The sequence below is a fragment of the Xenopus tropicalis genome, chromosome 8 (genome assembly GCF_000004195.4).
Source record: "Xenopus tropicalis strain Nigerian chromosome 8, UCB_Xtro_10.0, whole genome shotgun sequence".
NCBI lineage: Eukaryota > Metazoa > Chordata > Amphibia > Anura > Pipidae > Xenopus > Xenopus tropicalis.
Window position 1 is genome coordinate 144645401 of NC_030684.2, and position 55000 is coordinate 144700400.

The 55000-nt window shown below is 51.2% G+C and overlaps 2 protein-coding genes across 7 annotated transcripts in view; one reads left to right on the top strand and one right to left on the bottom strand.

Annotated features, from left to right (window-relative positions):
• The first annotated feature begins 7437 nt into the window (after positions 1 to 7437).
• celf3 (CUGBP, Elav-like family member 3) lies at positions 7438 to 47258 on the top strand. Of its 6 annotated transcripts, XR_004219470.1 has the most exons (15): positions 7438 to 7978; positions 13435 to 13517; positions 31422 to 31470; positions 31624 to 31752; positions 33043 to 33122; positions 33877 to 34032; positions 36020 to 36179; positions 36377 to 36526; positions 36774 to 36839; positions 36959 to 37057; positions 37160 to 37303; positions 39949 to 40085; positions 40309 to 40335; positions 41706 to 41791; positions 45610 to 47258. XR_004219470.1 is itself a non-coding variant. In XM_031890454.1 (13 exons), the coding sequence occupies exons 1-12, from the start codon at positions 7834 to 7836 to the stop codon at positions 40074 to 40076; spliced, it is 1389 nt and encodes a 462-aa protein (XP_031746314.1). In that variant the 5' UTR covers positions 7438 to 7833; the 3' UTR covers positions 40077 to 40085; positions 45610 to 47258.
• A 2643-nt stretch (positions 47259 to 49901) lies between these two features.
• The window catches only part of snx27 (sorting nexin family member 27), a 20361-nt gene continuing 15262 nt past the window's right edge, over positions 49902 to 55000 (bottom strand). Inside the window, exons 8-13 of the mRNA XM_031890899.1 lie at positions 54769 to 54858; positions 54388 to 54537; positions 54193 to 54321; positions 54049 to 54108; positions 53770 to 53832; positions 49902 to 52901 (exon numbers count right to left, since the gene is read on the bottom strand). Of these exons, the coding sequence (XP_031746759.1) occupies positions 52854 to 52901; positions 53770 to 53832; positions 54049 to 54108; positions 54193 to 54321; positions 54388 to 54537; positions 54769 to 54858 (540 nt within the window). The 3' untranslated portion in view covers positions 49902 to 52853. The remainder of the gene's footprint in view (positions 52902 to 53769; positions 53833 to 54048; positions 54109 to 54192; positions 54322 to 54387; positions 54538 to 54768; positions 54859 to 55000) is intronic.

The window sequence follows — 55000 nt, forward strand, 5'->3', positions numbered from 1 at the left end:
TTGCCCCTATGTTTATCTTGGTGTTCCATCTTGCCCTCCCATAATCCATCTTGCCCTACTGTCTCTATCTTGCCCTCCATGTCCATCTTTGCCCTACTGTTCTCTATCTTGCCCTAGTGTCCTCCATCTTGCCCTCCATATCCATTTGCCCTGTCTCTATTTGCCCTCCCATGTCCATCTGCCCTGCTGTCTCTTATCTTGCCTATTGTGTCCATCTTGCCCTCCCATATCCATCTTGCCTACTGTCTCTATCTTGCCCTCTCCATCTCCCATCTCTGCCTACTGTCTCTATCTTGCCCTCCCATATTCCATCTTGCCCTATGTCTCTATCTTGCCCTCCATGTCCATCTTGCCCTACTGTCTCTATCTTGCCCTCCCATGTCCATCTTGCCCTACTGTCTCTATCTTGCCCTCCCATGTCCATCTTGCCCTACTGTCTCTATCTTGCCCTCCCATGTCCATCTTGCCCTACTGTCTCTATCTTGCCCTCCCATGTCCATGCTTGCCCTACTGTCTCTATCTGCCCTCCCATATCCATCTTGCCCTACTGTCTCTATCTTGCCCTCCCATATCCATCTTGCCCTACTGTCTCTATCTTGCCCTCCATGTCCATCTTGCCCTACTGTCTCTATCTTGCCCTCCCATGTCCATCTTGCCTACGTCTCTATCTTGCCTCTGTCTATCTTGCCCTCCCATGTCCATCTTGCCCTACTGCTCTATCTTGCCTCCCATATCCATCTTGCCCTACTGTCTCTATCTTGCCCTCCCATATCCATCTTGCCCTACTGTCTCTATCTTGCCCCTCCCATGTCCATCTTGCCCTACTGTCTCTATCTTGCCCTCCCATGTCCATTCCTTTGCCCTACTGTCTCTATCTTGCCCTCTTGTCATCTTGCGCCTCGTCTCTACTTGCCCTAATCTTCCTCTTGCCTATGTGTCCCATCTTGCCTCCATGCCCTACTCTATGCCTCCATATCATCTTGCCCTACTGTCTCTATCTTGCCCTCCTATCTTGCACTCCCATATCCCATCTTGCCCTACTGTCTCTATCTTGCCTCCCGCATTCCAGGTGCTTGCCCTACTGTCTTATCTTGCCTCCCATCCATCTTGCTCTACTGTCTCTATCTTGCCCTCCATGTCCATCTTGCCTCTGTCTATATCTGCCGCTCCCATATCCATCTTGCCTACTGTCTCTATCTTGCCCTCCCATGTCCATCTTGCCCTACTGTCTCTAATCTTGCCCTCCCATGTCCATCTTGCCTACTGTCTCTATCTTGCCTCCCATGTCCATCTTGCCCTAATGTCTCTATCTTGCCCTAGTGTCTCCCATCTGCCTCCCATATCCATCTGCCCTACTGTCTGCCTATCTTGCCCTCCCATGTCCATCTTGCCCTTACTGTCTTATCTATTCCTCTTGCCTACTGGTCCTCTATCTTGCCTCACCATGTCCATCTTGCCCTACTGTCTCTATCTTAGCCCTCTTGCCTCCATGCCCTCTGTCTCTATCTTGCCCTCTCCATGTCATCTTGCCCTACTGTCTCTATCTTGCCTCCCATGTCATCTGCTACTGTCTCTATCTTGCCCTCCATCTTGCCCTCCCATATCCATCTTGCCCTACTGTCTCTATCTTGCCCTCCCATGTGCCTACTCCTCTATCTTGCCCTCCCATCTTGCCTCCCATATCCATCTTGCCTACTGTCTCTATCTTGCCCTCATATCCATCTTGCCCTACTGTCTTTATCTTGCCTCCCATGTCCATCTTTCCCTACTCGTCTCTCTGATCTTTGCCCTCCTCATGTCCATCTTGCCCTACTGTCCTCTATCTTGCCCTAGTGTCTCCATCTTGCCCTCCCATATCCATCTTGCCCTACTGTCTCTATCTTGCCCTCCCATGTCCATCTTGCCCTACTGTCTCTATCTTGCCCTAGTGTCTCCATCTTGCCCTCCCATATCCATCTTGCCCTACTGTCTCTATCTTGCCCTCCCATGTCCATCTTGCCCTACTGTCTCTATCTTGCCCTAGTGTCTCCATCTTGCCCTCCCATATCCATCTTGCCCTACTGTCTCTATCTTGCCCTCCCATATCCATCTTGCCCTACTGTCTTTATCTTGCCCTGCCATGTCCATCTTGCCCTAGTGTCTCTATCTTGCCCTCCCATGTCCATCTTGCCCTAGTGTCTCTATCTTGCCCTCCCATGTCCATCTTGCCCCACTGTCCCTATGGAATAATCTAATGATCCTAATGAGGGTGCTGAACGTCTGGAGGGTCCAATAGGATGGAGATCAATGGAAACCCAATAGGGAAATGATCATGTGATTAAGGATTCTAGGCACCTATTGGATCTGGCAGTATTCCCATAGGCAGAATGTCGAACCAGCCGAAGAACTACAACTCCCAGCTGGGCTGGTTTGGGCATGCCTAGTGTATAGACTCCTGGACGTTGCCCTAATACCCCAGCAATGGGCAGTTGTGGGAAGTGCAGGACTCTCTGTAAGTCCATTGCAGGCTGCAGCCCGGGGATTCATTGATGTGAATGGAGTGCCAGCCTCTGAGCCTCCCCTCGCACAATGCACCCAGCAGATGGTGACCCCGGGGGGGGGGGGGGAAAGTGGCCCCTCACCATGTGTGTAATTAATGTCAGACCTTTACGATCTCAAGTGTTCTTAATATGCAAATGCCCTCCAATTAGTGAAATGGGGGGGGGGGAGGGGGTGTCAGAGCTCAGGATCCTGGGGGTGTAGGTTTAGTTGGAGAAAGTGTAGGGCAATAACTCTCGGTATTTGTGGTGGAGCCCCCCCCCCCCCGCACCCTTGTCTCTTCCAACCTTGGGTCTATTGCCCCCTGTTATTGCCCCTCAGTTACTGTCAGGGCAGGATAAAGCCACCCCTCTGCCCCAGAGCAGCGCCCCATTGCCCTCAGCTAATTGTGCCAATAGTATTAGCAAACGTAAGCTGAAAGGTATAGTTGCACCTCCTATATATGTATAGCTGGCCGGGGTAGTGCCCCCCTGACTATATACCCACCCCCTTCTGCCCCATAGCTATTCGGGGTGTCACAAAGCTCAGTATTAATTAAAGAGATAATAATTATGAATGGGACTCTGGCACCCAGCACCCCCACCCCTCGTCTCTGCACCCCAAATAGTGATGATGATGATGATGATCCTTTATGGACAGTTCTTTAGACTCCCCTTGGGATCACTGACCTGGGTACAACTCCCATATTCCCCTATTAACTCCCATTAACCCTACAGATGCCCCTCCTCTTCCTCAGCCCAGTCCGACCCAAGCTTGGGCTTTGTTGGCTCCCTGCCTATCCTGGCCCACGAGGAAGGGGTAACTAGTCTGGCATATATAGCAACAAGAATGGGGCCTCCATATCTATCTATTTATCTATCTATCTATCTGTCTATCTGTCATTCTATCTACCCATCTTCTATCTGTCTGTTTATCCCCTTTATCTTCTATCATCTATCTATCTATCTATCTATCTATCTATCTATCTATTATCTATCCATTTATCTTCTATCTGTCTGTTTATCTCTTTATCTATCTAACATCTTCTATCATCTATCTATCTATCTATCTATCTATTATCTATCTATCTATCTATTTATCTATCTATCTATCTATTTATCTATCTATCTATCTATCTATCTATCTGTCTGTCTGTCTGTCTGTCTACCATCTATCTATCTATCTATCTGTCTGTCTGTCTGTCTATCATCTATCTATCTATCTATCTATCTATTATCTATCTATCATCTATCTATTATCTATCTATCTATCTATCTATCTATCTATCTATCTATCTATCTGTCTGTCTATCTGTCTATTTATATTCTACCTATCTATCTGTCCATCTGTCATTCTATCTACCCATCTTCTATCTGTCTGTCTATCTTTTTATCTTCTCTATCTATCTATCTATCTATCTATCTATCTATCTATCTTCTACCTGTCTATCTATTTTCTATATATCTATCTATCACCCATATTTGTCTATCTATTATCTATCTATCTATCTATCTATCTATCTATCTATCTATCTATCTATCTATCTATCTATCTATCTCTCTGTCTGTCTGTCTATTTATCTATCTGGCTATATATCTGCCTATATATCTATTTATCTTTGCAAGCAGAGAACCCAAGGCCTGGGGTATAATGACTCCCAGAGGGCAAATAAAAATAACACAAAGCCCCCCCCCCCCCCCCCGTATGGGGGAATCATTTTAAGTGATTTATTGTATTTAATCTGCGCACAAGGGAGACCCCCGCACTGGCTCTGCTCATTGTGTGTCTGTGGGGGCCCCTATTCCCATCTCTGTATAATGACTGGGGGGCCCCTATCCCCATCTCTGTATAATGACTGGGGGGCCCCTATTCCCATCTCTGTATAATGACTGGGGGGCCCATATCCCCATCTCTGTATAATGACTGGGGGGCCCATATCCCCATCTCTGTATAATGACTGGGGGGCCCATATCCCCATCTCTGTATAATGACTGGGGGGCCCATATCCCCATCTCTGTATAATGACTGGGGGGCCCTTATCCCCATCTCTGTATAATGACTGGGGGGCCCAAATCCCCATCTCTGTATAATGACTGGGGGCCCATATCCCCATCTCTGTATAATGACTGGGGGGCCCATATCCCCATCTCTGTATAATGACTGGGGGGCCCAAATCCCCATCTCTGTATAATGACTGGGGGGCCCATATCCCCATCTCTGTATAATGACTGGGGGGGCCCTTATCCCCATCTCTGTATAATGACTGGGGGGCCCATATCCCCATCTCTGTATAATGACTGGGGGCCCTTATCCCCATCTCTGTATAATGACTGGGGGGCCCATATCCCCATCTCTGTATAATGACTGGGGGCCCATATCCCCATCTCTGTATAATGACTGGGGGGCCCATATCCCCATCTCTGTATAATGACTGGGGGGCCCATATCCCCATCTCTGTATAATGACTGGGGGGCCCATATCCCCATCTCTGTATAATGACTGGGGGGCCCATATCCCCATCTCTGTATAATGACTGGGGGGCCCATATCCCCATCTCTGTATAATGACTGGGGGGGCCATACATATAGGTGAGTATAATTATTATAGTGAGAGTGACTGGGGGGCATAGATACCAGGGTGTGGGGGTTCGGGGGCCCCTCGGGACCAGCCCTATATAACGTGACCTTTCATTGGGCGCAGGTACCGCAAAGGCAACATCATTATCTCCCTATTATCCGGCAATTTCACACCTGGAAATGTCACTTCCCTCCCCCCCCCAGTCCCGGCAGGCAGGCCCCCTAATCACTTGTCTTTGCCTTCTGAAAGGCCAGAGGTCACAGTGACAAGGGGGGGGGCAGGGGGGCCAAAAAAGGAGACAACGTGTCAATTTATAGATTTGCTTTGACTTTAAAGAAACCGCCTGTGGCCCATCTCTTCCCACCGACTGTCTATATAATGGGGATTCCGACACTGACCCATGGAGCTTACACTCTAGTGGTATAATGGGAGGCCCTGTCCCAAGGAGCTTACACTCTAGTGGTATAATGGGAGACCCTGTCCCAAGGAGCTTACACTCTAGTGGTATAATGGGAGACCCTGCCTCAAGGAGCTTACACTCTAGTGGTATAATGGGAGACCCTGCCTCAAGGAGCTTACACTCTAGTGGTATAATGGGAGACCCTGCCCCAAGGAGCTTACACTCTAGTGGTATAATGGGAGACCCTGCCCCAAGGAGCTTACACTCTAGTGGTATAATGGGAGGCCCTGCCCCAAGGAGCTTACACTCTAGTGGTATAATGGGAGACCCTGCCTCAAGGAGCTTACACTCTAGTGGTATAATGGGAGGCCCTGCCCCAAGGAGCTTACACTCTAGTGATATAATGGGAGACCCTGCCCCAAGGAGCTCACACTCTAGTGGTATAATGGGAGGCCCTGCCCCAAGGAGCTTACACTCTAGTGGTATAATGGGAGGCCCTGCCCCAAGGAGCTTACACTCTAGTAGTATAATGGGAGACCCTGTCCCAAGGAGCTTACACTCTAGTGGTATAATGGGAGGCCCTGTCCCAAGGAGCTTACACTCTAGTGGTATAATGGGAGGCCCTGCCCCAAGGAGCTTACACTCTAGTGGTATAATGGGAGACCCTGCCCCAAGGAGCTTACACTCTAGTGATATAATGGGAGGCCCTGCCCCAAGGAGCTTACACTCTAGTGGTATAATGGGAGGCCCTGCCCCAAGGAGCTTACACTCTAGCGGTATAATGGGAGGCCCTGTCCCAAGGAGCTTACACTCTAGTGGTATAATGGGAGGCCCTGCCCCAAGGAACTTACACTCTAGTGGTATAATGGGAGGCCCTGCCCCAAGGAGCTTACACTCTAGTGGTATAATGGGAGGCCCTGCCCCAAGGAGCTTACACTCTAGTGGTATAATGGGAGGCCCTGCCCCTTACACAGTATAGCAGCTCACCCTACCCGGACAGAGGGAAGCAATGCAATATCACAATGGCTGCTGGGAGTTACTGGTGCCAGGGAATGTGGGCAGAGCGGGCAGAGGGCTCAGCACCAGGGACAGCTCCCATCGCTCAGTAGGAATCCCCTGCTCCAGCTGCACCCCCCCCCCCCCGCCTCCAGCAGTGAAAGGGTTATTAACCCCCCTCCATGCCAAGGCCAGCTGGCTCCAACCACCCCAGTCCAGGGAGCCAATGTAACCTGCCCCCTCCCTGCCATCCTTTGTACTGTAAAGCGCCCCCTCCCTCCTCACACACCTTGTTCCTCCTCCTCCTCCTCCCCCTCCCCCACCCCCAGCTTCAGCACCAAGGAGAGCGGCAGAACAATGGGCCGAGCAGGGACCGTCTGCAAATTCCCAACCCGAGAGGCAGCTGCACAGGCTCCCCCCTCCCTCTGGATCTGCCCCTGCTGGGGGGGGGGGACTGGGGGGGGCAGCAGGTGGGCTGTGTATAGCCTACAGGGCAAACCATAAATACCCAGCCCCCCTTCTGCCCTCTACCCTTACTAAATACCCCCTTGGGGGAAGGGGGGCAAAACCTTGGAACACAAAGCCACCCCCCAAAGTGATCCCCAATTTTCAGCACCTGCTTTACAGATCTTTACTGAATACCAATGGCCAATGAAATGTTGGGGTTCAGTGATACATTGTAACTGTTGGGCACCCCCTGGCATCTCACTATTTGCCCCCAGACCCTTGGCACGCCAGATGGCCCAATGCCCTCTCTAAAGCTTGGCATCACCATGTAAACTGACAGAAACATTCCCAAATCAATCCACTTGCCCTTTTTTTTTTTTACGTTTGTGGGCGTGTCTGGCAGTTTATCCCCGGCCCCTCACTCTGACATCATCCCTTGTCAGGCTGGGGCGGGCACTTGGCAGGGGAGGGGGGGGCAGTTGTTAGGAAAGAAAAGATTTTGAATCAGACCTCAAGATCCACTAAAGGCAGAAGCTGCTGAAGCCGGAGGAGGGGGCAGAACTTGGGATCAATAGCCCCAGAAATAAAAAGAGACAGAGAAGAATTTAAGTCCCCATCTCCAGCCTGGCTGATCGATACCCTAATTAACCACTTTGCGAGCAGTCTCTTTCCTAGAGGGACCTAGCGCCGGGCACCTCTCTCTCTCATGACTGCCTGGCACTAAGCTGATGCCGGCTGGAGACTGACCGGGGGCTACCGGAAGACCCCAAGAGCCACACAGGGCCGGCCAAGCTTGGGCGACATCTCTAGGGACTGAGCACCAAGGAAGACCTACTGTTGGGTGGTGGGAGTCTGTGCCTTCTCTGCTCCCCTTCCCCTGTGCCCACTTCGCCCCAATGAAGGAACCAGATGCTATCAAACTTTTCATTGGACAGATTCCCAGGAACCTCGATGAGAAGGACCTCAAGCCAATCTTTGAGCAGTTTGGGAAAATTTATGAACTTACAGTCATTAAAGACAAATTTACGGGGATGCACAAAGGTAAGGCCAACGGCGAGCAGTAGGGCGCGGAGTAATGGGGTTCTGTGAGATGTTGGGTAGAAACGTTGTCTCCCATTGATGGGCCCGAAAAGGGAGGTGAGAAGGGAGGGAAGGTGGGGAATCCGGCAGGGGAAATGGTCAAGGTGAATGGGATGGAAGGAGGGAATTGTGGGGGGGAGAGGAAGGAAAGAGCGAGACAAAGAGAAGTGTAGGATGGAGAGAAGAACCTTCCCCACCGCAGGAGAAGCCAAGAGAGGTCCCCGGGAGTGAGAAGGGCACAACCAGGGATGGGGAGATGGATGGGGAGGCAGACAAAGAGAATGTAGAAAGTCATTGGATCAGGGAGGGTTTGCACTGCCCAGAGGCACCAGCCTACCGGGGGGCAGGATCTGTGGGGGCTTCTCATCTCAGGGGGTTCTGAGGGCACATACTGGGCATTTTTGTGGCTCAGTACAAGTGAGGTGCTGGGAGATGCACTGGGGGGGTTTGGGGGAGGGTGGTTTGTAAAGATGATGCTGTGACAGATGGCAGGGGAGGGGTGGGGGGGACAAAAAGATCAAGGAACACTTAATGAAGCAACATTGGTTAAGCTCCACTGGGGGAGGGAGGTGCTGGGGGGTAGAATTGGGAGCAGAGAGTGACAGATTGGGCTCAGCCATGTCAGGCGTCACTGGAGAATGTCACAGGCCTAAATTCAGCTCAACCCAAACACTGACCCAATAGAACCCCCCCCATCTCCCAGATCCATGGGGAACCCTTTAGGGTAACCGGCTCAGTAAACTGTAAGCTTTGTGGGTCAGTCCGGCATCGCAAGGTTATATAACCGGAAAGGTCAGGGATTTCTGTCGCTGACCCACGGGGCCTACTAATCCCCAACCCAATTCCTCATCTGTAGGGTCTCTACACATTGTCTAACCCCCCCCCCACAAATAGATTGCAAGCTTCAGGGGACAATAGGCACTTTGGCTAGTGATTCCTCTGGGGGCAACCTGACAGTTATCCCTCTAAGCCAATGTTATTATGGGCTGTGATTCCCTTAATTACACTTCTCTCCACTGTCAGCTCCTGTCAATGTGAAGTCCAGTTATTGCCCCCACATTCTACCCTCTTCTACATGACTTGCCTCTAGTGGCATGGACAGCTAAGCCATTGAATTGTAAGCTTCTTGGGTCAGGAATTGGCATTTCACCACTACGCCAATGGTTCCTATGCCTCTAGGGGCCCTCCAGCGGGGTCCTGTAGGAGTGGCTAGGGAAGGGGGGGGTTACTAGATTCATAGGGGCAAATTCGAGTGAGATTTGGGGTGAGTGCTTATTTGTGCCCTGGGTACCCCTGGAACTATAGCGGGGTGACTGTTACCCCAATGTTTCTATATATCTGTAACCTTGTTATGGGCTAAGGGGGCCCAGCCTGAAGGCCAGTTAGGGGGGGATTTGGGGTGAGTGCTTATTTGTGCCCTGGGTACCCCTGGAACTATAGCGGGGTGACTGTTACCCCAATGTTTCTATATATCTGTAACCTTGTTATGGGCTAAGGGGGCCCAGCCTGAAGGCCAGTTAGGGGGGGATTTGGGGTGAGTGCTTATTTGTGCCCTGGGTACCCCTGGAACTATAGCAGGGTGACTGTTACCCCAATGTTTCTATATATCTGTAACCTTGTTATGGGCTAAGGGGGCCCAGCCTGAAGGCCAGTTAGGGGGGGATTTGGGGTGAGTGCTTATTTGTGCCCTGGGTACCCCTGGAACTATAGCGGGGTGACTGTTACCCCAATGTTTCTATATATCTGTAACCTTGTTATGGGCTAAGGGGGCCCAGCCTGAAGGCCAGTTAGGGGGGGATTTGGGGTGAGTGCTTATTTGTGCCCTGGGTACCCCTGGAACTATAGCGGGGTGACTGTTACCCCAATGTTTCTATATATCTGTAACCTTGTTATGGGCTAAGGGGGCCCAGCCTGAAGGCCAGTTAGGGGGGGATTTGGGGTGAGTGCTTATTTGTGCCCTGGGTACCCCTGGAACTATAGCGGGGTGACTGTTACCCCAATGTTTCTATATATCTGTAACCTTGTTATGGGCTAAGGGGGCCCAGCCTGAAGGCCAGTTAGGGGGGGATTTGGGGTGAGTGCTTATTTGTGCCCTGGGTACCCCTGGAACTATAGCGGGGTGACTGTTACCCCAATGTTTCTATATATCTGTAACCTTGTTATGGGCTAAGGGGGCCCAGCCTGAAGGCCAGTTAGGGGGGATTTGGGGTGAGTGCTTATTTGTGCCCTGGGTACCCCTGGAACTATAGCAGGGTGACTGTTACCCCAATGTTTCTATATATCTGTAACCTTGTTATGGGCTAAGGGGGCCCAGCCTGAAGGCCAGTTAGGGGGGATTTGGGGTGAGTGCTTATTTGTGCCCTGGGTACCCCTGGAACTATAACGGGGTGACTGTTACCTCAATGTTTCTATATATCTGTAACCTTGTTATGGGCTAAGGGGGCCCAGCCTGAAGGCCAGTTAGGGGGGGATTTGGGGTGAGTGCTTATTTGTGCCCTGGGTACCCCTGGAACTATAGCGGGTGACTGTTACCCCAATGTTTCTATATATCTGTAACCTTGTTATGGGCTAAGGGGGCCCAGCCTGAAGGCCAGTTAGGGGGGATTTGGGGGTGAGCACTTATTTGCCCCCCCTGGATACAACTGATAGATGATATATCTGTAACTTTGCTCCCAACCAACAGGAGCTCTGACCAAATGTTGGACCCCAAGTGGAATAAATCACCATAAGATCTTTGTGAATACATCTCTATACCCCTAGACTGTAAGCTCTTTGGGAAAGGCTATAACATTATAACACTGGACTGTTAGATCCTTGGACAGGATCTCCCATTATATTGCTAGATTGTAAGCTCCTTCGACAGGCTTCCCATTATACCAATAGAGTGTAAGCTTCTTGTGACTAATAGAAGTACCACATTGCACATGTGGAGTTAGTGGCAAACAATCTGCAAGTGTATTTGCCTCCTATTTTACTCATAGATTGCAAGCTCCAAGGGCCAATACCATTATATAAATTTTCTTTGAAACACTGGATTGATACCGGGGGGGGGGGGGGGGGGGTGAAGCTTTATGATCAGAATGTTGATAATATATGGCCCCCCCATTACAGGGCTAAGTGTAAGCTCCTTGGGAAAGCACCACCTTCTTATCAACCAGACTGGAAGCTGATGGGGCTCTTGGTTCCTTGGCCAGTTCCTTTCCCAGTGTCTGAGAACGCGCGGAGCCTTCATCAGTTTGCAATCATTCCCACCCTTGGGAGCACCGTCGTCAGATTGATATTTGTAATTACTGTTCTAGTAGTCCGTTAACCCCTCGCGTGCAAGAGCAGGAGAAATCCCTAGGTGGTTGAGGGTTGAAGGAACCCAACTCCCAAACGCTGGCCTAGAGCCCACCCCACCTTCATTAAACCCTCTCACTTTGATGTCCTCCTACATGTTTGGAGATGTTTTCAGCCAATAAATTGAAAATGAGTCCAACCAACAACAGGGGGATCCTCAGGAAACCCCCTTTATGAAAAGCGATTCTGACCCGTCTTGACACAGAGACTGGGTGTAGAGATACAATAAGGGGTTAAGTGGTCTCGTTGGGTAGGAGGCCATGACATGATCTTTAATTAATCCCAGCGATGGGGGGGGAAAGGCCCTGACAGGCTGACATGTTGCTGAATGGCTGAGGGTCACCTCTCTCTAAGGTTCATGGTCCTATCGACAGCAGAACATGACACGGAACATCGACAGCTGGGCCTTTTAACCCCTTCTGGCAGGGAGCCCCCACCTGGTTGAACGAAGCTCTCCCATCAGCGCCAATGAACGAGAACCTTCTGTGGCTTCTCATCATGAGATTTCGCATGGTGCTCCCTGACCTGCCAAGTCTCAGCTCTTGGGAGCTCTAAACATATCAGCCAAAGGCCTGATGGGATATTGCCTGGAACCTTGGAGGGGGCAGGGAAGGGAGTGAGATGAAGGCCGCTAATTAAAAAAAAAAAATTCAATTTCCTGAAACTCCTTGATTTGAAACTGTAAATTTGGGGCGGGTTTATCCCACAGGGACCATGTTCAAGCAAGAGATTTATATCTAATCACAATGTTGTCCACACCGAGTCCCTTCAGCTTGATAGGCCCAGGGCTGGGGTTAGAGAAGAAAAGAGAGCCCCCCCCCACCACCAAAAATATAGGGAATGAAGGCACAAATGCCATTGCGTTACCATGGCGTCCAACCATCCTTCATAGACAAGAAGACCATTCCATGTTTCTACAGGAGAACGTTCAGCGTAGCCTTCACCAATGTTCTTTTTTTTCTCAGTGACTGCTGTAGATATTATGTGTAAAGCCATCTAGATTGCAAGTTCTTCAGGGCAGTGGAGACACCTGTAGGATTCTGGGACTGAGTCTTCAGACAATAAGTTATAAATAATAATAGGATATTCTTCCATCTTTCATGCTATCGTAATGTGTCAGGGATCCATTTTAGTGGGACTATTTTTATTGGTTAGCCCTGGTCAGCTGCCCTCCGGCTCTAGGTCACAGTTCAAGGTTGAAGATTAGTTACATTATGTGGTTATTGGAGATAGAGATCCAGCAGAAATGGCAACTGCAACAATCTGGAACAACCGTAACCATAGAGACCATCCTAGATGGTCATATCTCCATCTTGTCCTCTCTCCATCTTGTTCTACTTTCTCCATCTTGCCCTACTGTCTCCATCTTGTCCTACTCTCTCCATCTTGTTCTACTTTCTCCATCTTGCCCTACTGTCTCCATCTTGCCCTACTCTCTCCATCTTGCCCTACTCTCTCCATCTTGCCCTACTCTCTCCATCTTGCCCTACTGTCCCCATCTTGTCCTACTGTCTCCATCTTGCTCTACTGTCTCCATCTTGCCCTACTGTCTCCATCTTGCCCTACTGTCCCCATCTTGCCCTACTGTCTCCATCTTGCCCTACTGTCTCCATCTTGCCCTACTGTCTCCATCTTGCCCTACTGTCTCCATCTTGCCCTACTGTCTCCATCTTGCCCTACTGTCTCCATCTTGCCCTAGTGTCTCCATCTTGCCCTACTCTCTCCATCTTGCCCTACTCTCTCCATCTTGCCCTACTCTCTCCATCTTGCCCTACTGTCTCCATCTTGTCCTACTGTCTCCATCTTGCCCTACTGTCTCCATCTTGTCCTACTGTCCACTTATGTGTGCGGTCATACATATCCATGAGACTATGGCTGAACTAAGGATATAATCTTCTTTTCATATGTTTGTACTCTTGTTTTGAAGTAAAGGGGCCTTGACCAGAGGTTGGTCCTTGAGAAAAGGCCTAAAGTCCTCTGCACCAATAACAGTTCAGACCTTGTTGCTCCTCAGCTCCTCATGGCCTGCCCTAAACCCTCTATGGAAATTACATTATCGCTGTCTTTTTCTCTTTCAGGATGTGCGTTCCTAACATATTGTGCCCGAGAGTCTGCACTAAAGGCACAGAGTGCCCTACATGAACAGAAGACCCTGCCTGGGGTAAGTACCTGGATTCCTACCTCGCCCAGATAATAATTAGTTGTAAACACTTTGAAAACCCTTCCTAGATTGTAAGCTCTTATGGATAGGGTAAGGGGCGAAGGAGATTGACTCCAGCAGGGGTTGTACACAACTGCCACACAACTGAACACAACTGCCAGCGTATGGCCCTCCTCTTCTGGTTCTCTAGCCCTGTGAGCTTTCCAGGTTAGGATGCAGTTAACCTGTTGCCCCAGAGGAGCATGGGTATAAATAGGCGGCTATTATTATCCGCTGGCAGTGGAAGTGTGAGTAGCGTGGGAGTGCGGATCCCCCGTGACATGGGGCCAGCTGTTCCATGAGCTCATATAGATACAGTGAGGAGGGGGGGCTAAACAGAAGCACACAGCACATCCCAGGTTTGTGTCCCTCCATCTTGCCTTCCCCAGCAACTCCCTGACTCTTGGGCGGATGGAGAGGGGCACGGAGGGAAGCGCGCCCAGCCCTGAGCTTCATTGATCTTAATTAAGTGAAGGGAACAAACGGCTGATCAATATGTGAAGTTGGCTTTTTCTTCTCTTTGCTCTTGGGCCAGTTTGGGCGGGTTCATGTCGCGGGATCTGCAGGCCTTCAGGGTTTGCTGAGTGTGAGGGGCTCAATGAATGGAGCTGATGGGCATTAAGTGGCAGATGCTCTGCGGGTCTTCTCCATGGGACAGAAATAATGATGGGGTTTTCTCATAAGTGAGATGCTCTGCAGGACTTCACTCAGCAGTAAGGATAATGGGAAGAGTGAGATGCTCTGCAGGACTTCACTCAGCAGTAAGGATAATGGGAAGAGTGAGATGCTCTGCAGGACTTCACTCAGCAGTAAGGATAATGGGAAGAGTGAGATACTCTGCAGGACTTCACTCAGTAGTAAGGATAATGGGAAGAGTGAGATGCTCTGCAGGACTTCGCTTAGCCGTAAGGATAATGGGGAGAGTGAGATGCTCTGCAGGTTTCCACTTGTGAGCATGACTAATGTTGAGTCTATTAATGTGCAACCCTCTGCAGGTCTCCATGTAGGAGTAGATATAGGGAAGAATGGGGTTTTAATCTTATAGGGCGAGCCTTGGGAAACATGGGTTCCCGTGTAGGTGGTTTTGATCAGGGATTGGATGGGGTGTGTGGAATCTCTGTATATGGTGATGGGGGGATGAGAAGAAGGAGATAGTGGGGATATGAGGGGATGAGGGGAAGGAGATAGTGGGGATATGAGGGAATGAGGAGAAGGAGATAGTGGGGATATGAGGGGATGGGGAGAAGGAGATAGTGGGGATATGAGGGAATGAGGAGAAGGAGATAGTGGGGATATGAGGGGATGGGGAGAAGGAGATAGTGGGGATATGAGGGAATGAGGAGAAGGAGATAGTGGGGGATATGAGGGGATGAGGGGAAGGAGATAGTGGGGATATGAGGGGATGGGGAGAAGGAGATAGTGGGGATATGAGGGGATGGGGAGAAGGAGATAGTGTGGATATGAGGGGATGAGGGGAAGGAGATAGTGGGGATATGAGGGGATGAGGGGAAGGAGATAGTGGGGATATGAGGGGATGAGGGGAAGGAGATAGTGGGGATATGAGGGGATGGGGAGAAGGAGATAGTGTGGATATGAGGGGATGGGGAGAAGGAGATAGTGGGGATATGAGGGGATGGGGAGAAGGAGATAGTGGGGATATGAGGGGATGAGGGGAAGGAGATAGTGGGGATATGAGGGGATGAGGAGAAGGAGATAGTGGGGATATGAGGGGATGGGGTGAAGGAGATAGTGGGGATATGAGGGGATGGGAGAAGGGATAGTGGGATATGAGGGGATGGGTGAAGGAGATAGTGGGGATATGAGGGGATGGGGAGAAGGAGATAGTGGGGATATGAGGGGATGGGGAGAAGGAGATAGTGGGGATATGAGGGGATGGGGAGAAGGAGATAGTGGGGATATGAGGGGATGGGGAGAAGGAGATAGTGGGGATATGAGGGGATGGGGAGAAGGAGATAGTGGGGATATGAGGGGATGGGGAGAAGGAGATAGTGTGGATATGAGGGGATGAGGGGAAGGAGATAGTGGGGATATGAGGGGATGGGGAGAAGGAGATAGTGGGGATATGAGGGGATGGGGAGAAGGAGATAGTGGGGGATATGAGGGGATGGGGAGAAGGAGATAGTGGGGATATGAGGGGATGGGGAGAAGGAGATAGTGGGGATATGAGGGGATGGGGAGAAGGAGATAGTGGGGATATGAGGGAGGGGATGGGGAGAAGGGGATAGTGGGGATATGAGGGGATGGGGAGAAGGAGATAGTGGGGATATGAGGGGATGAGGGGAAGGAGATAGTGGGGATATGAGGGGATGAGGGGAAGGAGATAGTGGGGATATGAGGGGATGAGGGGAAGGAGATAGTGGGGATATGAGGGGATGAGGGGAAGGAGATAGTGGGGATATGAGGGGATGGGGAGAAGGAGATAGTGGGGATATGAGGGGATGAGGGGAAGGAGATAGTGGGGATATGAGGGGATGGGGAGAAGGAGATAGTGGGGATATGAGGGGATGGGGACAAGGAGATAGTGTGGATATGAGGGGATGAGGGGAAGGAGATAGTGGGGATATGAGGGGATGGGGAGAAGGAGATAGTGGGGATATGAGGGGATGGGGAGAAGGAGATAGTGGGGATATGAGGGGATGGGGAGAAGGAGATAGTGGGGATATGAGGGGATGGGAGAGGAGATAGTGGGGATATGAGGGGATGGGGAGAAGGAGATAGTGGGGATATGAGGGGATGAGGGGAAGGAGATAGTGGGGATATGAGAGGATGAGGGGAAGGAGATAGTGGGGATATGAGGGGATGGGGAGAAGGAGATAGTGGGGATATGAGGGGATGAGGGGAAGGAGATAGTGGGGATATGAGGGGATGAGGAGAAGGAGATAGTGGGGATATGAGGGGATGGGGAGAAGGAGATAGTGGGGATATGAGGGGATGGGGAAAAAGGAGATAGTGGGGATATGAGGGGATGAGGGGAAGGAGATAGTGGGGATATGAGGGGATGAGGGGAAGGAGATAGTGGGGATATGAGGGGATGGGAAAAAGGAGATAGTGGGGATATGAGGGGGGGGGCAGGTTGCATGTTGGTTGCCCATTGCCCTTATTTTGCACATCTCAGTGCTTGGCCATCACTCATTAGGAAGCCATTTCATTAGGAGGCTGTAGAGTTGAGGGCGTTGGGTTGAGGGGTTGGGGGAGGCTTTGGGGGGCTGGGGGAGGCTTTGGGGGGCTGGGGGAGGCAGAGGAGCATTGGGCGGGGGGGTTGTCCCTCTTGTTGTGCAACATTGACTCTCCGGCTACTTTTGCTAATTGCAATAAAAAGCTTATCTGTCCCTCAGCCGTTAATCCTCTCAGGGAGGGGGGCCTAAAGCGAGCACTCTCTCCCGGCCACGTTACGTGCTGTCACATAGCTCTGCTGGCTTTGTCCCTGCCACATACATCTCTATTACCCCAATGCAATACAGAAGGCCCCCCCCCCCCGGCCCCCCGTGGCCCTATTCAGCCACTCCCACACAAACAGAGGGGCACAAAGCAAAGGGTTGGCTGTGGGTGGTTCTTCTTTTACCTTTTTTCCTTTCAATTTACAACAATGAACTAAGCGGAACCCCTGGAGCAATTGATTCTGAAAGAAAGGTGGGGGGGGGGGCAAGTACAGAACCCAATTGTTATTGTTTATACTGGGGGGGGGGGGGTCACAGAATGCTAAGGAAGCAAAACAGATGGGGCAGGGGGGCATTTACTTCAACACACCTTTATATTGTACACAGGGGCAATTGGCCCTTCGTTTAGCTGCACTTTGCATGGCTGGGCAGAAGGGAGTGCGGCCTGCAGCAGGCATCTCAATTAATGACTAATTAGCCCTGCTGGATGTTGATGTAATTAATATGTGTCTGGCTTTAACGGGATGAGGGGTAACATTACACTGGGAGCTGGAGAGCAACAAGAGCAGCAGCTGTAGGTCCCGGGGAGGAGCTTACACTCTCGGTGCTTAGAGCCCTATAGGTGGGGCATGTGTGGGTGTCAGGGCTGGCACTGGGGCAGGAAACAGGGGCAATTGTCTGGGGCACAACCATGAGGGGGTGCAACCAGCAGGGGGGTAGGAAGGGAGTGAGAAACTGTCGGTGGGGGAGGGAGATGTTGCCAATGCCGAGGGGCGGGGTGGCAGTGGCCTTGGGCTTCTCCTACAAGTTGGGCTGAAGGCAAAAGTCAGAAACATCTTAACTGGGACCAAGTACTTACATCAGACAGTACCTGAACTGCAACTCACACTCACAGTAATGGAAGGACTGCAGGTCAGGAATCCTGAGTGTTACAGCTGCCATCTTGCTCTTTTGGCACCATCCAACTGTCTCCATCTTGCCCTACAGCCTCCATCTTCTCCTTCTGTCTCCATCTTGCCCTACTGTCTCCATCTTGCCCTACTGTCTCCATCCTGCCCTACTGTCTCCATCTTGCCCTACTGTCTCCATCTTGCCCTACTGTCTCCATCTTGCCCTACAGCCTCCATCTTCTCCTTCTGTCTCCATCTTGCCCTACAGCCTCCATCTTCTGCTTCTGTCTCCATCTTGCCCTACTGTCTCCATCTTGTCCTACTGTCCCCATCTTGCCCTACTGTCCCCATCTTGCCCTACTGTCCCCATCTTGCCCTACTGTCTCCATCTTGCCCTACTGTCCCCATCTTGCCCTACTGTCCCCATCTTGCCCTACTGTCCCCATCTTGCCCTACTGTCTCCATCTTGCCCTACTGTCTCCATCTTGCCCTACTGTCTCCTTCTTGCCCTACTGTCCCCATCTTGCCCTACTGTCTCCATCTTGCCCTACTGTCCCCATCTTGCCCTACTGTCCCCATCTTGCCCTACTGTCCCCATCTTGCCCTACTGTCTCCATCTTGCCCTACAGTCTCCATCTTCTCCTTCTGTCTCCATCTTCTCCTTCTGTCTCCATCTTGCCCTACTGTCTCCATCTTCTCCTTCTGTCTCCATCTTGCCCTACTGTCTCCATCTTCTCCTTCTGTCTCCATCTTGCCCTACTGTCTCCATCTTGCCCTACTGTCTCCATCTTGCCCTACTGTCTCCATCTTGCCCTACTGTCTCCATCTTGCACTGTGAGCTTTGGGCCTTGGCACGGGTTGGGGTGTAGTTATCAGTAGTTATGGTGACAACCCCGGCGGTTCCGTAGCCAATAGAAATCAAGCAGTGTTACTTGGCTGTGTATTTGCCACGTTCCCCACCCCTGTAGAATATACACTGATACACAGATATAGATGTGTGGGGTGTAGGAGAGAGGGTGCCATGGGTGCCCCCCAGGGTGGCACAGGGAGGAGATTGATAGACTGATGTGACCCCCTTAATTTAGGAGACTATTTAATCATTCCCTTCAGTAAGAAGGGAAACTGGGAAATGTTATCCAATAAGATTCATTACTTTCCCTTTAAAAAAGGAAACTTTTTGTGCTACAGTGCCCCCCCCCCCCAGCACCTGCTCATCAGGAACCAATCAATGGGCTCTCCCACATGAATATTTAACTAACGAGCTGCTGCCCCGGGGCGCCCCCACCCAACCTCCCACCAGGTGAACCCAGTGACCTATATGCTGGGATTTCCAATCCCCCAAGAACTACAACTCCCAGCATGCACTGACAGCAAGCCAAGGGTGCACATCTCTTCCCTTATGTCTCTGAACTACAACTCCCAGCATGCACTGACAGCAAGCCGAGGGTGCACATCTCTTCCCTTATGTCTCTGAACTACAACTCCCAGCATGCACTGACAGCAAGCCGAGGGTGCACATCTCTTCCCTTATGTCTCTGAACTACAACTCCCAGCATGCACTGACAGCAAGCCGAGGGTGCACATCTCTTCCCTTATGTCTCTGAACTACAACTCCCAGCATGCACTGACAGCAAGCCGAGGGTGCACATCTCTTCCCTTATGTCTCTGAACTACAACTCCCAGCATGCACTGACAGCTAGCCAAGGGTGCACATCTCTTCCCTTATGTCTCTGAACTACAACTCCCAGCATGCACTGACAGCAAGCCGAGGGTGCACATCTCTTCCCTTATGTCTCTGAACTACAACTCCCAGCATGCACTGACAGCAAAGCCGAGGGTGCGCATCTCTTCCCTTATGTCTCTGAACTACAACTCCCAGCATGCACTGACAGCTAGCCGAGGGTGCGCATCTCTTCCCTTATGTCTCTGAACTACAACTCCCAGCATGCACTGACAGCTAGCCGAGGGTGCGCATCTCTTCCCTTATGTCTCTGAACTACAACTCCCAGCATGCACTGACAGCTAGCCGAGGGTGCGCATCTCTTCCCTTATGTCTCTGAACTACAACTCCCAGCATGCACTGACAGCTAGCCGAGGGTGCGCATCTCTTCCCTTATGTCTCTGAACTACAACTCCCAGCATGCACTGACAGCAAGCCGAGGGTGCGCATCTCTTCCCTTATGTCTCTGAACTACAACTCCCAGCATGCACTGACAGCTAGCCAAGGGTGCACATCTCTTCCCTTATGTCTCTGAACTACAACTCCCAGCATGCACTGACAGCAAGCCGAGGGTGCGCATCTCTTCCTTATGTCTCTGAACTACAACTCCCAGCATGCACTGACAGCAAGCCGAGGGTGCGCATCTCTTCCTTATGTCTCTGAACTACAACTCCCAGCATGCACTGACAGCAAGCCGAGGGTGCGCATCTCTTCCTTATGTCTCTGAACTACAACTCCCAGCATGCACTGACAGCAAGCCAAGGGTGCGCATCTCTTCCTTATGTCTCTGAACTACAACTCCCAGCATGCACTGACAGCAAGCCGAGGGTGCGCATCTCTTCCTTATGTCTCTGAACTACAACTCCCAGCATGCACTGACAGCAAGCCGAGGGTGTGCATTCCTTCCCGTATGTCTCTGAACTACAACTCCCAGCATGCACTGACAGCAAGCCAAGGGTGTGCATTCCTTCCCGTATGTCTCTGAACTACAACTCCCAGCATGCACTGACAGCAAGCCGAGGGTGTGCATTCCTTCCCGTATGTCTCTGAACTACAACTCCCAGCATGCACTGACAGCAAGCCGAGGGTGCGCATCTCTTCCTTATGTCTCTGAACTACAACTCCCAGCATGCACTGACAGCAAGCCGAGGGTGCGCATCTCTTCCCTTATGTCTCTGAACTACAACTCCCAGAATGCACTGACAGCAAGCCGAGGGTGTGCATTCCTTCCCGTATGTCTCTGAACTACAACTCCCAGCATGCACTGACAGCAAGCCGAGGGTGTGCATTCCTTCCCGTATGTCTCTGAACTACAACTCCCAGCATGCACTGACAGCTAGCCGAGGGTGTGCGTTCCTTCCCGTATGTCTCTGAACTACAACTCCCAAATTCACTGTTGGACTTCCCAGGTCTTGTTATAGAAGACCCTTCACTTTCTGTCTTTAAACTACAACTCCCAGGATCCCCTGAGAGCAAAGTACAGACCTTCCATAGATAGATAGATCCTGGATATCAGGGTGCAGTAGAGGGGGGCCCCATGCTGAGGATTCTGGGTATCCCAACCAAATCCACACCAAGCCCAGTCCCACATTTCCCTACATTCCTTGGGCCTCTCTTCGCCATATCATGTCTCAGCCCCTGATCCACTAATCCAGGCAGCCATATTGCATGCTGGGAGGTGGAGAGATTACGATTTGATTGGATAATCCTGGGATTAGTAGGGGCGGCCGTGGGATTTTGGCCGGCAGATTAATGGGGGAATCAGCACACAGCTGGCTTCTGATCTTCAGGTCGTGCCACGTCCCCACCCAACAGGGGCCCCCAATTTCATCTTATCCCAGACCCCCCCCCCCCCTGTACATTTAATATCACCCCCAGGGATCACACCAGCGGGTCTCTCAGTCCAGTTTGGGGGGTGCTCATGGGGGTGACGTGGCCAAACATGGTCAAAAAGTAACATATCTGGGTTGTACTTCCCCTTTAAAACTGTATAATCTAATTAGATGCAGCTCCATAGAGTGGAACCTAAATACCCGTACGGGGTTAAACCATCTGACATTATGGGTGCAAAGTGGTGCATCCTGGGTAAATGGGCCCATGGTGAATCCTGGGTAAATGGGCCAAGTGGTGCACCTTGGGTAAATGGGCCCATGGTGAATCCTGGGTAAATGGGCCAAGTGGTGCATATTGGGTAAATGGGCCAAGTGGTGCATCTTGGGTAAATGGGCCAAGTGGTGCATCTTGGGTAAATGGGCCAAGTGGTGCATCTTGGGTAAATGGGCCAAGTGGTGCATCCTGGGTAAATGGGCCCATGGTGAATCCTGGGTAAATGGGCCAAGTGGTGCACCTTGGGTAAATGGGCCCATGGTGAATCCTGGGTAAATGGGCCAAGTGGTGCATATTGGGTAAATGGGCCAAGTGGTGCATCTTGGGTAAATGGGCCAAGTGGTGCATCCTGGGTAAATGGGCAGAATGGTGCATCTTGGATGATGGACTAAGTGGTGCATCTTGGGTAAATGGGCCAAAGGTGCATCCTGGGTAAATGGGCAGAATGGTGCATCTTGGATGATGGACTAAGTGGTGCATCTTGGGGCATGTGTATGGGGCTATTGGAGGAGAGCAGTGGGAGGGATGGGGGTATTGGAGGAGAGCAGTGGGAGGGATGGGGCTATTGGAGGAGAGCAGTGGGAGGGATGGGGCTATTGGAGGAGAGCAGTGGGAGGGATGGGGTATTGGAGGAGAGCAGTGGGAGGGATGGGGCTATTGGAGGAGAGCAGTGGGAGGGATGGGGGTATTGGAGGAGAGCAGTGGGAGGGATGGGGCTATTGGAGGAGAGCAGTGGGAGGGATGGGGCTATTGGAGGAGAGCAGTGGGAGGGATGGGGGTATTGGAGGAGAGCAGTGGGAGGGATGGGGCTATTGGAGGAGAGCAGTGGGAGGGATGGGGCTATTGGAGGAGAGCAGTGGGAGGGATGGGGGTACCTGGGAGGGGCAGGAGCAGGACAGGACCCTGCTTGGCTATAGAAAGCTGTGGGCAATAAGGCACAGCAGTGCATGATGGGACAGAACTGGGCCGGTTCCAGAGCTGCCGGTGCCGGTAGAACTCTCCTGTACATGTTGGACTCACAGAAGGACGAGGTCCTACAGCACAAACACCGTTACCATGGCAACCTCCCAATTTAGCAGAACATTGTGTGCTGAGTAGGATTTGTCACGGGAATGTGACACGCTTGTCCCTCCATCCTCAGTGGCAGCAAAGGGTTAATTGTGTCAACTGGGGATCCCCTACATTATGTCTTTCTGCCCCCCCTGCTCTGTCACCTTTCCCTTCCTTGTCTTCCTGCCTCTGTGATCTTACCCCATCTGCCCCCTTTTCTCCTTCTCTCTCCTTCCCTTCCTCTTCTGCCCCTTCTCTTCCTCTTCTGCCCCTTCCCTTCCTCTTCTGCCCCTTCTCTTCTTCCCTCCTCTCCTCTTCTGCCCCTTCCCTTCCTCTTCTGCCCCTTCTCTTCCTCTTCTGCCCCTTCCCTTCCTCTTCTGCCCCTTCTCTTCTTCCCTCCTCTCCTCTTCTGCCCCTTCCCTTCCTCTTCTGCCCCTTCTCTTCTCCCTCCTCTCCTCTTCTGCCCCTTCCCTTCCTCTTCTGCCCCTTCCCTTCCTCTTCTGCCCCTTCTCTTCTTCCCTCCTCTCCTCTTCTGCCCCTTCCCTTCCTCTTCTGCCCCTTCTCTTCTTCCCTCCTCTCCTCTTCTGCCCCTTCCCTTCCTCTTCTGCCCTTCCCTTCCTCTTCTGCCCCTTCTCTTCTTCCCTCCTCTCCTCTTCTGCCCCTTCCCTTCCTCTTCTGCCCCTTCTCTTCTTCCTCCTCTCCTCTTCTGCCCCTTCCCTTCCTCTTCTGCCCCTTCCCTTCCTCTTCTGCCCCTTCCTCTTCTGCCCCTTCCCTTCCTCTTCTGCCCCTTCCCTTCCTCTTCTGCCCCTTCCCTCTTCTGTCCCTTCTTTTCTTACCTTCCCTTCCTCTTCTGCCCTTCCCTTCCTCTTCTGCCCCTTCTCTTCTTCCCTCCTCTCCTCTTCTGCCCCTTCCCTTCCTCTTCTGCCCCTTCCCTTCCTCTTCTGCCCCTCCCTTCCTCTTCTGCCCCTTCTCTTCTTCCCTCTTCTCCTCTTCTGCCCCTTCCCTTCCTCTTCTGCCCCTTCCCTTCCTCTTCTGCCCCTTCCCTTTCTCTTCTGCCCCTTCTCTCTTCCCTCTTCTCCTCTTCTGCCCCTTCCCTTCCTCTTCTGCCCCTTCCCTTTCTCTTCTGCCCCTTCTCTTCTTCCCTCTTCTCCTCTTCTGCCCCTTCCCTTCCTCTTCTGCCCCCTTCCCTTCCTCTTCTGCCCTTCTCTTCTTCCCTCCCTCTCCTCTTCTGCCCCTTCCTTCCTCTTCTGCCCCCTTCTCTTCTTCCCTCCTCTCCTCTTCTGCCCCTTCCTTTCCGCTTCTGTCCCTTTCTCTTCTGCCCCTTCCCTTCCTCTTCTGCCCCCTTCCTCTTCTTCCCTCCTCTCCTCTTCTGCCCCTTCCCTTCCTCTTCTGCCCCCTTCTCTTCTTCCCTCCTCTCCTCTTCTGCCCTTCCTTTCCGCTTCTGTCCCTTTCTCTTCTGCCCCTTCCCTTCCTCTTCTGCCCCTTCTCTTCTTCCCTCCTCTCCTCTTCTGCCCCTTCCCTTCCTCTTCTGCCCCCTTCTCTTCTTCCCCTCCTCTCCCCTTCCCTTCCTCTTCTGCCCCTTCTCTTTTCCCTCCTCTCCTCTTCTGCCCCCTTCCCTTTCTCTTCTGCCCCTTCCCCTTCCTCTTCTGCCCCCTTCTCTTCTTCCCTCCTCTCCTCTTCTGCCCCTTCCCTTTCTCTTCTGCCCCTTCCCTTTCTCTTCTGCCCCTTCTCTTCTTCCCTCCTCTCCTCTTCTGCCCCTTCCCTTCCTCTTCTGCCCCTTCTCTTCTTCCCTCCTCTCCTCTTTCTGCCCCTTCCTTTCCGCTTCTGTCCCTTTCTCTTCTGCCCCCTTCCCTTTCCTTCTTCTGGCCCCTTCCCTTCCTCTCTGCCCCTTCTCTTCTTCCCTCCTCTCCTCTTCTGCCCCTTCCCTTTCTCTTCTGCCCCTTCTCTTCTTCCCTCCTCTCCTCTTCTGCCCCTTCCTTTCCGCTTCTGTCCCTTTCTCTTCTGCCCCTTCCCTTCCTCTTCTGCCCCTTCCCTTTCTCTTCTGCCCCTTCTCTTCTTCCCTCCTCTCCTCTTCTGCCCCTTCCTTTCCGCTTCTGTCCCTTTCTCTTCTGCCCCTTCCCTTCCTCTTCTGCCCCCTTCTCTTCTTCCCTCCTCTCCTCTTCTGCCCCTTCCTTTCCGCTTCTGTCCCTTTCTCTTCTGCCCCTTCCCTTCCTCTTCTGCCCCCTTCTCTTCTTCCCTCCTCTCCTCTTCTGCCCCTTCCCTTCCTCTTCTGCCCCCTTCTCTTCTTCCCTCCTCTCCTCTTCTGCCCCTTCCCTTCCTCTTCTGCCCCCTTCTCTTCTTCCCTCCTCTCCTCTTCTGCCCCTTCCCTTTCTCTTCTGCCCCTTCCCTTCCTCTTCTGCCCCCTTCTCTTCTTCCCTCCTCTCCTCTTCTGCCCCTTCCCTTTCTCTTCTGCCCCTTCCTTTTCTCTTCTGCCCCTTCTCTTCTTCCCTCCTCTCCTCTTCTGCCCCTTCCCTTCCTCTTCTGCCCCTTCTCTTCTTCCCTCCTCTCCTCTTCTGCCCCTTCCTTTCCGCTTCTGTCCCTTTCTCTTCTGCCCCTTCCCTTCCTCTTCTGCCCCTTCCCTTCCTCTTCTGCCCCTTCTCTTCTTCCCTCCTCTCCTCTTCTGCCCCTTCCCTTTCTCTTCTGCCCCTTCTCTTCTTCCCTCCTCTCCTCTTCTGCCCCTTCCTTTCCGCTTCTGTCCCTTTCTCTTCTGCCCCTTCCCTTCCTCTTCTGCCCCTTCCCTTCCTCTTCTGCCCCTTCTCTTCTTCCCTCCTCTCCTCTTCTGCCCCTTCCCTTCCTCTTCTGCCCCTTCCCTTTCTCTTCTGCCCCTTCCCTTCCTCTTCTGCCCCCTTCTCTTCTTCCCTCCTCTCCTCTTCTGCCCCTTCCTTTCCTCTTCTGCCCCCTTCTCTTCTTCCCTCCTCCCCTCTTCTGCCCCTTCTCTCCTCTTCTGCCCCTTCTCTTCTTCCCTCCTCTCCTCTTCTGCCCCTTCCCTTCCTCTTCTGCCCCTTCCCTTCCTCTTCTGCCCCTTCCCTTTCTCTTCTGCCCCTTCTCTTCTTCCCTCCTCTCCTCTTCTGCCCCATCATTTCCGCTTCTGTCCCTTTCTCTTCTGCCCCTTCCCTTCCTCTTCTGCCCCCTTCTCTTCTTCCCTCCTCTCTTCTTCTGCCCCTTCCCTTCCTCTTCTGCCCCTTCTCTTCTTCCCTCCTCTCCTCTTCTGCCCCTTCCCTTCCTTCTCTGCCCCCTTCTCTTCTTCCCTCCTCTCCTCTTCTGCCCCTTCCCTTCCTCTTCTGCCCCTTCTCTTCTTCCCTCCTCTCCTCTTCTGCCCCTTCCTTTCCTCTTCTGCCCCCTTCTCTTCTTCCCTCCTCTCCTCTTCTGCCCCTTCATTTCCGCTTCTGTCCCTTTCTCTTCTGCCCCTTCCCTTCCTCTTCTGCCCCTTCTCTTCTTCCCTCCTCTCCTCTTCTGCCCCTTCCTTTCCTCTTCTGCCCCCTTCTCTTCTTCCCTCCTCTCCTCTTCTGCCCCTTCATTTCCGCTTCTGTCCCTTTCTCTTCTGCCCCTTCCCTTCCTCTTCTGCCCCTTCTCTTCTTCCCTCCTCTCCTCTTCTGCCCCTTCCCTTCCTCTTCTGCCCCTTCTCTTCTTCCCTCCTCTCCTCTTCTGCCCCTTCCCTTCCTCTTCTGCCCCTTCTCTTCTTCCCTCCTCTCCTCTTCTGCCCCTTCCCTTCCTCTTCTGCCCCTTCCCTTCCTCTTCTGCCCCTTCCCTTTCTCTTCTGCCCCTTCTCTTCTTCCCTCCTCTCCTCTTCTGCCCCTTCCTTTCCGCTTCTGTCCCTTTCTCTTCTGCCCCTTCCCTTCCTCTTCTGCCCCCTTCTCTTCTTCCCTCCTCTCCTCTTCTGCCCCTTCTCTTCTTCTCTCCTCTCCTCTTCTGCCCCTTCTCTCCTCTTCTGCCCCTTCTCTCCTCCCCCTTCCCTTCCTCTTCTGCCCCTTACCCTCTCCCCTTCTGCCCCTTCTCTCCTCTTCTGCCCCTTCTCTCCTCCCCCTTCCCTTCCTCTTCTGCCCCTTACCCTCTCCCCTTCTGCCCCATCTCTCCTTCCCTTCAGTTACCCCAATCCAGTGACCCCCCCTCTCTATTTTTCTACATCTCACCCCCCCCCCTATTCTCTCCCCATTTTGCCGCTCATCATTCTGGCTGATATTATTTTTTATCTCCATTCTCACTTTATCTCTCTCCCTCCCCCTCATTCAGTCTGTCTGTCTCTCCTCTCTCTTTTCCTTGATGTCTCTCTCTTTTCCTCCACCCTGTCTCTCTTTTTCGGACCTGCCCCTTAGACACTGGCTTACTGGGGAGCTTCTGCCCCCTCCCATTCCTTTGTTTACACAAAAAATGTGATGATGTCACAGTGGTTACCTGGCAACCTTACGGATAAATCAGGGTGAGTGGGTGGTTGCCATGGAGCGTGTTCTCTGGTTTCCATGGATACCAAGCATCTGGCTGCTTTGATAGTGAATGAGATGCTGGGAGCAGCTTTCCCGAGGCAGGCAGGGTTGCCGGCTGATCTGCCCCTCTCTGTGATGTGACTGGGGGGGGGGGGGGTAGATACAGGGGTATCCAGATACAGACTGGATACATTTATAGGGGGGGGGGATCTCAAGCAGAAGAGCCAGCGAGGCAGAGATGGATCCCCCCCCCCCGCATCCTTGTTGCCCCCTCTTGCCCTGAAGCTATTAAGCTCTCTATACTTCACAACTCCCTGTGACCCCTTTCTCTTTATTTACCCTCCCTCTGATGGGGGTACCTCCTTGCCCCTCCCCCCAACCCCCCCAAGCACTCTAATGCCAATCAGGGCAAGAGGGGAATGTGATGCTGGGAGTGCTAATGAGACGGGGGGGGGTGATAGTTCATGGGGTTCACGGGGGGTTTCTACACTCACACTGGCTTTAAAGCCTGGAACTGACATGGGCAGCAAGGGCAAATATTCCTACTACCCCCCTGCCCCCCCACCTTATCTAGTACCCCTATAGTAGGGACCCCCCTCTCCTCCCGGGCAGCCTGCTGAAGCCATGACTGCCGGGCCCGGCTCGGTGGAAGCAGAGCATGAGAGATGCAACGGTATCCAGGCAACAGCAGGGGTGGGATGTAAATCCGGGTGCCATGGCAACGCAGCATCAGCACCACTGTGTTAAAATAACCTATTAACACCCTGAATTCTAAACACACGTCTGTATGTTATATCCCCCAAGGCCAGGAATCTGCTCATAGTAACCCCTTATGTGCCAGGAACCCCTCTCCCACTAGTAAGTAACCCCTTCCTTGCCAAAGTGGCTTCTAGTATTCTCTGGTATTTTGGGTAATTTAGTTTGTGGCAGAGTTGCCCATTGGGTAGAATGGGTTTGGCCTGGGGGGGGGGGAACTGATCCTGCTTGTTTATCTCTATGGGTGGGGGCAGCTGTGTAGGAATTGGCCATAATAAAGAGTGGCCTCTAGGGGGCAGAGTGTCTGGCAGAATGATGGAAACCTCTCTCCGCTCTGGGGGCAAATGTGACCCCTTTTTTTTGTTTCAGTGGAGAAACAGGAGGGGGGGTAAGCGAAGGTAATTTTTAAAAATGGCTTCCGGGAATCCATTGTCCCCCACGTCGCTCAGGGGCCCCATAAATGGGGGAATTGGGTTTAACTGTGACTCTAAAATAAGATTTCAAAGGAAAGTCGCAAAACTGTCATTTTTTAGATTTTTGTAGATTTGAGCCCAGCACCCCTAGATCTGAGATCCGCACCCCTAGATTTGATCTTGGCACCCCTAGATCTGAGATCCGCACCCCTAGATTTGATCTTGGCACCCCTAGATCTGAGATCCGCACCCCTAGATTTGATCTTGGCACCCCTAGATCTGAGATCCGCACCCCTAGATTTGATCTTGGCACCCCTAGATCTGAGATCCGCACCCCTAGATTTGATCTTGGCACCCCTAGATCTGAGATCCGCACCCCTAGATTTGATCTTGGCACCCCTAGATCTGAGATCCGCACCCCTAGATTTGATCTTGGCACCCCTAGATCTGAGATCCGCACCCCTAGATTTGATTGTGGCACCCCTAGTTTTGATCTTGGCACCCCTAGTTTTGATCGTGGCACCCCTAGATCTGAGCTCGGCACCCATAGATTTGATCTTGGCACCCCTAGTTTTGATCTTGGCACCCCTAGATCTGAGATCTGCACCCCTAGATTTGATCTTGGCACCCCTAGTTTTGATCTTGGCACCCCTAGTTTTGATCTTGGCACCCCTAGATCTGAGATCTGCACCCCTAGATTTGATCTTGGCACCCCTAGTTTTGATCTTGGCACCCCTAGATTAGATCTTGGCACCCCTACTTTTGATTTGGCATCCCTACATTTGATCGTGGCACCCCTAGATTTGATCTTGGCACCCCTAGTTTTGATCTTGGCACCCCTAGATTAGATCTTGGCACCCCTAGATTTGATCTTGGCACCCCTAGTTTTGATCTTGGCACCCCTAGATTAGATCTTGGCACCCCTAGTTTTGATCTTGGCACCCCTAGTTTTGATCTTGGCACACCTAAATTTGATCTCAGCACCCCTAGATCTGAGCTTGGCACACCTAGATTAGATCTTGGCACCCCTACTTTTGATTTGGCATCCCTACATTAGATCTTGGCACCCCTAGTTTTGATCTTGGCACCCCTAGATTAGATCTTGGCACCCCTAGTTTTGATCTTGGCACCCCTAGATTAGATCTTGGCACCCCTAGTTTTGATCTTGGCACCCCTAGATTAGATCTTGGCACCCCTAGTTTTGATCTTGGCATCCCTAGTTTTGATCTTGGCACACCTAGATTAGATCTTGGTACCCCTAGTTTTGATCTTGGCACCCCTAGTTTTGATCTTGGCACCCCTAGTTTTGATCTTGGCATCCCTAGTTTTGATCTTGGCACCCCTAGTTTTGATCTTGGCACCCCTAGTTTTGATCTTGGCACCCCTAGATTAGATCTTGGCACCCCTAGTTTTGATCTTGGCACCCCTAGTTTTGATCTTGGCACCCCTAGATTAGATCTTGGCACACCTAGATTAGATCTTGGCACCCCTAGTTTTGATCTTGGCACCCCTAGTTTTGATCTTGGCACCCCTAGATTAGATCTTGGCACCCCTAGTTTTGATCTTGGCACCCCTAGTTTTGATCTTGGCACCCCTAGTTTTGAATAGGCATCCCTACATTTGATCATGGCACCCCTAGATTTGATCTCAGCACCCCTAGATCTGAGCTTGGCACTCCTAGATTAGATCTTGGCACCCCTACTTTTGATTTGGCATCCCTACATTTGATCGTGGCACCCCTAGATTAGATCTTGGCACCCCTAGTTTTGATCTTGGCACCCCTAGATTAGATCTTGGCACCCCTAGTTTTGATCTTGGCACCCCTAGATTAGATCTTGGCACCCCTAGTTTTGATCTTGGCACCCCTAGTTTTGATCTTGGCACCCCTAGTTTTGATCTTGGCACCCCTAGATTAGATCTTGGCACCCCTAGTTTTGATCTTGGCACCCCTAGATTAGATCTTGGCATCCCTAATTTTGATCTTGGCATCCCTTTTTTTTTTGATCTTGGCATCCCTACATTTGATCTTGGCACCCCTAGATTTGATCTCAGCACCCCTAGATCTGAGCTTCGCACCCCTAAGCTCCCAAACAGTTTCAATGAGAAACCCCCCAGGCAGCAGTATCAGAAGAACCCCAGTTGGGGGCAGAGGGGCTTTATTCTCAGTGTTTCTGTTAATCAGCTGCTAACGATTTAATTAATGTGACAGAAATAGGAGCCATGAGAAATAACATCCCCAAAATACACCCCCTGCCCCCCCCTAGTGTCAGCTGACAGCCTACCCGCCACCATTGCACCAACTCACTCACCCTGGCACCCTGATACCCTAAGGGGGCGTGGCTCTGTTGCACCAACTCACTCACCCTGGCACCCTGATACCCTAAGGGGGCGTGGCTCTGTTGCACCAACTCACTCACCCTGGCACCCTGATACCCTAAGGGGGCGTGGCTCTGTTGCACCAACTCACTCACCCTGGCACCCTGATACCCTAAGGGGGCGTGGCTCTGTTGCACCAACTCACTCACCCTGGCACCCTGACACCCTAAGGGGGTGTGGCTCTGTTGCACCAACTCACTCACCCTGGCACCCTGATGCCCTAAGGGGGTGTGGCTCTGTTGCACCAACTCACTCACCCTGGCACCCTGATGCCCTAAGGGGGTGTGGCTATGTTGCACCAACTCACTCACCCTGGCACCCTGATGCCCTAAGGGGGTGTGGCTATGTTGCACCAACTCACTCACCCTGGCACCCTGATGCCCTTAGGGGGTGTGGCTATGTTGCACCAACTCACTCACCCTGGCACCCTGATACCCTAAGGGGGCGTGGCCTGTTGCACCAACACTCACCCTGGCACCCTGATACCCTAAGGGGGTGTGGCTCTGTTGCACCAACATTCACCCTGGCACCCTGATACCCCCACAAACTGCCCCACACTTCTAACCCTAAACTCAAGGAATAATGTTCCAATGTGTGTGTCCCCTGTATATGTACATAAATAATGTGGGGGGTCATTGGCTGGAGGGGGCCGGGTGGTGTATGTACTAATGACTCTCTCTCGTTATTATGTTCCAGATGAACAGACCCATTCAGGTGAAACCGGCCGACAGCGAGAGCCGAGGAGGTAACAGCGCCCCCCCCATTGCCCCAAGTCACTCCCACTAAGCCACATCCCATCTCTTTCCTTTCAATTATAAACTCAAAGCCCCCCAGCCCATTACCCCAATGTTTCACTTTTACCCCCATGATGATGATGATGTTTCTCGTTGGCCCACAGAGGACCGCAAGCTGTTTGTGGGGATGCTGGGGAAGCAGCAGACGGATGAAGACGTTCGGAGGATGTTTGAACCCTTTGGGAACATAGATGAGTGCACGGTCCTGCGGGGGCCCGACGGCACAAGCAAAGGTATCAGTGGCCCTAACGATAGGCCCCAGTAGGTTCCCACTCATGGAACTGCCCAGAAGATGCAGAGATTAGGTATTGGGGTTCATTTGTTGGTTGAGAGATGTAGTTTCTCATTATAGGAGAACTGGGGCCCATGAACGTGAAATCGCCATTCACTGAAGCTGTGGTTAGGGTGCAGCACCCACATTCCTCTGGCAACTGGGGGCTGTGTCCAAGGGACTGTAGTAATGAGGTCTTGTCTCATAGAAGGAGGTCTCATTACGTTTTACTAATGTAGGGCCTGCCTGAGGAAGAGTAGTGATGTTGGTTCTCTCTTAGGTGGTAACTACAGCAATGGAGATTTATCTCAGATAGATCATTTCTGGGGTCCTGTTCTCATGAAGTCCATAGATGCTCCTTTGGATGGTGTCCCTGGGGAGGGTAGTGACGTTGGTTCTCTCATGGATGGAGCCAAAGGGGAATAGAGCAATGTGAATGTATCTGAGATGGATCATCTATAGGATCTTGTCCTCATGAAGTCCATGGGTGCTCCTTTGGATATGGTCTCCGAGAAGAGTAGTAATGTTGGTTCTCTCATGGATGGAGCCAAATGGAAATAGAGCAATGTGAATGTATCTCAGATGAATCATCTATGGGATCTTGTCCTTATAAAGCCCATGGGTGCTCCTTTGGATGGTGTCCCTCGGGAGGGTAGTGATGTTGGTTCTCTCATAGATGGAGCCAAAGGGGAATAGAGCAATGTGAATGTATCTCAGATGGATCATCTATAGGATCTTGTCCTCATGAAGTCCATGGGTGCTCCTTTGGATATGGTCTCCGAGAAGAGTAGTAATGTTGGTTCTCTCATGGATGGAGCCAAATGGAAATAGAGCAATGTGAATGTATCTCAGATGAATCATCTATGGGATCTTGTCCTTATAAAGCCCATGGGTGCTCCTTTGGATGGTGTCCCTCGGGAGGGTAGTGATGTTGGTTCTCTCATAGATGGAGCCAAAGGGGAATAGAGCAATGTGAATGTATCTCAGATGGATCATCTATGGGATCTTGTCCTTATAAAGCCCATGGGTGCTCCTTTGGATGGTGTCCTTCGGGAGGGTAGTGATGTTGGTTCTCTCATGGATGGAGCCAAAGGGGAATAGAGCAATGTGAATGGATCTCAGATGGATCATCTATGGGATCTTGTCCTCATGAAGTCCATGGGTGCTCCTTTGGATGGTGTCTCTGGGGAGGGTTGTAACATGAGGTTCTGTAGTGTTTAGTAACAGGTTGTATTGTGGTCCTCTTCCTCAGGTTGTGCATTTGTGAAGTTCCAGACGCATACAGAAGCTCAGGCTGCCATCAACGCGTTGCACGGGAGCCGGACTTTACCGGTAAGAGGAGCCCGTGTGTGTGTGGAGCTACTGTAGAGCCTGACTGGTAGCAATGTGGCACCCCCCATGCTCTGTTAGTGTCAGATCTATTGTATGGGTGCTGTGGGCAGTATCTGTACTGTACCTGACGTATGGGTGCTGTGGGCAGTATCTGTACTGTACCTGACGTATGGGTGCTGTGGGCAGTATCTGTACTGTACCTGACGTATGGGTGCTGTGGGCAGTATCTGTACTGTACCTGACGTATGGGTGCTGTGGGCAGTATCTGTACCTGATGTATGGGTGCTGTGGGCAGTATCTGTACTGTACCTGACGTATGGGTGCTGTGGGCAGTATCTGTACTGTACCTGACGTATGGGTGCTGTGGGCAGTATCTGTACTGTACCTGACGTATGGGTGCTGTGGGCAGTACCTGTAGCTGACGTATGGGTGCTGTGGGCAGTATCTGTACTGTACCTGACGTATGGGTGCTGTGGGCAGTATCTGTAGCTGACGTATGGGTGCTGTGGGCAGTACCTGTAGCTGACGTATGGGTGCTGTGGGCAGTATCTGTAGCTGACGTATGGGTGCTGTGGGCAGTATCTGTAGCTGACGTATGGGTGCTGTGGGCAGTATCTGTACTGTACCTGACGTATGGGTGCTGTGGGCAGTATCTGTAGCTGACGTATGGGTGCTGTGGGCAGTATCTGTAGCTGACGTATGGGTGCTGTGGGCAGTATCTGTACCTGACCTATGGGTGCTCTGTCCCGCGCAGGGGGCCTCCTCAAGCCTAGTAGTGAAGTTTGCAGACACGGAGAAGGAGCGGGGACTGCGGCGGATGCAACAAGTGGCCAATCAGCTGGGGATGTTCAGCCCCATTGCCCTCCAGTTCGGCGCGTACAGCGCGTACACACAGGCAGTAAGTGACCAGGTGAATTCAGCTTCTTCTTCTGCCTCCTGTGTAACCTGTGTATTGTCTGTATTCCTGTGTCTGGCAACATGGCCCCTCTGCCCCCCCATTCACTAACACTGCCCCTCTGCCCCCCCATTCACTAACACTGCCCCTCTGCCCCCCCATTCACTAACACGGCCCCTCTGCCCCCCATTCACTAACACTGCCCCTCTGCCCCCCCATTCACTAACACGGCCCTCTGCCCCCCATCCCCTCTGCCCCCCATTCACTAGCACTGCCCCTCTGCCCCCCATTCACTAACACTGCCCCTCTGCCCCCCCATTCACTAACACTGCCCCTCTGCCCCCCATTCACTAACACTGCCCCTCTGCCCCCCCATTCACTAACACGGCCCCTCTGCCCCCCCATTCACTAACACGGCCCCTCTGCCCCCATTCAACTAACACGGCCCCTCTGCCCCCCATTCACTAACACGGCCCCTCTGCCCCCCATTCACTAACACGGCCCCTCTGCCCCCCCCATTCACTAACACTGCCCCTCTGCCCCCCATTCACTAACATGGCCCCTCTGCCCCCCCATTCACTAACACGGCCCCTCTGCCCCCCATTCACTAACACTGCCCCTCTGCCCCCCATTCACTAACACTGCCCCTCTGCCCCCCCATTCACTAACACGGCCCCTCTGCCCCCCATTCACTAACACTGCCCCTCTGCCCCCCATTCACTAACACGGCCCCTCTGCCCCCCCATTCACTAACACGGCCCCTCTGCCCCCCATTCACTAACACTGCCCCTCTGCCCCCCATTCACTAACACTGCCCCTCTGCCCCCCCATTCACTAACACTGCCCCTCTGCCCCCCCATTCACTAACACTGCCCCTCTGCCCCCCCATTCACTAACACTGCCCCTCTGCCCCCCCATTCACTAACACGGCCCCTCTGCCCCCCATTCACTAACACTGCCCCTCTGCCCCCCCATTCACTAACACGGCCCCTCTGCCCCCCATTCACTAACACGGCCCCTCTGCCCCCCCATTCACTAACACGGCCCCTCTGCCCCCCATTCACTAACACGGCCCCTCGGCCCCCCCATTCACTAACACGGCCCCTCTGCCCCCCATTCACTAACACGGCCCCTCTGCCCCCCATTCACTAACATGGCCCCTCTGCCCCCCCATTCACTAACACTGCCCCTCTGCCCCCCCATTCACTAACATGGCCCCTCTGCCCCCCCATTCACTAACACGGCCCCTCTGCCCCCCCCATTCACTAACACGGCCCCTCTGCCCCCCATTCACTAACATGGCCCCTCTGCCCCCCCATTCACTAACACGGCCCCTCTGCCCCCCCCATTCACTAACACGGCCCCTCTGCCCCCCATTCACTAACACGGCCCCTCTGCCCCCCATTCACTAACACGGCCCCTCTGCCCCCCATTCACTAACATGGCCCCTCTGCCCCCCATTCACTAACACTGCCCCCCCATTCACTAACACGGCCCCTCTGCCCCCCATTCACTAACACGGCCCCTCGGCCCCCCCATTCACTAACACGGCCCCTCGGCCCCCCCATTCACTAACACGGCCCCTCTGCCCCCCATTCACTAACATGGCCCCTCTGCCCCCCCATTCACTAACATGGCCCTTCTGCCCCCCCATTCACTAACATGGCCCCTCTGCCCCCTCATTCACTAACATGGCCCCTCTGCCCCCCCTCATTCACTAACATGGCCCCTCTGCCCCCCCCCCATTCACTAACATGGCCCCTCTGCCCCAGTATATATTAGCATGGCCTATCTGCCCCCACTTCCTGCCCCCATATCTATTAGCATTGCCTCACTGCCCCAGTAGAAAGGTCTCAAAATGCCACATCTCATGTCACCACTTCAGCCCTCGGGGGGGGGGGGGCCATTGCCAGTTGCCCATTGGGGCGCACAGCCAGTCGTGTGGTGTTGCTCCCAGAATGCAGCTGGCTCACAGCCCTGGTGTTCTTGTATCTCCCCACAGCTCATGCAGCAGCAGGCCGCCCTGGTGGCCGCACACAGCGCTTACCTCAATCCCATGGCCACAATGGCCGCTGTCCAGATGCAGCAAATGGCGACAATCAACCCCAACGGGATCATAGCCACACCCATCACCCCAATCAACCCAATCACTTCTTCTTCAGGTGAGCTTTTGTTACTGGGATGTGAACATTGGATAAAAAAAGAGAATGATGGGTAAAGGGGCGGGGCTATTATAAAGTTTCTAGGTTATGGGCGGAGTTCTGGGAGGATATAAACACTTCCTTGTTTATTGGTGCAATCACTTGCCTGGTACTAGAAGGGTGATCCAGTCCAAACATTGACCCCTCCATCTCCTCAGGTACCAGTACTCCACCAACACTCGCTGCCACTCCAGTATCTGCCATCCCTGCAACGCTGGGAGTCAATGGGTACAGTGCCGTTCCCACACAGAGCACGGTACAGCCCAGCTCGGAGGCAATCTACACCAATGGGCTGCACCCGTATCCAGGTAAGAACCACAGTGCAGCGCCCCCACAAACACACACTCAGGATTGGGGGAGGCAAGAACCAAGCTTGGACTCCCAGGCTCAGCCTTGGGCTTCTGAGGAGATGCATGAAGTTGTAGCTGCTGGAGGGCCAACGTTCTACATGGTGGGGTTTATATTGGGGTAGATAATTTCCTACATGGCCTTGGACCTTCTTCTTTGGCTCATCAATGAAACCCAACCACTAAACTCCTGTCTCTCCTCCTTCAGCCCAAAGTCCGGTGGCCCAGCTGGATCCTCTGCAACAAGCCTACGCCGGCATGCAGCATTACACAGGTAGTGGCCCCGGGGTGTGGTGAGGGGGGGCTTCATGGTGGGGACAGATTGCCCTTGTCTCTAGGGGGCACCTTGGCCGACTTCCCAGGCATAGTAATGAGAATGTCTTCTTTGTCTAGCCGCCTACCCTGCCGCTTATGGACTGGTCAGCCCGGCGTTTACTCAAGCCCCTGCCATCCTGCCCCAACAGCCCCCACAGCAGCAGCAACAGAGAGAGGGTGAGTATGTTTATTAGCATCCCCATTCCCATCAAATCCTTGTGCCCCCGGCTGTATGCACAAATAACACCCTCTGGGGTATTTCTCCATTGCCCCTGCCAGGTCCCGAGGGCTGCAACATCTTTATCTACCACCTGCCGCAGGAATTCACAGACTCCGAGATCCTCCAGATGTTCCTGCCATTTGGGAACGTTATTTCTGCCAAAGTGTTTGTAGACCGCGCCACCAATCAAAGCAAATGTTTCGGTGAGTGGAAGCCAATCCCGTGCCCTGTGAGCAAATCAGTCCAATCGTGAAATTCATGGTGGACCTTCAGATACGATCCTCTAGTTCAATAGGGTCCAACACCAATCATGATAGTTATGGTGGACCTTCAGATACAATCCTCTGGTTTAATAGGGTTCAACGACCAATCGTGAAAGTCATGGTGGACCTTCAGATACAATACTCTGGATCAATAGGGTCCAACGACCAATCGTGAAAGTCATGGTGGACCTTCAGATACGATCCTCTAGTTCAATAGGGTCCAACGACCATTCATGAAAGTTATGGTGGACCTTCAGATACGATCCTCTGGTTCAATAGGGTCCAACGACCAATCGTGAAAGTTATGGTGGACCTTCAGATACAATCCTCTGGTTCAATAGGGTCCAATGACCAATCATGAAAGTTATGGTGGACCTTCAGATACAATCCTCTGGTTTAATAGGGTCCAACGACAAATCATGAAAGTCATGGTGGACCTTCAGATACAATCCTCTGCTTCAATTGGGTCCAACGACCAATCGTGAAAGTCATGGTGGACCTTCAGATACGATCCTCTGGTTCAATAGGGTCCAACGACCTATCGTGGTGGACCCTCAGATACGATCCTCTGGTTCAATAGGGTCCAACGACCAATCGTGAAAGTCATGGTGGACCTTTAGATACAATCCTCTAGTTCAATAGGGTCCAACGACCAATCGTGAAAGTCATGGTGGACCTTCAGATACAATCCTCTGGTTCAATAGGGTCCAACAACCAATCATGAAAGTCATGGTGGACCCTCAGATATGATCCTCTGGTTCCATAGAGTCCAACGACCAATCGTGAAAGTCATGGTGGACCCTCAGATACGATCCTCTGGTTCAATAGGGTCCAACGACCAATCAGATGCTTCCACTGTCCTAACTGTACAAGACTGATTGAAGCGCTAGCTTTGTGGCCATAGGTTGCTATTAAGCTGGAATGTTATACGCTACTAGCACCAAGAGCTTATGCTCTCATACAGCGGTTCTCAACCTGTGGGTCGGGACCCTTTCACAGGGGTCGCCTAAGACCATCGGAAAACACATATTTCCGATGGTCTTAAGAGATACTGACACCAGAAATGAAACCATTTTTACATCTGTCATAACATTGTCTTTGCATGATATTTATAATTTTGCCATAAAAGTATTTGTCCAAGCTTTTACATTCCCATGTTCATCTTGCCCTACTGTCTCCATCTTGCCCTACTGTCTCCATCTGGTCCTACTGTCTCCATCTTGTCCTACTGTCTCCATCTTGTCCTACTGTCTCCATCTGGCCCTACTGTCTCCATCTTGCCCTACTGTCTCCATCTGGTCCTACTGTCTCCATCTTGTCCTACTGTCTCCATCTTGTCCTACTGTCTCCATCTTGTCCTACTGTCTCCATCTTGCCCTACTGTCTCCATCTTGCCCTACTTTCTCCATCTGGTCCTACTATCTCCATCTTGCCCTACTGTCTCCATCTGGTCCTACTGTCTCCATCTTGCCCTACTGTCCCCATCTTGCCCTACTGTCTCCATCTGGTCCTACTGTCTCCATCTTGCCCTACTTTCTCCATCTGGTCCTACTGTCTCCATCTTGCCCTACTGTCCCCATCTTGCCCTACTGTCCCCATCTTGCCCTACTGTCTCCATCTTGCCCTACTGTCTCCATCTGGTCCTATTGTCTCCATCTTGCCCTACTGTCTCCATCTTGTCCTACTGTCCCCATCTTGCCCTACTGTCTCCATCTGGTCCTATTGTCTCCATCTTGCCCTACTGTCTCCATCTTGTCCTACTGTCCCCATCTTGTCCTACTGTCTCCATCTTGCCCTACTGTCTCCATCTTGTCCTACTGTCCCCATCTTGCTCTACTGTCCCCATCTTGCCCTACTTTCTCCATCTGGCCCTACTGTCTCCATCTTGCCCTACTTTCTCCATCTTGCGCTACTGTCTCCATCTTGCCCTACTGTCTTCATCTTGCCCTACTGTCCCCATCTTGTCCTACTGTCTCCATCTTGCCCTACTTTCTTCATCTTGCCCTACTGTCTCCATTTTGCCCTACATTCTTCATCTTGCCCTACCATCTCCATCTTGCCCTACTTTCTTCATCTTGCCCTACTGTCTCCATCTTGCCCTACTGTCTCCATCATGTTTTACAGCAGTGGTTCTCAACCTGTGGGTCGCAACCCCTTTGGGGGTCGAACGACCCTTTCACAGGGGTCGCCTAAGACCATCGGAAAACACATATTTCCGATGGTCTTAGGAACCGAGACACTGCTCCTCTATCCATAATTTTATGGTTGGGGGTCACCACAACATGAGGACCTGTATTAAAGGGTCGCGGCGTTAGGAAGGTTGAGAACCACTGCTCTGATAGATGTTCTTGAGGAACCCCATCATTTCCTAAACATCTACTCCCCAGGGTAGAGCCCAGTGGTGCTGTGATAGTAGCGCAGTTTATATTTACTACATGGGGGTGATTTAATCATCCTTCGACTTCAGATTTTTTCCACGATTAGAATTGTTTTGCGCCAAAACTCCCAATATTCCCAAATGTTCGATATTTAGTGCAAAAATCTGGGGTCACCGTGCCAACGTGTTCCTCTTCTCGCCCCCGCAGGCTTTGTAAGTTTTGACAATCCGGGAAGCGCTCAGGCTGCTATCCAAGCAATGAACGGATTCCAGATCGGGATGAAAAGGCTTAAGGTGCAACTCAAGCGACCAAAAGATGCCAACCGGCCGTACTGAGGTGTTCAGGTGGGTACCAAGGGCGGCCGTGACTACCCATTGGCTCAGATGGAGAGCTCACAGCCCGGGTAACATTGGCTCCGACATTTACAGATAAGGATGGGAGGGGCCAAGTTCATTCCTAAGGGAGTCACTTAGAGAGACTGCAGGGTAGCCAATAATACGGCCCTAGCGCTGAGGTGACCGCTCCCACATGAAATATTATTGCCTCCCAATCTTGGTCCCCCTCCAGGAGGCAGTGAGGTTCCGCAGCGGCCGGGTAAGTGTCCCTCGGTGACAATCTGTGAGTGGCGTGTGCTCCTCATGTGCCCTTGTGTGTGGTTTCTGCGTGTGGTCCGTATTTTGGAGTGCGGTCTCTCCTTGTGTTTTGATGACTGTTTTATTTTTTTTTACTTTCTTTAACTTTGAGTCTTTTCTTTCATTTTTTTTATTTTGGTTTCGTTCTTACGAGTCAGCTCGGAAAGCCTTTTCCATAGGGGCAGGCAGTGAGGGAGTCATAAAAATTGCCCCTAGGGTTAAAAAAAGAAAGACCTGGAACTTTCCCGTGCAACTTGGCCTTTACTTTAATCTCTGAAGTTGGGAGGCTGAGGCGCATTGACGCCCACTGCCAGTAGGAGGAGCTCAACTTAGACAAACAGGTACAGAAAGCAGTTTCTCCTACTTATCAGGCTTTAGCACCGCCCATGAACAGAGCACAAGGAAAAGCCCTGCCCCCCCAGGTAAAGTTCCAGTAAAGTTCCTTTACTTTCATCTCTGGAGTTGGGAGGCTGAGGTGCGTTGACACCCACTGCCAGTAGGAGGCTCTCTGCTTAGACAAACAGGCAGTTCTGCCTAGCTATCAGGCTTTAGCACCGCCCACGAACAGAGCACAAGCAAAAGCCCAGCCCCCTAGGAGCCAGGGACGGTTGCAGGTAAAAGTTCCAGTAAAGTTCCTTTACTTTCATCTCTGGAGTTGGGAGGCTGAGGCACATTGATGCCCACTGCCAGTTGGATGAGCTCAGCTTAGACAAACAGGCAGTTCTGCCTACCTATCAGGCTTTAGCACTGCCCACGAACAGAGCACAAGCAAAAGCCCTGCCCCCTAGGAGCCAGGGACGGTTGCAGGTAAAAGTTCCAGGTCTTTGATGATGTATATTATATTTACGTAGGGAATCCCATGCTGCCGTTCTGCATATTCCCCTGTAACGGAACAATTAATATTATTTTTTATTATTATGGGGACAAGCAATTAAATTACTATCTGCCAGAATAATTAGGCATTTAATATACATATTTATTACCTATAGTACAGCCGTAGTAGAAAAGGAATAACAAATATATATTATTAGTGCAAATTAAAACCTATAAGATGTAGCCCCACCCTGTATGATGACACAGATATATTGGATTTATATTGACTTTATTTTTACCCTGAATATGGAAATAAATCAATAAAAACTCAAGGCAAAGTAAATACATCTATTTCTCTATCTGAGTAGCCAGTAAGACGATCAGGGCAACTGTAATTATGTGTGTATTGAAATATACAGTATATATAGCCATATTCTATAGATTTGCCAGAAAAACCACAAGACCAAAAAAATCAGCTTCTCTTTTTCTGCCGCTTGAAACCCGCCCACCTCGTGCCAGGGTCCAATCACTCATGAGATGACTCTGTCGCTATGACGTAACCCTAACGTCCATTGGCTGCTCTGGGACAAGTAGCACCGCCCCTTGTAAGTTGCATCCAATGGAATGACCGTGTTGTATTTGAGACTCTTTTCCCCCTTCCTCTTCCCTTCCTCCTGTTTTATGCTCCGCCTCTGAGGAGCTGCTCCGGGGGAGTTCCCAGCGATGTATAGAATGCATGGAGTGCCGTGTCATTTTGAAGTTATATGTGCTGTGTATAATAACCGTTTATTGTCCGTGTGCTCTGTAGTTTTTACAGGGCGACATGAAACTGGTTGGTCACATCTTTTGCATAACGCAACCTCAATATGTCACCAAAAACGTAAGGTGGCCATTTTGTTTTGGTAGTGCCATAAGGCAAAACCCTCATCCACGAACAGCCACTGTCCAAGCAGCAACCACTCCTGAAGAACAGGCTGCAGAGATCTGAAACTCTTAGGTTCTTAGGTCCAACCAATACTTATTGTCTCAAGGGCTTCTTCATCTTCCAAGGAGCTAAGAGGATTGGAAGTGCCTACAACACTCAGTAGTGCAGGAAATTTGAGACGGGAGAGTTGAGTCGGCCATTAGAGAGATACGGTGTGGAATGGTCGAACCCATACGCTTGTTCCGAGAGATACAATATTACACAAAACATTTTGGGGTTGCGTTTGGTAAAATGTGTTGCCTGCTTCCTAACAAGACAGACCTATTGTGACTGATCACTTGTAAACTTGACTCTTGATACTTTCGGCTTCAGGCTCCTCCCCCTACTCTACTACCCCACCCATAACCATATCACCTGCCCCTCCCTGCTGTCCCTTTGCTGTGGTAATGCAGACTGTTGGCATTTTGAGCTGTCGGCTGTGCACTTTGAACTTTGGCTTGAGCTGCCCTCCCTGTTGCCTATCTGTTTCCCTCCCTGTTACCCTCATTCACTCATCGTTCAACTTGTGCTGTTCGTCTTATCCAATCATAAGGCTGCTTCTAGAGCAATGGAGACTGCTGGATTCAGTTGGTTAGGGACACGCGAGGGTGGGCAATCAAGTATGGAGTCATCCAACAAGATTCAGATTGGGTTTGCTAATATGGGAGATGTTCCTCAGTAGTGTGGGCACAACAATCCTAAATTATGGGATGGAGGAGACTGAATGAAGAAGGAAACACAAGGGGCATTTTAGGATGGTTTCTTTATAGCAAAAAAAAGGAGTGGCTAGACAAGGTAGGGTGGATCCTATTGGAAGCCATACATGGTAGGGAGGTGCATGTCAGAACCTGTAAAGTAGTCTTCCGCCAACATTACTACCCTAACCCCTCTATCCCACCCTTTGCATGATGGCCTCCTGTCCTCACCCCCCTCTCACATCCACTGCCCCCTTTTCCTACCTTCTGTGTCTTGGGCAAATGCTAGTGCACCCCCTGCTTTCCAGCAGATTACTTGATTCGTTGCACCCTCTCCATTGTGACGGGAATTGAACCCAGTAACGCCCAACAGGTTCCCCCCCCCCTCGCATTCTAGCTGCCGCTAGTCTCCACCTACTACAGAAATGTAGTGCCAAGACAGGAGAGCTGTGGTAAGGTCCAAAGGTACCAGTGGGGGACTCACCAACAGATATTGGCCCGTAGGACAACCATTCGTTTCCTAAATACTGAAGAAACTGAGGGTATCTGGGCAAATAGTATGTGAGTGATATAGTGGTTTGGTGCAGAGGGTCTTCCATGAGGAGTAGCTGTAGGACACAGGAACATTGGGATTGAGCAGAACGTACCATGCCCCTAAAGACTTGAGGAGGTGCCCGTCCATTTAAGATATTTTACAAGGAGTGGGCAATCCTATTGGGCCCTCCAACTGCACCGCGTAGACGCTGAGCGTGACTTCCTGACTCCATCCCCCCCCCTGGCCTTGTGGCATCTTCAGCTGCATTTCTGGGTGAATGGGGCGTACGCAGTGTCTTGGGTCCTGTGGCTTGTGCTCCCTACTCGTCTGGTCGTTTTGAATTCTGGGCGATACCACTGCTAAAAGCACAGGGTGTGCACCAAACACGTGGACAATACGCCCATCTTCTCTATCAGAACTTCTGCTCATCTCATTTCTTCATTCGCATGCCTTTAAGCCTCCCGAAACATTTCTCTCTGTCCCTCACGTATCATTTAGAAATCATATTTGGCATAATGAAGCTATTGGCCCTACGATTGGGTCAGAGTGTAACATTACTGCCAGTAACAGCTGATTACTCAAACATGTGGTTCGGCCCCTTGGAAACACAGGTCAGCAATTCTACCACAGACTATTATCTGTGTATCTACTCTAGCTTCTCCCTTTATTTCATCTCTCCACCATGAAATCCCTGATCAGCTACAATAACCTTTCTCCATTTCTACCATTCCCTCTACTGTAGCGCTGCCTCATTCTCAGCCTCTTCTGTTTCTAGCCTCACCTTTTCCTATTTTTCTCCTGTACAAGCTTTCTTCTCTTCTCTTCAGTAACTGTCTTTCTCTGCTCCATCTCTCCACTCCACCAGCAGCAGAATCTTTTACTTTAATTTCTTTCCTCCTCCCTTCACCAAGGATGATACTGTCCATTCATCGTAGACTATATTAGTGTCCATCTTTCCATTTCTCCTATAATAGCTTTCTTCTCTTCAGTCTCTTCCCTTCAGTAACTATCTTTCTCTATTTCATCTCTCCATTCACTCTCTACTGAAGCTTTGCCTTATTCTCTATCATTATCTGCAGTAGCATTCTTTCTCTTCTTCTTTATCTCTTCTCCATTCATCCTTGTCTCTCTCCTCTACTAAGGACTTCTCTTTCACTCTTGTAGACTCTTTATCTACAATAGCTTCCACCTTTATCTTTCTCCTACACTAGCTTTCTTTTTTTCTCTTCAGTAACTGTCTTTCTCTGCTCCATCTCTCCACTCCACCTGCAGCAGTTTCTTTTTCTTTACTAAGGACTTCTCTTTCACTCTTGTAGACTCTGTATCTACAATAGCTTCCACCTTTCCATTTCTCCTACAATAGCTTTCTTCTCTTCAGTAACTGTCTTTCTCTGCTCCAACTCTCCATTCATTCTCTACTGAAGCTTTGCCTTATTCTCTATCATTATCTGCAGTAGCATTCTTTTTCATCTTCTCCATTCATCCTTGTCTCTCTCCTCTACTAAGGACTTTTCTTTCACTCATTGTAAACTCTTTATCTATACTAGCTTCCACCTTTATCTTTCTCCTACAATAGCTTTCTTCTCTTCAGTCTCTTCCCTTCAGTAACTGACTTTCTCTACTCCATCTCTCCATTCACTCTCTACTGAAGCTTTGCCCTATTCTCGATTATTATCTGCAGTAGCATTCTTTCTCTTCTTCTCCATCTCTTCTCCATTCATCCTTGTCTCTCTCCTCTACAAAGGACTTCTCTTTCACTCATTGTAGACTCTTAATCTACACTAGCTTCCACCTTTATCTTTCTCCTACAATAGCTTTCTTCTCTTCAGTCTCTTCCCTTCAGTAACTATCTTTCTCTACTCCATCTCTCCATTCACTCTCTACAGAAGCTTTGCCTTATTCTCGATTATTATCTGCAGTAGCATTCTTTCTCTTCTTCTCCATTCATCCTTGTCTCTCTCCTCTACAAAGGACTTCTCTTTCACTTATTGTAGACTCTACCCTAGGTTTCATTGCCCGCTTCTCCCTTTTCCCAACCCCACACAGCTTTCCTGCCATTTCCCACACAAAGGACTTTTTTTTAAAAAAAGAAAACTGATCTCCCATGATTCAAACCCAGATGAAGAGGGTGTAAAAGGCATGTTGGCCTAATGTTCTCGTGCAGTGCAAGGAGACTCTCGATAGCCATTGGCCAAGTATTGAAATGTCCTTTCTTGCTTTGTATTTCAGGGTGTGTGTATATGTTTTGGGGTGCAAGGGGATCCTGGTTCCAGCCCCTTCTACCTTCTTCTATCTCTCTCATGACACCTCAGAACGGATTCCAAACTTTTTACTGCTGCTGGACCAAGGAGAACATTTTCTTCAGGGGAAATCTAAAAACTGCTAAACCTGGTGATTGCCCAACTATTAACCAGCAAGAACCTTCAGACATATCCATTCTCTTGGAGATGTAGGAGAACATTCCTGGCTCTCTGTACATGTCTTAATAAATGGCCACGAGAGATCAGAGGAACCAAATCCTCGCGGAAGAGTGGGATTTTTTTTTTTAAAGTGGCCGGAAAGCTGAAGACGATGGTTCAGGCCAAGGTGTGATTGTTCAGGCACAGGTTACATTTTTTGGGGACCAGGTAACATTGTGTTTAGCGTACGGTATATTTCTCTTCACAGGTGTTGGGCAGACCAGAGGTCGAGATATTTTTTCCATATTCCACAGGCGAGAGATTAAGCTTCATTTTCACAGGGACGGGATGTATATTTCTCCAGAATGGGGGGGGGGGGGGGGGGAGAGCCTAGTGCACACAGAGAGCCCCTAGCTATTTATTCAGAAACGTCCAGGCAGCAATGGCTGCTGTGTAAATAGAGATAGGATGGAGGGTACGGGATTTAGTGTGCAATATCTTCTTATCCCAACGTTCTCGTTATAAGAAATAAAGTACAAGACTCCTGGCCTTGATGGTCATCCAGAAGCCTAGCTTTACCCACCTCCCACTCCCACCTAGATACAGGTCAGTGCACCCGGTGGGGGGACGTATATGTGAACCATTCAAACCAACCCCCCCCCGGGTGCTTCTGGTGAGCATAAACCTTGGTAGAGAGAACACAACCAATCCATAAGGGATACAACTGCAGAGCATTGAACTGCACAACTTCTGAAGAGCATTGCGTCTCCTGTAGGGCAAAGCCGCCAATCGGCACGTCCCGCAGAACATTACTCCTGCCAATGCTCTGCAGGGTTGCTTTCTCTGCCATAGACCCTGGAAGCCATCATAACACGGGGGTTCAGTTACAGCAGAATGCTGATTTCAGATGCACTTGAGATATTTAATACCGGGATGTCATTGCACTACATGAAAAATGCATCCGGCTTACAAGGGGGTTCAAACCCTAATTGGGGGACGGCTACCGATTGACCGTAGAGGGGGCGCTGCCCTTTCTTCTCAGCTCCCCATAGGGTTTCTTTTTTTTTTTTTAGGTAGGGGGTCAGAGGTCATAGCCGAAGAGTCGTCGCCAACCGCGCAGAAAGATTTAACATGTTTACAGTCTCTGAAATCTCCCGGAATTGTACATAATAATTTTTGTTTGCGACAAGAAGGAAAAAAAAAAAAAGAAAAAAAAAAAGAAAAACGAAAAAAAAGAAAAAATTCTCTGCCATTTTATCGTAAAAAAAATCTAGGACTTTTAATGTTGTTTTTCTTCCTTTGGTTAAGGGGAGCAGGTACGCAGGGAAAGGGTATTTTAATATAATATAGACATGTGGGGGCTGGGCTTATAAATGACCGATTCCCTATGATTATATAATGCTTAACTTATTTCTTATTTATTGCTGTTTATTTGGAATTCATTTTTTTCTGTCTAAATGAAATAAATTTGATGAAGAATCTGCTTGTGGTTTGTGCCTGTCGTCCGCGATCGCGTCGACCCTTTATTAGCGAAGAAGCCACTGATGCAAGAGGTCCTCTCCTAGCGGTGGCCATTCATGGTCAGATTGGCAAGGTCACCAAACGAGTGGATCTTCTCCTGATACGACCATCTAGGAGAAGATCCACTCAGTCCAACAGCGTCTATGCGCATCAGTTTAATTTGATCATTTGGCCCTAGATGGTCGTTTTGGGAGAAGATCCACTCAGTCCGACAGTGTCTATTCTTCCAATACGACCATCTAGGGACAAATGATCAAATTAAACCGACGCCCATAGACGCTGTTGGACTGAGTGGATCTTCTCCCAATAAGACCACCTAAAGCCAAACGATCAAATTAAACCCACGCGCATAGACGCTGTCGGACTGAGTGGATCTTCTCCCAATAAGACCATCTAGGGCCAAACGATCAAATTAAACCGAGGCGCATAGACTCTGTCGGACTAAGTGGAACTTCTCCCAATACGACCATCTAGGGCCAAACGATCAAATTAAACCCACGCGCATAGACGCTGTCGGACTGAGTGGATCTTCTCCCAATAAGACCATCTAGGGTCAAACGATAAAATTAAACCGAGGCGCATAGACGCTGTTGGACTGAGAGGATCTTCTCCCAATACGACCATCTAGGGCCAAACGATCAAATTAAACCGACGCCCATAGACGCTGTCGGACTTAGTGGATCTTCTCCCAATACAACCATCTAGGGTCATCTAGGGTCAAACGATCAAATTAAACCGAAGCCCATAGACGCTGTCGGACTGAGTGGATCTTCTCCCAATATGACCATCTAGGGCCAAACAATATAATTAAACCGACGCCCATAGACGCTGTCGGACCGAGTGGATCTTCTCCCAATAAGACCATCTCCGGCCAAACAATCAAATTAAACCGACGCCCACAGACGCTGTCGGACTGAGGGCCAAATCAACGAGCCAATGTGGTCCCCGATCTGATGGAAAATCAAACGTGCCCAATTTTAAGCCAGATCACTGTTGGGTAGGCCCGTCTGTGGTGCCCATACACAGGCAGATAAGCTCTCGAGTCAATCTAAAGGACCCAAATAGGCAGCTAAAACCTGCCCGTGTATGGCCACCCTACTGGGTCTATTATGACCTAACTGGGAAACGAAGATCGTTTACACAAACGGCTCAAACTCCCTTCTTTGTCTGCCCCTGATCACTGAATGGTCGAGATAAGACCACATGACTGGTCAGGAGATGTAGGTGGGGAAGTTCTAAAGGAGCTTTACACTGGCACAGGGATGTTGAGAGTTGCAATTCTGCACAGTTAGGGTGGCGTTACACATATACTCTGTGTGTATGTGGCTCGCACCATATGGACTATGGATCCATTTACTATATATCAGTTGGTTTGGGGATCAGACAGGTTTGATAATTGTATCTCCCGGTGCACCGTGTTGGCCAGCTCCTGGTCACCGAGGCCACCGAGACTGGCAATGTGCCCTCAGAGAAACTAAAATGAATGGCAAGTGCTAATGAGTGAAGACCTAAAAAAAAATCTACCAGATCTTTGTCTCCCCCCAGTGGATGCTGGTCAGATTGCAGCAATGCCACCTCCACAGTCACAGGTTCACTCTGAATATATCTCATCTCAGCGGTCTCAAATGAGCTTTAAATAAATAGTGTCTATTGCACCTTACAGCAGCCCCTCTGGCATTTGCCAGAACCCACACACTGCCAGTCCGGGCCCATCAATAGACTATTCGTGTGTGTTTAGTTTAGACATGTTCAGGGCCCACCAGGCAGGTATCCAAATCATTGCAAAGCCAGGCAGCCTATCTGAGGTTCCGTATCATTGTAGCTGGCCCTGAGCAGAGCAATTAACTCTGTGGTTGCCCATCAGCCCCCGGTTCTCCACTCAGGAACTTGACCCTCATACCCCGTCCTTGACACTTGCCGCTGCTCCGGTTCTGATGCACGCAGTCGAAGAACTGGAGGCAGAAGGGGTAAGTCCACCGCCAATCCATACGCCCTGGGCACTTGCCTACCCCTGGGTATAAACATCAACCATACATATACTGACACACCAGAGGAATAAAGGGCCCTGCTCATTAGAGCTTACACTCTAAAAAGCCTGTCTCCTGTTCTGCTATCAGTCAGAGCTGCCCCGTATGACCCACCTGGCTTTGGGGCTGTTCAGGTACATCCAGGCCACATGGAGCCGCCATATGTAATAAATGGGGTGATTCAATAGGAGTTGCAGATTTCCATGTGTGATGCCCTAACTGCCCCCTGCTGGGGTAGGAGATTTCCCCCCTCTCAATCTCCATTATAAATGTTCTTGGACCAACCTCTGGCTTTCCCCAGTGCCACCCCAATACTTCCCACCAGTAGCCAAAGGACCTTGCCTCTGTATAATTGTATCCATACATGTGTGAGCCGCCATTTTGTTTCCCAAAGGCACTGGGGACATGTATAAGCTAATCAGATATATTTATGTAGGACAAGCACCCAAGATGGCACCCCAGGTACCGGGCATTGGCCAATCAGGTGCCTTAACCAGCAACACAGGGATGGTACCTGCCCCAAGTGCACATAAGCCCCCGGGGCAGTGCCGGGGTAAATACAGAGGAGCGGGGGTAGTCTCGTCAATAAACTGATTTATTTAAAAGAATATGTTACAATTAATTACACTATGGTGACTGTTACCAAACGACATTAGAGTGGTTAGCTCTAGAACGACAAAATTAAAAAACACTGATGTGAGTCGGGATATTTCTCTCGTTAAACGTTTCGCCGTCATCGAATACCAGGAAAAAATATACACTGCCCGGAAAATGGGTTAGTCTCCTCCGAGAAGGAAGAACGAAATAAATTAAGAGACAAAACAATGCAGTGTGCGGAGATTGGGGGGGGGGGGGGGGGGGGGGGGGGGGGGTAGAAAGTTCACCCTGGGGGGCTGCAGATGGGTCCCCTCTTGTAGGAGTCGTTCTTACAGGGAACGTAGTTCAGTAGAGACATCATTCCCTCCAGTGACAGTCGGCAATCCCTATGGCCGACAGCGCTCTCATGTAGGGAAGTGCTGCTCGAGAACCCACTGGATGTCTACTACTCACTGCAGGTATCCACTCCCGGCAGCAGTCTAAACTTCACCTGCCCAATGAGCGTCTACGATTCTCTGTAGCTGTTTTTGAAAGGTTGACTATCTACAGGTCTCCCCACCATGGCCAAATCTCAATGACCATCAATGGATCCTCTGTAGCTGTTCTCAAAAAGTCGAAAGTCTAGTTCTACAGGCACCCTATCTCAAGGAACAGTATAGACACTCTCTGTATGCGTTCTCTCCAGGTGACAGTCTAAGGTTCACCTGCACAAGCCCTACACCAATGAGTGTCTAGGATTCTCTTTAGCGGTCTTTGAAAGGTTGACAATCTACAGTTCTCTTGTAAGAGCATTATCTCAATGACCATCATGTAAGTTCGACAGTCTAGTTCTTCTACAGGAACCCTATCTCAAGGACCAGTATGGGTTCTCTTAAGGTGGCAGTCTACAGGGCCAACGTCTAAGCTTCTCATGTAGGAGCTCCAAGCCAAGACTGCTAAGGGAGAACAAACTGAGTGACTATCACTCTTCCATGATCTCTATCTGGGGAGACAACACCAAGACAACCTATCAATCTCTACAGAAGTCCATGCTGTTTCAGGAGAACCCATTGGGAGACTACCATTGTCCTGCAAGACTGATCCCTGCAGGATTATTCTCAGGGCAACGTTCTAGACCTCTTCTTCCAGAAACAGTTTCATTGGCTCGAAGAAGTCCCATGTGGGTGACTTATTGCTTTTTTTGCTACAGACGTCGCCAATGGAAGATGCTCGTTTTGATCAGTAATGAAGGAGCGAGGAACGCCGAGAGCGAATCCCGTGGAATCGTGCCGTCCCCTGTAGGAAAGGGACCAACGAGGGGGACAGAGCTGCCGCTGCCCGGCCTATTGCCTTCCTGTGAGCCCCTCAGAGGCTGTAGCCTTACAACAGGATACCCGCACCTCCCCTTATCATCAGTTCATACTCCTTTTGCTCCGGGTGGGAGGCGGATCACATGGGCGGAGCTTAACCCCCTATATAATCTGATGCGGTTTGGTGAAACAGATTCATTCCATAATCTTAAGTGTGCAAAGAATATACATAATCCTACATTCAATTCCCCCTGGTGCCCGACCGGAACCGCCTACATGTGAGTTCTGCTGGTTCCACGGGGCGAGTACCAGAGGGGTAACTGGGTTAGACGCATGCGGGGCAGTCAGGGTACAAATCGCTGCCATCCTTCTTGCCAGGGCTGTGAGTCGTTACATGGCAAAGTGCCCGGGACGTGAGCACAGAAGAATGTCCTGTGCTGTCTCTTCCAAGTGTAAGAGAGAGTTTCCTTCCTCTCTCACACTCCCCGCACAAAGAGGAAGATGGGAGAGGAAGCGGCACCGTCACGGCTTAACCCATTGGGCACCGAAAGGCAACTCCAAAACTCACAACAATAACCCTCTTCCCCCCCCCCAAGAGAGAAATATCCCCTCCATAGGTCCCAAATACTGACGTCCTTCCGCCCCCGAGAGAGACTGCAGCAAACTCGTCCCTGGGAGAGAGGAGGAGAACGGAGCAACCCATGTCCGGGTATGGGGGGGGGGAGAGCGGAGCAACCCATGTCCGGGTATGGGGGGGGGAGCAAGAGCAGAGCAACCCATGTCCGGGTATGGGGGGGGGGGTGAGCGGAGCAACCCATGTTCGGAGAGGGATGGGAGCAAGAGCAGAGCAACCCATGTCCGGGTATAGGCGAGGAAAGAATGGAGCAACCCATGTCCCGGTATGAGGGGGGGGGGGGGAAGAACGGAGCAACCCATGTCCAGGAATGGGGGGGGTCTTCGCTCGTTAGACACGGCCTTAATTGAAATGTATACATTTCCTATTTACAGGGGTGTTGGGAAAGGGCCGTTCCATGCTGCAGTTTAAGGGTTAAGGGCAGAAGCTAACGAGGGATAATGGCGACATGGGTGGGGGCCCCACACTTAATTGCCTCCTTTTTATGGCTCGTTAATGGGATTGATCCGCGTGTGCGTACAATACGGGGGGGCGTGTTGCTCGGATATAAATACACGTATGTACATGTTCACACAGTAGTTGTGCACGTACAACACAGTCCTAATTCCTGATTGGCCGGCGGAGGGGGGGGGGGGGGCAGCAATCGATTCTGGAATCCGAAAGGTGGAGGGGGGGTTGGTAGTAATGTTAATGGGGCAATAGGGGCAGATCGACACTACAGGGGCGAGGAGGAAGCGTTACATAGCGAGTGACAGAATTGGACTGATGGGTAAATGGCGCTGAAATGGATCCCGGCGGGAGGTAAAACGCTTGTGTAACATCAGTTGCCCCCCCCCACCCCCCCCGCAATGCATTACAACACACAGAGCCAGGGGCCGCAGAGCTTGTGGCTCCATTTGTTTCAGTCCTGGCCAAGCTGATTGGATGTTGCGTTACATTGTTACGGAGCTCCGCCGTGGCGAGGAAAAGGGGCGGGGCTCGGTCCCTGCGAGCCCGGAGAGGGGTGCTAGGTGCTCGTGTCCTTCTGCTGCAGCCGTACAACATGGAAGATGTTCTGCAGAGGAGAGAATGAAGGTTACGCAAACTGTGGGGGCCCCAATGTCCCCCCCTCCCCACCCAACAGAACGAGGGGCAGATACCTTGGCGCCTGTACCCCACCCACTAAGAGTGAGAAGAACGAGGGGCAGATACCTTGGCAACTGTACCCCACCCCCTAAAAGTGAGAAGAACGTGGGGCAGATACCTTGGCAACTGTACCCCGACCATAAAAGCAAGCAGAATGAGGTGGTTACCTTGCCCCACCCCCTAAGCTTTAGCAAATGAGATACAATTACCTTGCCCTACATGCTCCGCCCCCTAAGCCTGAGCAAATGAGATGCCGTTACCTTGCACCACTTGCCCCACCCCCTAAGCTTGAGCAAATGAGATGGTTTCCTTGCCCCACTTGCCCTGCCCCCTAGGCCTGAGCAAATGAGATGCTGTTACCTTGCCCTAGGTGCCCCGCCCCCTAAGCCTGAGCAAATGAGATGCAGTTACCTTGCCCTACGTGCCCCACCCCCTAAGCTTTAGCAAATGAGATGGTTACCTTGCCCCACTTGCCCCGCCCCCTAAGCTTTAGCAAATGAGATGGTTACCTTGCCCCACCCCCTAAGCTTTAGCAAATGAGATGCAGTTACCTTGCCCCACTTGCCCCACCCCCTAAGCTTTAGCAAATGAGATGCTGTTACCTTGCACCACTTGCCCCGCCCCCTAAGCTTTAGCAAATGAGATGCTGTTACCTTGCACCACTTGCCCCGCCCCCTAAGCTTTAGCAAATGAGATGCTGTTACCTTGCACCACTTGCCCCACCCCCTAAGCTTTAGCAAATGAGATGCAGTTACCTTGCCCCGCCCCCTAAGCCTGAGCCAATGAGATGCCGTTACCTTCCTGCATGTACTGTCAATACTGCAATTCTTATTGTCCTTGTCCGTCGCCTCTTCTTCCACCTTAGTGAGAGGAAAGAGAAGTGTTAGAGGGGGGCCCCCCCATGCTGGTCCCTCTGGGCCCCATACAGAACATACCCATAGTGCACCTCTCCAACCAAATCAGAATACCCCCCTTGCCCTCTCGTTGCTAGGAGTGATTCCCTAGCACCCTCAAGCACATAACCTCTCAGCTTGGCCCAACCCACTTCCCAGGAGTCGGGGGGGGGGGGCAATTACCTCTTTCCTCCACTTCAGCTCGCAGAAAACCCGCTCGAAGCATTCGTGCATGTAGTTGAACTGCGGGAAACAGAGCAGGAGGCGGGGTCACAGAAACGCCATGGCGGAAGAGGCCGCCTCCCATAGAGTCTCCCTTATACTCACGTAGGGGGTGAAGATCTTCACCCATCGGGGTTTCTTCTCCCCCCGGGCATACTCGAAGCAGAACGCCATCCCCTCCTCGTCCGTGTCCCACCGCTGCATCTCGTCCCACTCGAACGCAATCACCTGGTTCTGTGAGTGACACCCCGCGGTCAGACTGACGCCGCTATGGCGGAATATCCCCCCCCCCCCACTCACCTCCAACTGCCCCTCCTCGGTGCAGGCCAGCAGCTTGAAGTGCTTGATACTAATAGCGGTGACAACGTGGCCCTTCCGGCGGGAGTCGCAGGCGCAGTGCGGGAACATAATCTCGTTGTATCCGTCGCAGCCCCGCAACATGTTCAGGTACTGAGGGGGGGGGGGGCAGAGAGAGGGGGGGGAGAGCTCGTCAGAAGAGGGAAACTAGTGGGAAGGTGCTTGGCCGGTGGGGGGTGCTGGGGAAGGTGGAGCTGGGACTTTAGCGGGATGAGTGGGAAGGTTCAGCAAAGCCACATGGGGGGGGAAGGGGCAGGAAGGGGAGGGGCAGGAGAAGGTTAGAGAGGTGAGGGCCCCCCCATCTGTGCCGCATTGTGGTCTCACCATCAGCATCTTGCGCTGCTCACACAACTTCTGCAACTGGTACGACTTGTCTTCTGCCTTAATGTACCCTCGCTTCACATCATCCACTGCCTGCGGGGGGGGGGGGGGGGGGGGCAAACAGATTTGGTACTGAATTACCCTTATCAGTGTTATATAGAGAAAAGAATTCCATTTCCTACTGTTTGTGTTATAATGGCCCTCAGCTATACACCAAGAGCTCAGCCTTACGCTC

What these genes read in the sequence shown, in the direction of transcription:
- celf3 (XM_031890454.1), top strand. Translation starts at nt 7,834, where the DNA reads ATGAAGGAACCAGATGCTATCAAACTTTTCATTGGACAGATTCCCAGG. An exon ending in ATTTACGGGGATGCACAAAG is followed by an intron (nt 7,979 to 13,434) that starts GTAAGGCCAACG and finishes TTTCTCTTTCAG; the next exon opens with GATGTGCGTTCCTAACATAT. An exon ending in GCAGCAGCAACAGAGAGAGG is followed by an intron (nt 37,058 to 37,159) that starts GTGAGTATGTTT and finishes TGCCCCTGCCAG; the next exon opens with GTCCCGAGGGCTGCAACATC.